The sequence below is a fragment of the Narcine bancroftii genome, chromosome 12, assembly GCF_036971445.1.
Source record: "Narcine bancroftii isolate sNarBan1 chromosome 12, sNarBan1.hap1, whole genome shotgun sequence".
NCBI lineage: Eukaryota > Metazoa > Chordata > Chondrichthyes > Torpediniformes > Narcinidae > Narcine > Narcine bancroftii.
In genome coordinates, this window is record NC_091480.1 from 73,756,937 (window position 1) to 73,817,884 (window position 60,948).

Genomic DNA, 60,948 nt, shown 5'->3' on the forward strand with positions numbered 1-60,948 from the left:
GTGAGGCGCCAAGATGCACGGTTTGAGGCGTTATCAGCCCACTGGCGGTGGTCAATGTGGCAGGCACCAAGAGATTTCTTTAGGCAGTCCTTGTACCTTTTCTTTGGTGCACCTCTGTCACGGTGGCCAGTGGAGAGCTCGCCATATAACAGGATCTTGGGAAGGCGATGGTCCTCCATTCTGGAGACGTGACCCATCCAGCGCAGCTGGATCTTCAGCAGCGTGGACTCGATGCTGTCGACCTCTGCCATCTCGAGTACTTCGACGTTAGGGGTGTAAGCGCTCCAATGGATGTTGAGGATGGAGCGGAGTCAACGCTGGTGGAAGCGTTCTAGGAGCCGTAGGTGGTGCCGGTAGAGGACCCATGATTCGGAGCTGAACAGGAGTGTGGGTATGACAACGGCTCTGTATACGCTTATCTTTGTGAGGTTTTTCAGTTGGTTGTTTTTCCAGACTCTTTTGTGTAGTCTTCCAAAGGCGCTATTTGCCTTGGCGAGTCTGCCACTACTATTTAGTTTAAAGCCCTGTCCACAGTCCTCATTATGCAATTTGCTACGATCCAGGTCAGGTTCAGATGAGCCCATCCCCTTTGAACAGTTCCTTCCTTCCCCAATCCTGGTGCCAATTTCCCATGAATTGGAACCCACTTCTCCCACACCAATCCTTGAGCCAAACGTTTAACTCTCTCATCTTCTGGACCCTGTGCCAATATGTACGTGACTCAGGTACTAATCCAGAGATTACCATCTTTCTGGTTCGGCTTTTTAATTTTTAATTTAATTTTAAATTTAGATCAGTTAAACACAATTTAGATCAGGATATTTCATGGTTTTATTATTTACATCCAGATGTAAGAAATATCATAACTGATACTGCAAACAGCAAAACACTTGTTTTTGTAGAATCTGTAAAACTGTTGGATATATCAGTGTAACTGAATAGTGTTGTACAGTTGTAGAATGAAAGTTTCCAAATGTTTCAGCATATTCTACTGAGTAAAATAATACATCTCAGATCATGATGTTTCGTTGACTGAACATGATACCCCCACATATATCAAGCATTATATCAAGTAAAATATCAATTATGATTTTCACACAGAAATAACAGAAAAATCCCATTACAAAATGTGCATACTTACCTCTGGAGTGGTCGTTTATACAGGAAGCATGTTTACACTGACTTCCTGTGTTGCGGAGTTTGTTGGAGAGTGAATGTGGGTGGGTGTCGACGTCCAATCCACAGCATCATTACGTTGACAGCATAATTGATGTCACTATCCTGCGACCAAACGTTCCACTCAGGTGTAGGTCAATTTATTCCTCAGCACAGATGCAGAGGAGCTTACGGATTTCGGAAGCAGTCCAGTGCTTCGACACGGCCACCATGCTCATCTGCATAATGCACGTGGAATGTCCCTTGATTTGCTGCAGATTTAAAATGTCTGTGTTGCCGTTGCGAGCTGAAAATGTCATCACGCTTCAGAGCGCGTTACCAGGAATGTCGTATTCGTTAGCCCAGTTTCTTTCGGTGTGCCTGTGGTCAAATTAGACAGCAGGTGCTCCATAAAAATGTGTAGGGGTGTTGGAGGAAAAATTATGGGAGGGAATTTAGCAAATAAATTCCATCATGACATTTTTACACTGTCAGTGAGCAGAAAATTTCCACAAATTTTCCGCTTCTCAGCAGCTGTGTAAAGGTCATAAATAAATTCTGATTTTAATCAGTGACAATTCAAGTTCCTTTCACAAAACTCAAATTAATTTACATGCTTCCACTTGCACAACAATGACTTCAACAAATCAAAACATCCCAAGGAATACATTGGTATAATGGTGCGGTGCGCTGAGATCACAGCAAGCAAGCACAAAGCTCAAAAGACTGTACAACAGGCTTTATTCAGGTAAAAGTCTGAATGCCAGTTCATGCTTCAGTGGCTCCTATGTGACTGGCTCAGGAGGGGCCGGCTCAGGTCTATATTCGGGTCAGCTGACTGACAGCCGGCCAGGTGGTCATCCAATGGTCTTCCTGCAAGTACAGAGATCGCCCCCTGCAGTCAGCTGGTGGTCAGATCACCACAATTGGCAAACCAAATTTAAAGAGGCGCTTGGGCAGATGACTAAAGTCAAGATCAAAGAAGTAGGTTTCAATGAATGAATGAATAGAAGCAGAGATGGCGAGTTTGAGGGATGAATTTCTGGTAGTCAGAGACCCAGCAGTGGATGGTTTACTCTCCCCGGCCCGGCACATTCCTGATGGATTCCTGTCACTTTAGTTTCTTTGGTGATAAAGAAAGAAAATACTGGAAATAGATAGAACATAGAACAATACAGCACAGTACAGGCCCTTTGGCTCTTGATATTGTGTCGACCCATATATCCCTTCCTAAAAAAAAGTACTTAACCCTCCCTACCCCGTAACCCTCTATTTTTCTTTCATTAAGAATCTCTTAAATGCCCTCATTGTTCTACCCTCCACCACCATTCCCAGCAAGGTATTCCAGGCCCCCTCAACTCTGTGTAAAAAACTTACCCAAGATGATTCCCCTAAACTTCCCTCTCTTCACTTTGAACATATGTTGTCTGTTGTTTGTTGATCCTCCCCTGGGAAACAGGTGCTGGCTGTTCACCCTATCTATGCCTATCATAATCTTGTAGACCTTGATCAAGTCTCCTCTCATCCTTCTACACTCAAAGAGAAAAGTCCCAGCTCTGCTAACCTTGCCTCATAAGACTTGTTTTCAAATCCAGGCAACATCCTGGTAAATCTCCTCTGCTCCCTCTCTATAGCTTCCTCTGATAAGGTGAACAAAACTAAACTCCAAGTGTGGTCTTACCAGAGATTTGCAAAGTGACTTCTCTACTCCACAACTTAATCTCCCCATTAATGAATCCCAACATTCCAAGCCCTTCTTAACTATCCTATCAACCTGTGTGGCAACATTGAGGGATGTATGGATTTGATGAGACGACGGTGGAGAGAGTTAGTATGTACAAGTTCTGAGGATCCACATATCGGATAACCTCTCCTGCTGCCAAGCACAATGGCACAAATGTAATGAAGGCACACCAATGTTTCTAATTTCTAAAAAGTCTGAGGAGGTTTGCAATGTCATCGAATACTCTACCAAACTTCCATCCGTGTACTGGGGAAAGTATGTTGACTGGTTTGCATCACAGCCTTGCTTGGTAATTCGAGTGTCAAGGAATGCAGAAGGCTGCAGTAAGTAGAAAACCTAGCCAAATCGATCATGGGCTTCAACCTCCCATCCATTGAAGATGCTGCCTCAAGAAGGCAACATGCATCATTAAGAACTTTATCACCATGGTCACAATCTCTTCTCACTGCTACCTTTGGGAGGAAGGCACAGAGGTCTGAAGTCCAGCACTTCAAAGTTCAGGAACAGTTTTTAATCCAACATCTATTGAACTGTTGAACCGTTACTTACGCTCAACTACTCTGGGACCACCAAAAAGATCATCCATCCTTCATAATCTATTCCTTACTGAGATAATTTAATACATACTATTGTAGTGATATATTTCTCATACCTGATTGGCTGCAGCAAGCAATAATTTCAGTGTATATGTTCATAATACTGCTGTGTGTGACAGATTATGTTATATTTTACATAGATATGTTTTCAAGGAGATAAATTGTGCTTTTTTTTAGCATAGGTCACAAACAAACACAACCACTTCACAACACAGCTCTTGAAATGCCAGAGCTCTGCTCAAGCCAGAGAGTCCAGGCTCCCAGTGCCTTTGTTAAGACAAATGGAAACTGCTTTGCTGAAGGACTTCGTAAGTAGGTGTTAATTGGACATGCTGTGGAGTAATGGATTATTATTATTTTGGAAAGCAATAGATGAACGGACTCAGAAGTTTGGGTCCGGTGCTGCAGTCTGTCTGAGTGCAGTTTGCTGTTCTCAGAAGGTCATGTGGTTTGGCAAGCAGAGAGAGAGAGAGAGAGAGAGAGAGAGAGAGAGAGAGAGCGAGAGAGGGGGAGAGAGAGAGAGAGAGAGAGAGAGGGAGAGAGAGAGAGGGAGAGAGAGAGAGAGTGCTGGTTTTCTGAAGTGGCTTTTGGAAACTTGTTTGAAACCCCATTTTGAAGATGGGTTGTGAGTTCTTAGTTCAGCCTGTTCAAAGCCCTTGTGGTCCATATGAGAGGAGATGGCTTGCTGTATAATGTTTTGCCTGAGATAAGGGAAACAGAAAAGGAATTCTGCGGTGACCTGAAAGAAAGAGGTTACTATCTGGAAAACCCTGTTGGGGCAAGACACTGAAGTGGCTGATTTGAAGGAATCAGTTTGTGAGTGACCAATGAGCAACAAATATCTCTCTGAACTACTCCACAACTTAAGTTCCAACAAGAACTTTCCTGAGTGATATCCGTTTATCTTTCAAGCACCAATGCCTGATTCATAAATGTTAAATTCTGTGCACAGTATAAGAATTGCCTGAGGAGTGAGAAGTGAGATAGGACTGTGAATCAAATAACTTTCCTGAACTTATACACACTTTACATACATGTGTGCTGAGAATTACAAGGGGGTTAAGTTAGGTTAAGAGTAATAATTTGAAGTTTGATCCTGTATTATGTTTAAAGAAAATTAGAAGTAACTTTTTTTTAAGTAGCCATTTGTCTTGGTGAATTTCTATTTCTGCTGGATTTTGGGGTCCTCTGGGCCTGTTACATGTGTATGATAACAAACTCATTATCATTACATCCTGTACAACTTCTTATAAACATACCAACCCCAGCTTTGGTTTGGTTGCTGAAGAAATTATTCCAAAATACATCTTGGAATGTTAACAGTCCTTGATAAACTAGATTCCACAGTTTCTGTGAAGCAGTACATGATTTGTGAGTATAGGGGACCTCAAGGGAAAGATGTGAAGGAACTGAAACCAGTGGTAACTGTTGTAGGAACCATTTGGCTCCAACAAATTACTACGAACAGTCATGGGATGAATAATTAGTGTTGGGGCAGGCAGGCTGTTGGTTCGGGCTCTGGACTAAGCTCTTGATCTGTAAGCGGTGCCACGGAATGTTTAACATCACCTAACTATCGGTAAAATCTCCTCTTTGACACCTCATGTGCAGGATGGCATGTGTAGCAGTGCAATGAACTTGTATCCTGATACATGGCTCACAGTCACTTTTGCCAGGGGCAAAATTGTCATCAACCCAGTGAGATAATTTTGTTGTGTCCACTGCAATTCTAGTAACCACACCTTTGCAAGCCATGCAGTTCAAAGGCAACTGAAATGAATGCTGTTTTCACCAGGTCTGCACGGTTTGGCACTTGATGTTGCCGGGTATTCAGGAGTTGAGTTACAGGGAAAGATTAAACAGGTTAGGACTTTATTCCTTGGAGTGAAGAAGAATGAGGGGAGATTTGATAAAGGTTTACAAGGCATTGTCAAAACTGGTGGGTGGAAATACACTAACTTTTGAACCCATATCCACCAGAAATTTTCACTGGGAGAACTGATCCCACACCTACAGTCAACTTGTAGGTTTCTCACCAACTGCTGCAGTCCTTACTGGTGTTGGCCTGGGCGTTTCCCACAAACAGGCAGGGTGGAAGGCACTTGAGGACATTTACTTCCCAACACCTGTGGTAATAACTCCAAGATGAGGTGTCCACAGGCTGCTTGCCCGTTTTGGGACGTTGTCTGTTTGTGGGGAGTGATGTGCTAAGAGCACTAGAATGTGACACGGGGTCAATATCCAAGGGGTTGGTTGCGCAGACTTGTCTTTCCTTGCTGTCCTTTTTTAGCCAACCATAGAATGTCTGCCACTTCCACTACAGCCCTTGGGTCTTCAAATGAACACTTGGATATCAACAGCCTAATATCATCTGGCATTCGCTCTAAAAAGAGCTGCTCGAATAACATATTGGGCCCTTTGCCAGCTGCCAGGAACAGCACTTCATTCATTAGTTCTTTTTTTTTAAACTTTATATCAAAGATAAGTAAAAATTATAACATACAATCTAAATATTCAAACAAAATAATTTTACAAAGATTTATATATAAGGAAAAACAAACATAAAAAAGTAAAAAACGAACAAAGAAAAAAAGAAAGAAAACAAAACCCTTCCCCCCCCCCCACCCCTTCAGCTAGCTCCCTTAAGGGGAGCCAAAAATGTAAATCATATATATTTTAAAAATTATAAATTTTAATAACAGTTCAAAATGCATCCACTTGCATATATTTCAAATACAGAGACCACTTATTAACAAAAAAAGAATAATTATCATGTAAATTATAAGTAATCTTTTCCATAACAATACAAGCTTTCAATTCATTATGCCAGCATATTATATTAATTTCTACATAATCTTTCCAAGTATTAGCAATGCATTTACGCGCTACTGATAACACCAAACGTACAAAAGCAATTTGAACTTTATCCAAACCCATTCCCCTTAATGAATACAAATCTCCCAACAAAAAAATCGTTGGTTCCAAAGGTAGCTTAAAATTATACAATTTTTCCAAAACTATTTTAATCCTTGCCAAAATGGTTGGACTTTCACACAAGTCCAAACAGCATGTAAAAAAGTACCAGTACATAAACCACATCTAAAGCAAGAATCTGAATTACTAAACCCATATTTTTTTTTACTTTTCTGGGGTCAAATACAATTGATGTAAAAAATTATAATTGACCATACCATATCTTACATTAGTCAATTTAATTACATTGTCCTGACACATGTTCGCCCAATCATCTTCAGGAAAAGTAAACACTAAATCAGTCTCCCATTTAAGTTTAGATTTTTCCAATCTGGTTTATCCATATTGTCCTGCAATAAATTACATAACTGAAACATAACCCTTCTTTGGTATAGTAGATTCAAATTTGAACAAAGTAGGTAAATACATCTCTTTATCATAATTATCTTTTACCAAAAGCCCTAAGCTGATAATACACAAATAAAGAATTTAAAGGTATTTCAAATCTTTCTCTCAAATGGATAAAAGAAAGAAATTGTCCCTCTACAAAACAGTCCTGTATTGTCTTTATACCTTTAGAATTCCAAATCTTTAAATAACTATTAAACATTGAAAAAGGAATAAGCCAATTATTGTATAATGGAGTTTAAATTGATCATTTATCTTTCGACCCTAAAATTTTATTTTTTTTTTCCAAATCTTTAATAAATGTTTCAGTATTGGCACATCATATTCCTGTAATAAAATCAAATTCCAACAGAATATACATTCATGTATCTCCGTTCTAGATAGACATGATATTAGTCTACCTTAGCCCAACTAGGAGGTTGATCCAAATCCATCAGTCTACTAAAAAACTTCAGCTGAGCTGCCTCATAATAATTTTGAAAATGTGGCAGTTGTAAGCTACTCAATACATATTTCCAAGGAAGTTTGTGCAACGCTACTCGAGCTAATTTACCTTTCCACAAAAACTCTCATACTGCTTTATTCAAATCCTAAAAAAAACTCTTTGAAAGTAAACAAGGTATTGATTGAAATAATTATTGAATTCAAGGAAAGATATTCATCTTAATACAATTAGCAAGTCCAATTAGAGTAAATGGAAGATCTTTCCATTTAGTTAAGTCTGCTTTAATCTGCCTCACTATAGGTACATAATTTAATTGATATAACGATTGATAGTCATTGTCCACAAACACACATAAGTATTCGATTTTATTTATCCATCTTAATTTTGCAATATTTTAAAATTCAGAATAATATTCTACTCCAACTGGCAAAATTTCACTTTTATCCCACTTAACTTTATATCCTGACAATTCTCCAAATTTCGATAAACACTCCTGTAACTGTTTCAACAATCTCTCAGGCTCTATCAAATATATCAACACATCGTCTTCAAATAGATCAATTTTATATTCTTCATACTTAATCCTCATCCCTCTAATATCCTCATTTTGTCTAATAGCCTGTGCTAATAGTTCTATAGCCAATGCAAATAGGGCTGGTGACAATGGGCAGCCCTGATGAGTTGATTGAGTCAATTTAAAATGTAAAGATGGCTGTCCATTGTCTAACCCAACCAATAAGGAAAGGGCCAAATTTAAATTTCTCTAATACCTTAAATTAAAAAGTCCCATTCAACCCTATCAAAAGCTTTTTCAGCACCTAGTGCAACTACCATAGGATGATTAGGTTGCGCTGATATGCATTGATCAAAGTAAGAAATTGAAGTATATTATCTGAGACATTTTTATTTTTAATAAAACCTGATTGATCAATATGTACTAATTTAGGTAAATATTTAACAAGTCTATTAGCTAATACTTCTGCCATAATTTTATAGTCTACATTCAAAAAAAATCTATATGAAGATACCTGTAAAGGATCTCTGTCTTTCTTTGGGATAACAGTTATTAAAGCATTCAAACATGTTTCTGGTAACTTCTGATCATCAGTAACTTGATTTAACACTTCCCCAAATATATTAGAAAATTCATCATAAAAAAGTTTATAGAATTCCACAGGAAACCCATCATCTCCTGGGGACTTACCATTAGGCATTTCCTGAATAGCTTCCTTGATTTCAAAATCCGTAAATGGAGATTCCAACTCCTGAATATCTTTCTCATCTAGTACTGGTAACATTAATTTAGATAAGTAAGAATCAATAGAACCATTATCCAGTTTCCCCTCAGAAGTATATAATTTTTTGATAAAATGAATAAAACTGGTCATTAATTTCCTGAGGCTTATAGGTGATTAATGAATTCTTCTTAACAGCATTAATAGTCCGAGACGCCTGTTCCACTTTCAATTGCCAGGCAAGTATCTTGTGAGCCCTTTCCCCAAACTCATAATAACATTATTTATATCTATTAATTAAGTGCTCAAACTGGTAAGTTTGTAATGTATTATAGCATAATTTTAACTTCTCTAATACGGCTTTTTTATCTTCTGTTATATCTTTCTGAAAATCTTTCTCAAGTTCAGCAATCTGATTTTCCAACTGTAAACTTTTTGCCATATATTGTTTCTTAACTTTTGTAGAATAGCTAATGATCTGTCCCCTCAAATAAGCTTTTAAAGCATCCCATACTACAAAATGACTCTTTACAGAATTAACATTTTCAGTCAAAAATAAAGAAATATGCTCTTTAATAAAGGTAACAAACTCTGTTTTTTTTCAATAACATTGCATTAAACCTCCATCTATACATCGAACGTACTATCTCCAAACTTTCACAAGAGAAAAATAATAATGAATGATCTGATATAACGCTACTTTTATATTCAGTTTGCAGTACCCTACACTGAAGATGTGCTAATACCAAAAATAAGTCAATTCTGGAAAACAAGTTACGCCTTGAAGAATAAAAAGAAAAATCTTTCTCTGTAGGATTAAGTTTTCTCCAAATATCTACCAAATTTAAATCTTTCATTAATGCATTAAATTGTATTGCCATCTTTGACTTCCTTATACTCTTTGGATTTCTATCTAATAAAGGATCCAAAACACAATTGAAATCACCACCCACTAAAATATTCTCTATTAGCCTGATTTAACAAGAAAATGGCTTCTGAAATAAACTGCTCATCATCTGGGTGCATATAAATTAAGCAGTGTCCAAAATTCTGCAAAAATTTTACAATTAACTCTTCAAACTCTACCAGCATTCCCTTCAATAGATTCCAATTCAAATGGTAAATTCTTATGAATTAAAATCACTACTCCTTTTGCTTTAGAATTAAAAGAAGAATAAAAAACTTGACCAACCCTGTCTCTTTTCAATTTAAAATGTTCTTTCTCAGTCAAATGTGTTTCTTGTAAAAAATCAATAACAATTTTCATCTTTTTTTATATATGCCAATACTCTCTTTCTCTTTATTGGATTATTTAACCCTGAACATTAAAAGTTGTGAAGTTCAATTTAGACATAATTTTAACTATTAGTAAATACGCACATTAAAAAATTAAACTCTATAAAATAATGCTCCCCTTTATAATCCAAAAATAAAAAAAATTTTAAAATGGGGAAAAAAGGAGTAAAACCCTCCCCCTCTTAACAAAAATCAAAACAAAAATTAAAAAAAACAACACACACAATAAAAACCATCCAAAGGCAATATTACCCTAAAAATCTTGGTGTGGGCAACCCACTGGTGGCAGATGACTTGCAAAGTTTTCAGTGTCATCCACCCTCTCAGCCAGATACATATTTATTATATAGATAAACACATTCAAATATAGTCCATATCTTCAACCCAGAAACTCCAAACCCAACGATTGCTCCGGATCTTCGATATCAAGAGGATTCTGTATTTTTTCTTTCTTTCCATTTTTTCCATTCTTCCCATTCTTTCCATTTCCACTGCCATTTCCATTTAATCTCCTTTTAGGAAACAAAGGCGGAGAATGACCATTTCTTCTCAATTCCGGCAGGGAGTTTGCAAAGACTAAAGCATCATGATCATTTTCAAAAAATTGAGATCGAAAATTTCCATAAAAAACCTTCAAAATTGCAGTGTAACAAAAAGCGAACTTATAACCTTTTCATCACAGAACATCTTTAGCTGTATTGAATTCTCACCATCTACGAATAACTTCCTGACTCAAATCAGCATAAAAAAGCACTCTTTTATTTTGAACCATTAATGGGGATTGGTTTTGTCGTGCTTTTTGTACTGCTATACATAAAATAATTTCTCTATCCTGGTATTTTAAACAACAAATCAAAACTGCTCTTAGCGGTTGTCCTGGAAGCGGTTTTCTTCTCATAGCTCTATGAGCCCTCTCCAACTCCAAACCTTCAGGAAAGAACTCTTTACCCAAAACTTCTGAGATCCAGTGTTTAAAGAATTTTATAGAATCAGAGCCTTCAATATCTTCTGGAAGACCAACTATCTTCACATTATTTCTCCGACTCTGATTTTCCAAAGAATCACTCTTCTTCAATAAGTCTCTTTTTTGAATTTCCCAATCTACGAAAGATCCTTCCGCTTCTTCTATTTTGTTCTCGATTACGCTCCACTTGACTTTGACTCTCAGAAAAAGCTGTCTCAATTTTCTTAAAATTTTCTTGTACAGTATCAACAGATTTTATACATCTATTAATGTCACTTTTGACTACATTCATATCTTGCTTTATATTTGACATTTCTTCACATAAAATATGCATCTTCATTTTCACCTCCCTAAATCCTTGATTCATTTAATCTGATATTTGTTTTGACATATTACCCATCTGATAAGCAATCTCTTCCAGAACTGTAAATACTGAATCCATTCCACTTTTTGAGGTTTACCTTCATAGGTTGCTGGCTCCCCCTGCTGGACGTATTCTGCAAAGGTCATTCCTCCTCTTCTGTCGGTGTGGATACCTTGACAGTGTGGCTGTGGGTCTGGACACTCAACACAGCCCACACCTTATCAAGGAGCTCCCGGACCTGCAACGCTCTACGCAGGCTGGGCAAAGCTACATGGCGCGCCGGAATGTCTTCCGACACTACTCCGTGCATCCCCAGGCTGCCCAGCAAGATCACGGGGCCACGGGTCTCCCTGTCGATGCACGGCGAACTCACCAAGGTGCCAGCGCCATCTTGCGGGAACAAGGTCGGCGCCGGTGTCAAAATCGGCCGGGCTGGGGTCCTCTGGGGCTTAGGAATCGCCGAAATCGACTCCGAGAATTCCACTGTAAAGGTAGGCCTTAACTCTTCCGTACTTTTAAATGGCAATTTTTTTTGAAGTCGAGCCTTAGTTTTTTTTTACATTAGTTGCCAGAGTAATTTACTATTGTTTAAAAAATTAAAAATATTATTTTTAACTAAATTTAAACAACTTAAAGTCGGCCGTTTAATGTTCCAGCTGGGAGAAGGTGGAATACACATCTTGCCTTTATGCCATCTTGCCATGCCCCCCTCATCCATTAGTTCTGAAGGGGCGCCAGTCTCCCAACCCATCGAGATGTAGTAGTTTGACTGCCCTTTCCCTACGGGACATACCATATACCTGTAATAAAAGTGATTTTAAAGCATTATACTTACTGGTATGTGGTGGATCCTATAGGAAGTCGCCAACCCTCTTAGCGACGGCCTGGTCCAGGGCACTGACAAGATGGTAATAACGAGCGGTGTCCAATTCGACTGTGAAGGTGAAATTGTGTTTCAGCCTGTTGGAACCACAGTTCAGGCTCAGGTGTCCAGAAAGTTGGTCGCTTTACAGCAACGGCTGCAGAGTCCATGTTTGTCGAGGTCACTATTTGTGGCCACTGGAATCGCAGTGGACACGACAAAATAACCACACAAGGCTTTTCTAGAGTGAATCAGATTTACTCTTCATCACCCACACAACCTTTTAAAAGCCAAAATCACGCACTCGACATGCGCTGATGTCATCACGCACTGATGTTACACGGCTGGTTCGATGCCTCCTGGGAGTTGTAGTGCCGCCATAGCATCGCTCCAAAGGCATTTCAAGATCAAAGGATCAAATTCCCTGCTCTGGATCTGGAGTGACATCAAAGATAAACAACACATTTCTTCCCCTCAAGAATATCTGTAACCCAGACAGGTTTGTACAGTAATCTGACATTGCTGAATCTAGTATTTTTTAAAATTACATATATACATAATGAATCATGACTGCATATTAATAGTAAGGTTACAAAGAGCCAGCAAGGAAATGATTGGATGATTTCTCCATTAATGAAGTTGATGATCATACCTCTGTAAATGTATGTCACCGAAATAGCTTAAATACGTCCACATTTATGGCAATTTTGGAGAAATTACTTGACGTTCACTTGGAGATACTGCTGACCTTTGCTCCATCCACTCTTCAAATTGACTGTTTCATGAGTAAATAAACTTTATTACCTGCAATATATTGTTTACTGTCATTGATCTGCTCTGCCACATAAAAGATTGGCTGAGGCAATGCTGGCAATAAATGATCCTTTTGGTCAACTGAATGTAACTCCTCAAGGAGCCTTGGCTGGATTTAACTATTTCCTCATTGTAATTCCTCGATTTTATTGAAATGATGTCATTTGACGTCAGCAAGCTGACAGTTTTCTTCTTCCACTGGTCCCTGTCCCAGTTAATTCCTGGGACAAGGTGCCAGTGGAAAAGGAGCTATTGATTTTCAGATATTAAGGAAACCAAGGGATACGGTGCAGGAATATAATGCTGTGAAGCAAGGTTAACGGAACTAGGGCCTTTCTCTTTGGATCAGTGAAGGTTGGGAGGCATCTTCATTGAGGCCAACAAGATTATCAGAGACAAGTACCTTTTTCCCCAGGGCAAGACACCAGAGGACATCTGTGCAAGGTGAGGGGAGGAAAGTTTAGGGAAGATGTCACTGGTAAGTAGTTTTTACATAGAGAGTAGTGGGCACTTGGAATCCATTGCAAGGGGTAATGGTGGAGGCTGGTACAATAGGGACTTTTAAAAGACTCTTAAATGGGTACACTAATCCAAGAAAAATAGAAGGTTAATGGTGTCATGTATTGAAGCTTTAGTTTGTTGAGATTTCTATCTGTCTGCACAACATCATGTGCTGTAATGTTCTATGTAAAAATTCTTCCAGGGTCTTACTGAATGACAAATTAAATAGAAAGGCCAAACAGCCTATTCCTTATTCTCTTTACAATAACGCATGTGAACACATGTGAACACAGTTACTGCATGTATAATAAAAATCACATCCTTAGGCATTGTAAGGCATGGAAAGAGAGAGAGGATTATCAGTGTTGGCCACTGAAGAAACCTCTCATCTCCTGTCTTACCTCCATCTTCTTCACTTAGGACATCACTTGACCAGGACAAGTGAGCAAAAGACAGTTGAAGGAAATTCAATAAATTGAATTTTGTCAACCAAAAATAAATGTGCTATTTCTCTATTGTGGCCTTCATTAATATAAAAGGGTTTAAACTAATGTTAAATGGAACTGTTCGGTTATAAATTGGTCAACAGATATTGACTGAGTGGACTGTTAGAGCAGTCAAGAGAAACCTCTCCCGGTTGCCAAAGGAGACAGAATGAGGTCTGTCCTACCTTTGGTCCACCAAGGCAGTGGTGATGATCACAGGCACCAGCATTTAACTAATCGTAGTCTAACCCATTTTATTTTCCCCACATTCCCATCCACTTTCACCCTCCTACATTCTACCACTTACCTGCATGCCATGAACAACTTACAGGGATGAGGGAGGGACCTTGAGTACTCACACTTTGACGGGGTGAATACAGATATTCACCCCAGGCTGCACCTGAGGTCAGGACTGAACCTGGGTCCTGTGGGCCAGCTCTCCCACTAGCAGCACACTGTGCCATCCCAATGAATCGAAGAATCTGACAAGCACTGAAAACTGACCACACCCACTGTGAATAACTTGAATTATGGCAAGGAATAATCATCTTAAACAATTTCTTGAAAGTAAGTCTGGAAAAAAAATTGGATTAATTTATCCTTTCTCAGGTTGAAAATACAAATCCATGTTTCTTTCTATAGATTGTTAAACAATCAATTGACACTGACATCTCCCAATTCCCACTTTAATTGAGCAGTTTGTAAGAAGTTGTAAAATTCTTGCAAGAAGGAATAGCATCAAAGAAAACTCTCAGCAACGTGAAAAGATTATCCAGCGAGTTTTCTATCTGTAGATTGCCATGGTGTAGATATTTATCATCTCAAAATCCCAATCTCAATCATGTGTTTACTCGATTGAAGTTTGGATTTAGCTACTCTATAAATTAACTACCAGTTGGGAAGGAAGGATTTGGGCCTGTTTCTGCCTTATCACTCCTCTCCTCCTATCATTAAATAGACACAACAGCTGAGGATTCCTGCTTGTTGGAGATATTCTTCACTCACGTGATTGTTTCAGCAAATTTGTGTAAGTGTTTGCCCAATTGCAAACTTGTTGCATATACATATGCAATAATTAGGATGTACGAAGATCACTGGCACACCTTGGAATTGGAAGAATTGGCAGTGTCCGTAGGACTGCGGGACGTTTAAACAACAAGTTCTACACTGCGGGAGTTTCAACCAGCCAGCGATCAGACCATTTAAACTTTACAGGAGTCGCAGACAACAGACGCTCAGCACATTTAAACATCACGGAGGTTTTAAAGGGACAGCGCATGAACCATTTAAACAAGGCAAGAACTCCCAGCAGTGAACCCACGGGCCAGGTAAAGAAGACCCAACCATGTGGACACGGGGGGGTGGGGGGGCTACAAGTCAAGCTGAGACGTTGGGACCTGAGGTTTCTGCTCCCTAACATCTTCCTGGACAGCACACAGTCCTTGGAGAAAACACTTGATGAATTCCAAGTCAGACTTCAACATCAGAGAGACATCAAGGAGTGCTGCATGATATGCTTTACAGAAACTAGGCTAAATATGGACATTCCGGACATAGCGCTGTAGACCAGGACTTCACCCTCCATTGCGCTGACCAAACACCGGCATCATAGAAAACCAGGGGAGCTGGCGTGTGTCATCATCAACTCGGCGTGGTGCACAGATGTAGATGTGACAGTCATGTCCCAGTTCTGCTCTCCCGACCTGGAACATCTAGCAATCAAATATCACCCATTCTACCTGCCGAGGGAGTTCACCGCCATCATCCTGGTTGCAGTGTACATTCCACCCCAGACTAATGTCAGGCTGGCACTGGAGGGACTGAGCACTGTGATGGACAGCACATCCTGATACCTTCAGAGAAGGTGTTGTGGGGGACTTCAATCAGGCCAACCTGAAGAAGTCTCTGAAAAACGACCACCAACATGTCATGTGGGAGACTAGAGGAACCACCACACTCAACCACTGCTACACCACCATGAAGAACGCATACAGAGCCATACCACGACCGCACTTCGGCAAGTCTAATCATCTGGCTGTACTCTACTCCCGGCATACAAGCAAAGACTGAAGACCACAACACGTGGTGAAGACGGTGAAAACATGGTCGAGGGAGGTGGAGAAGCGTCCGCAGGACTGCACTGAACCACTGGACTAGAATATATTCAAGAACCCATCCATAGACTTGAAGGAATATGCAACAGGTGTCACCGACTTTGTAAAGACCTGCATAGACGAGTATGTTCCCACACGCACTTACTGGGTGTTCCCCAAAGAGAAGTCTTGGATGAATCAGACCTGCTGAGGGCGGGATCAAGTGCGTTTAAGGCCGGGGATCCAGATCTCTACAAGAAGTTCAGGTACGACCTGCAGAAGGCCATCTCTAAAGCAAAGTGGCAATTCCAGAGGAAGCTAGAGATAGAGAGGGATACGTGGGTAATGTGGGCCATGAAAACCTACAAAGCAATGACTGCGATCCTTCACTGCCCGATGAGCTGAACACCTCCTATACCCACTTTGAGGAGAACCAAACGGTGCCTACTAGAATCTCTGAAAAGGCTGAGGACCCTGTGATATTTGTCTCTGAGGGCGACATCAGAGCTGCATTCAAGAGGGTGAACCCTCACAAGGCATCAGGCCTGGTTGGCGTACCTGCCATGTACTGAAAATCTGTGCTATCAACCAACTAGCCGGAGTGCTCACGGACATTTTCGACCTCTTATTGCCACAGCCAGAGGTTCCCACCTGCTCCAAAAGGGCATCCATCATCCCAGTACCCAAGAAGAGTAGAGTGAGCTGCCTCAATGACTATCAAGCACTGACTTCTACTGTGATGAAATGCTTTGAGAGGCTGGTCATGGCCAGAATTAACACGTACCTGTTGTGTGTACAAGAGGCATGGCCACCCTGCCTGTATTGCTGGTGGTCACATGTCCACTCCATCTAAAACTTATTCGGAGTCACATCTCCTGTCAGTCAAGGTTGGGCTCCAATCTCTAATTAGTGTGCACTTTGCTGTTGGCTAATTTAAATCACTCAGCATCATTATGGCTAGACACACAGATTAGCCTTGTATTTAACAGAAGTGCACAGCACATTTGCTCTCTCTGCCTCATGGTCTGAGCCCTGGACACTGCTCCATGCCAGGTCGCTACTGTGGACGTCACTTGGAAGGCTCGCAGGTAAGGTGTGCACTACACTGAAGATGAGCCATATTATTGTGATAATAGCAATACTTGGATAGAGCCATGCTCCCACTGATCAGGGGTCCGTGTGCGTGTTATAGTGTGTGATAGAGCCATGGTCCCACTGATCAGGAGTCCAGGGCCGTGTGTTGAACCCGTGCTTGTAGTGCATGATAGAGCCACATTCCACTGATTAGGGGTCCGTGTGTGTGTGTGTGTGTGTGTGTAGAACCCCTGCTTATAGTGTGTGATAGAGCCACGGTCTCACTAATCAGGAGTCCAGGGGTGTGTGTTGAACCCTTTTCATAGTGTGTGAATGTCTGTATCATTGTTTATGTGAATTAATAATTGTATACCATTTGATGTTCTTCCTTGTTTGTTTCCCACACTCTTCTATAAATTGTGCATGTGCTTTTAATAAAGGTTATGTGTCTCCTGTTCGGCTCCGAATCATGGGTCCTCTACCGGCACCACCTATGGCTCCTAGAACGCTTCCACCAGCGTTGTCTCCGCTCCATCCTCAACATCCATTGGAGCGCTTACACCCCTAACGTCGAAGTACTCGAGATGGCAGAGGTCGACAGCATCGAGTCCACGCTGCTGAAGATCCAGCTGAGCTGGATGGGTCACGTCTCCAGAATGGAGGACCATCGCCTTCCCAAGATCCTGTTATATGGCGAGCTCTCCACTGGCCACCGTGACAGAGGTGCACCAAAGAAAAGGTACAAGGACTGCCTAAAGAAATCTCTTGGTGCCTGCCACATTGACCACCGCCAGTGGGCTGATAACGCCTCAAACCGTGCATCTTGGCGCCTCACAGTTTGGCGGGCAGCAACCTCCTTTGAAGAAGACCGCAGAGCCCACCTCACTGACAAAAGGCAAAGGAGGAAAAACCCAACACCCAACCCCAACCAACCAATTTTCCCTTGCAACCGCTGCAATCGTGTCTGCCTGTCCCGCATCGGACGTGTCAGCCACAAACGAGCCTGCAGCTGACGTGGACTTTTTACCCCCTCCATAAATCTTCGTCCGCGAAGCCAAGCCAAAGAAGATGTGTGATGACAAACCCTGGTGTCAAGACTCGTCTCTCTGTGAACCCACCGAACCTGACACTCTTTCTCCATCTGTACCTAAGCAAAGGTCTGAACCCACTGCTATTTGCCTATTGTCACAAATCACTCCACAGCAGATGCAATATCCCTGGCTCTCCACTCAGCTCTGGATCACCTCAAAAACAGCAACTCATATATGCAGCTGCTCTTCATCGACTACAGCTCAGCCTTCAAAACCATAATTCCCTCAATGCTAGTCAAATAGCTACAAACTCTAGGCCTCTGCAACTGGATCCTTGACTTTCTCATCAGAAAACCCACAGTCAGTACAAATTGGAAACAATGTCTCCCCCTCACTGATTATCCCCCTCACAGGTGCACCCCAAGGATATGGGCTTAGCCCACTGCTCTACTTGTTATACACCCATGACTGTGTGACCATTCATGGTTCCAATGCTATCTACAAATTTGCTGATGACACCACAGTTGTCGGAAGAATCACAAACGGCAATGAGGACGCGTACAGGAGGGAGATAGATCAGCTCTTTGAATGGTGTAATGACAACAACTTTGTGCTCAAGGTCAGCAAAACCAAGGAGATGATTATGGACTTCAGGAGGAAGTCAGAGGAACATGACCCTTCAAATTCCTGAGTGTCAACATCTCCGAGGATCTGCCCTGGAGCCTCCATGTTGATGCAATCACAAAGAAGGCTCAACAGTGGCTATACTTTGTGAGGTGCCCTAGGAGAGTCGGTATGTCACCAAAAACTCTGGCTGGTTGCATCACTGTCTGGTCTGGAGGAGCCAATGCTCAGGACAAGAATAAACTCCAGAGGGTTGTTAACTCAGCCTGCAACATCATAGGCACCAGACTTCACTCCATGGAGGACATCTACTTAAGTCAATGTCTTAAAAAAGCAGCCTCTATCCTCAAGGACCCCCGCCACCCAGGCTATGCCCTCCTCACTCTGCTACCATCAGGGGAAAGGTGCAGGAGTCTAAAGATGAGCACTCAACAGCACAGGGACAGCTCCTTCCTGAATGAAACTGCCTTACTTTTTGTGCACTATATTTTAAAATTTATTGTTGTAAAGTGGCTGAAATCAATGTTTGCAGCTGCGATGCTGCCGCAAAACACCGAATTTCATGACTTGTTCATGACAATAAATTCTGATTCTGATTCTGAGTTGAAATGAAAGAGTCAGATATTTTCCATCATCAAAGGTAAAATTAATCCAACACTCATTAAGGCTCATAAAATTCATAGTGAAGAGAAGAAGATGTTCTCGTTACAAATACAAAAAAAAAGAATTCTGAAGCATGCTTGGATGAAAACTGGGAAGTTAAAAGTTTCCCTAAGGTTGTATCTGCAACTATTTCAGTTTATTTCACACAATTATCCAGAAAAACTTTATGCCAATCAATTGCTGTAATCAGCTCTTCTTTCTTTCACCGAAGAGATCTTAGCCTTTACGACTAGATGGAATAACAAATATCCCATTAATGAATAAATTTATTTGCTTATTGTATCAGTTCATCCATCAGTTCAAATACTGGAGTGACTTTAAGAACTTAAGAGTAGTGGGGAGAAATTAGCTGGAGAACAACCAGATCGTATTCAAGGCTGTAATCTTTCCAAGCATTTGAGGTTATCTGACAAAGTGTGAAGTGTAATCAAGCTTACAGAGACGATACTGTTTTGATTACTCCTGTGTTCACAGCCTTTTGCATGAAGCAATGTATCCAGCATATTTTTCCTTCCTATGTCACAGAATTTCAACAGTAATGAAGATGTTCTCGGTGACATGACAGGAAGTTATTCATATAGAGAAGCCTCATTATTTATTGTTGTAATTGTTTCAAACCTTAACACCAATGACATCTGTTGGAAATCATGTTTACACTGAAGTTAAGCGGTTATGACACCACAATAAATCACAGCTGATTTTAATTGTAGCAAGGTTTCAACTGAGGCCAACGATGCACATGATAACCCCTGTGAATTTATGTTCTATGAACTCACAGTTCATAGGCGACTAAGGGCCCAAGATGGCGATGCGGCAGTTGCTTGCAGTGCCCTCTGCGCACCTGGTTCTTGCGCTGTTTGTCGTTTTGTATTGTTTTTATTGTAGCGCCATGGTCTTGGAGAACGTTATCTCTTTTTTTTTACTGCGTCACTGCTTTGCAGGAGGGTTTTAAAGTGACAAATCCTTTTCTGACCATCCATTCTGTAGGATGATGATGGTCCCTTTCAGTCAGTTTGTGGGGTTTGATATGTGCGTCCTGGAGTGGCTGTTCATGCCGATTCTTGCTTGCCACAGACTTGGCAGGAGAGGCCTGGAGGGGTATCAGGGGCAGAAGCTCTGCTATGGTTCTTCCTGTGCCGTTCCTCTGTTGCCTCTTTGAGCCTGTTCTCAGCAGCGTCCACACCTTTTCTGATGGCGTCCCTCCACTGCAAGCCATCTTGAGCCAGATCTTTCCACGTTGGTGGGGCAAATGTCAGCTTTCTTGAGGCTCTTGTGCAGAACATCCTTGTCCCATAGTCACTGGCCTCCTTGTTTTCGGGTACCACTGGACAGTTGGTCATACAAAATGTTCTTGGGCAGTCTTCTGTCAGGCATTCTGACAACATGCCCTGCCCAGCACAGTTGGGCTGACATCACCAAAGTTGAAACTGTTGGCATTCTGGCTCAAGAAAGAACCTCGCTATTGGAGACCTTGTCTCACCAGGAGATCTTCATCAGAGAATGTAGGTGACGCTGCTGCAGTTGGTCAAGCTGACGTGAGTGATTCTGATATGGGCACCATGTCTCACATCCATATAGCAAGGCTGGTATGACAAAGGCCCTGTACACCTTGTACTTGGTGGCCAACCTGTGACCAAACTCGATTTTTCATCTGACCAAAGGCAAATCAGGGCTTTCTGGTTCTTGACTCAATCTCTACATCTAGTGAAGCTGAGGATGTTATTGTGCTGCCCTGGTGACAAAACCTGTTGGCAGCATTGAGGCGAGTGTCATCAATGTGGACACTTGGTTCTTTGGAGCTTGAGCCAGGGGCCGGTTGGTATAAAACTTCCATCTTTTTCAGGCTGATTGTCAATCCATAGCTCTTAGCAGCACTTGCCATGTGACCGGTGATCTCATGTAAGTCTTCGAGTGGGCAACCAATGCACAGTCATCAGCCAACTGTAGCTCATGCACAGCAATGTCCTTGACTTTTGTTTTAGTTCTCAGTCTTGCAAGGTTAAGGAGCCTGCCATCAGCCCTCATTTGTAGGAAGACCCCTAACTTCAGGCATGATGTGGCATCCTGAATAACAGCAGCAAAGAATAGTCTAAACAGCCAAGCACAGCCCTGTTTTATGCCATTGCTGATGGGAAATGGGTCTGACAACTCACCACACATATTGATGCGGCCTTCTATATCTTCATGGAACTGATGAATGATGTTGGTTCAGCAAGGGGGGGAAACCATATTTTGGTAAGAGCTTCCACAGGCTGTATCTACCAACAGTGTCAAATGCTTTGGTTACATCAACAAATGTGACATAGAGATTATGTCACATTTGTTGATCTAATCAAAGCTAAAATGAAAGCTACTTGACTTGACTCGGGCATGTAAGAAGTTCCGTCCCCATTCTGGAGAAGTTATTCATGCACTTCTGGTTTCTCAGCTTTCTTCACCTTCCTCCAGTCCTTAATCTCTTCTGATACAGGTATAGAATCTTTTATCCAAAATTCTGAAAACCGAAACCTCCGAAGACCAAACATTTTTCCATGGATGTCATCTGCACAACAAAGCTCAGGTTTGGAGCTAAACATGACCGAACGTACCCACTCTGTCCAGCACTGTGCCTCAGTGCTAGTAATTTTAATTCCCAAAAGTGTCTGGTCTCAAGGGTGTTGGATAAAAGATTGTGTACTATATTAGCAATGATCTCAGGAAGCTGGAGAACTTAGATGAAGGCCTCAGCTTTTACCTCTCTGACTTTTCAGAAGCTCCTACTTAAAATTTTCTTCAGATTAAAAAATGAATTTAAGATCTCAGATTTCTTGTCAGAGTACACAAATGCCATCACATTAAAAACCTTGAGATTCATTTAACTGTAGCCGAGGCAGAATTACCACTTATTGGTAGTGCAAAAAAAAACTGTACATAATGTGTGCATCAAAATAAATAAAAAATGTAAACGAACTGACTGTGCAATACAGAGAGGAAAGGAGTGCACAAGTACAAGTCCTTAAATGAGTCCTTGATTGAGTTTGTCTTTGAGGAGTCTGATGGTGGAGGGGGAGCAGCTGTTCCTGAACCTGGTGGTGTGAGTCTTGTGGCACCTATAGCTCTTTCCTGATGGCAGCAGCAAGAACAGAGCGTGTACTGGGTGATGTGGGACTTTGATGATTGTTGCTGCTCTCTGACTGCAGCGTTCCCTGTAGATGTTCCCAATAGTGGGGAGGGTTTTGCCTGTGATGTCCTGGGCTGTGTCCACTACATTAAGCAGGGCTTTACACTCAGGAGTATTGGTTTTTCCATACCAGACCGTGATGCAGCCGGTCAGCACACTTTCCACCAAACATCTGTAGAAATTTGTCAGAGTTTCTGGTGTCATACCAAATTTCCGCAAACTCCTGAGGAAGTAGAGGCACTGACATGCTTTGTTCATGATGCCATTGGTGTGTTGGGTCCAGACAAGATCCTCCAAGATGGTGACTCCCAAGAACTTAAATATGCTCACCCTCTCCACCTCTGATTCCTCAATGATCACTGGATCATACACCCTGGCATTCCCTTGCAGAAGTCAACAATCAGCTCCTTAGTTTTGGTAATATTGAGTGTGAGGTTGTTGTTGGTGCGCTATTCAGCCAGGTTTTAAATCTCCCTCCTGTAAGCTGATTCATCACCCTTTTTATAAAATGAATTTGTGGATGATGATGTTGTTCTACCAAGTCACACAGTCATAGGTGTACAACGAATAGAGCAGGGGTCTAAGAATGCAGCCCTGAGGTGCTCCGGTACTGATGGAGATTGTGGAGGAGAAGTTCTTACTACTCTTCACTGATTGTGGTCTGGAGGTGAGGAAATCCAGGAAACACGGAGACTGCTGGAGGACTTAGATTAGGAGAAGTGGAAAATGAAATATAATGTTGTAAAGAGTACAGTTATACACTTTGGTCAAAAAAGTAAACAGGCAGACTATTTTTTAAATAAGGAGAAAATTGAAAATACCCAGATGAAAAGGGACCTGGTGCAGGACAGCTTGAAGATAGACTTGCAGGTTGAGACGGTGGTGAAGAAGGCAAATGTAATGCTGGCGTTCATTTCAAGGAGAATAGAATATAAGAGCAGGGATGTTATGTTGAGGCTTTATAAGGGCCTGATGAGACCTCATATGGAGTATTGTGAGCAGTTTTGGGCTCTTCATTTGAGAAAAGATGTGCTGATTTTGGAGAGGGTTCAGAGGAGGTTCACTAAGATGATTCCGAGAATGAAAGGGTTATTATAAGAGGAACATTTGACAGCTCTTGGACTCATTGGAATTTAGAGCCTCTCATTGAAACATTTCAAATGTTGAAATGTGTGGACAGAGTAGATGTAGAAAGGGGGGAGAGTCTAGGACAAGAGGGCAAAACAAGATTGAAAGGCGGCCGCTTAGAATAGAGATGCGGATGAATTGCTTCAGCCAGAGAGTGCTAAATCTGTGGAATTTGTTGCCACAGATGGTTGTGGAGGCCATGTCATTGGGTGTATTTAAGGCAGAGATTGAGAGGTTCTTGATTAGCCAGAGCCTCAAAGGTTATGAGGAGAAGGCTGGGGAGTGGGGAAAATGGTTGAGCTCAAGATTAAATGGTGGGGAAGACTCGATGGGCTGAATGGCCTATTTCTGCTCCTTTGTCTTCTGGTCTTATGATCTTAAATTCATATACCTTCTTCAGCATCTTATCTGCCTGTGTGTCACCTTTCAGGATCCATGAACGTGTACCTCAAAATCATGGTGTATGTCCTATGATAATGAGACCTCCCAAAATGCAGCACCTGATACATTTTGGGATTCTGTTCCATTTTCTATTTCCATGACCAACTTCCCAGTAAAACAATGTTATTCTGTATGCTACAATTATCCTCCTCAGCATTAACAACAATCTTTGTTGTAATTTAACATTGGACATTATTCAGCAAGGATAAAGTTGACAGTGCAATGGCTTACAGCGAGGGGCAGGGCACCCCGATCTCTTCACTTTCCATTGCAGACCTTTTTAAACCCATTTTAAAACCTCCTTCACCTCGTGAACACGATGCAAACTTAGAAATTTCAGTGAGCAATTTGACAATCCTATTGTGGGACTGCTCAAGAGCTTTGAATGGAATAAAGCAAAATGACTTTAAAGTTAAAATCAAATATGCATCATTGGTTTATTTATAATCATAACTGATATGATTATTATCATATTTATAACTGCCAAGTGAATTCCAGAGTAGGAAATACTTTACAAGCTCTGACAATCTCTGGGTTAAATATGCACCAGTGAAATTTCCCCATTTCTATTTTCCATAAAAACTAATCTGATAACACCTATTTTATTGCTATCTCAATGCAAAGGTAATAATACGTTCAGAAAGCCCTTGTTTTTTTATAGGGAGTGGCTCTCATTTCTGAGCAGGTGACTTGCTCCACTATTTCAAACCTGAACAGTAAAGAGGAAGTAAATTTAGAAGCTGTGGGCAAGATGAGGCCGCAGACTATATAATTTGACAAACAACCTTCTACTGGATTAAAGGCTAGGTCTTTGAAATTTCAAAAAAAAAATATTTAAAGTGTTACTGGAACATTATTTAATATTTTCAGATTGTCATAAAAACTTTGGATAGGCCACATCTCAAATATTGCCTGTAATTTGGACAACCACTTTACAAGAAGGGCTTGAAAGCTTTGAAGAACCTGCAGAAGAGATTTCAGATTTATTGGCAGAGTACATACGTGATATTACATTCAACCCTGAGATTATTTTTCATGCAGGTGTGGCAGAATTACCACTAATTAGTAAAAAAAAACTGTTCTCAACAAATAAAGAATTGTAAACAAATTGACTGCAATATGGAGAGAGAAAAAAATCAATAAAGTGCAGAAGTAAGAGTCCTTAAATGAGTCCCTGATTGAGTTTGTCGTTGAGGAGTCTGATGGTGGAGGGAGACCAGCTGTTCCTGAACCTGGTGGTGTGGGTCTTGTGACACGGCATATCTAAATTAGAAAAAGTTCCGTCAATCTGATCACTGTTGTGTACAACTTCAGAAGTATATAAATCTTTATAAAATGAACAAAATTCATCATTAATCTCTTGAGGTTTATAAGAAACAGTTGTATCTTTTCTAACAGCATTAATAGTCCTTGAAGTCTGTTCCATTTTTGATTGCCATGCCAAGACCTTATGGGCACATTCGCCCAGCTCATAATAACATTGTTTAGATCGTTGTAACAATTTCTCAAATTGATACATTTTAATGATCTTGCCCCTCAAATAAGCTTTTAAAGCATCCTATAAAACAAACTGACACTGCACCGACCCTTCATTTATTTTCAAAAAAGTTTTTATATGTTCCTGTATATAGTCAATAAATTCAGGTTGTTTCAGCAATGCTGTATTAAGTTTCCAACGATATGCTGTTTCAGCTCTGTCAAGAAAGTGATAGTAAAGAATGATCAGACAATATCCTACTTTTATATTCCACCGAGTAAATCTACCTTGTAATTGCACTGATACTAAAAATAGATCAATTCTATTTCAATAAGATTCATGTCTGGCCAAATAAAAAGAAAAATCTTTCTCTGTCGGGTTTAACTTCCTCCAGATCCCTACCAAATTCAACTCTTTCATTACCATTGACAATTGTTTAGCCTTTGTACCCAGCATTTTTGGAAATTTATCCAATAAGGGGTCCAAACAGCAATTAAAATCACCCCCCACCAAAACGTTATCATATGTCTGATTTAAATTAAAAATACCCTTTGTCATGAATGCCTCATCATCCACATTAGGTGCATAAACATTCATCAATATCCAAGCCTCTGATAAAATCTTACAGTTTGCTACTAACACTCTACCTGCTCTTGCAAAAACAGAATCCAATGTAAAAGATAACTTTTATGTTTTAAAATAACAACACCTCTTGCCTTAGAATTAAAAGATGATGCTATAACATGCCCAACCCAGTCTCTTTTCAACTTCTGGTGCTCCTTTTCAGTCAAATGTGTTTTCTGAAGGAATGAATTGTCAATCTTCATCTTCTTAATGTAAGCTAACACCCGTTTCCTTTTAATCGGGTTATTAAGCCCATTAACATTAAAAGTTGCAAAATTCAAATTAGCCATAAGCCCGAAATCTCCCTCCCCCACCCCACAGCTCAAAATTAAAAAGAAAACTCCTTAAGAAATTAATTTAAAAAACCCTCCCCCCCAAAAAAGCAAAAACTACAACAATATAAGTGTAGTACCCCCCCCTCAATTACACGGGAATCTGTCGTTGAAACAGATGGGGCCACCCGACTGCGGGTACGGAACCCCCCCCCCCCAGCCACAAGTGGCTGATGACTTCAGAAGAGTTGGCAGTTAAGCCACCTCCCCCGAACAGAACAAGCAATAATCAAAAGATACAGTTACATCAAGTATGACAAGTTGCCTCTAATGCACGGTTAACCTGCTCATCATCATCCATGTCAATCAGTTGTCGTGTCTCCGTCTCTCTTTTCTCATTCCCTCCTCCAGGAATCACCACTTGTTGTTGAGAGGACCGATCCTGACCCTACTTTTAACTGGTAAAGAATTAGCAAAGACAAGAGCCGCATGATCATTGAGACTGAACATTTCCATAAAAGATTTTCAACACCATAGGGTAACGGAATGCAAACTTATACCCTTCCTGCCACAAAACATTTTTAGCTGAATTAAACTCCTTACGATGTTTAATAATATCTTGACTTAAATCAGCATAAAAGAAAACTCTGTTATTCTGGACAATCAATGGACTCTGGTTATATCTGGCATTCTGAACTGCAAATCTCAAAATTGTCTCTTGGTCTTGATATCGCAAGCACTGGATCAGAACGGATCGAGGAGCTTGACTAGAATGTGGTTTTTCTTCTGACCGCCCGGTGCACTCTATCCAATTCCAGCCCATCTGGAAATTCCGCCACTCCTAAGACCTCGGGAATCCATTTTCAGAAAAATTGAAGCGGAGTCGGACCCTCAATGTCTTCTGGTAGTCCTACAATCTTAACATTACTCCTCCGGCTTTGATTTTCCAAAGTGTCAATCTTTTTCAACAAATCTGACTTCTGTACATCCCAACCAGTAAACGAATCTTCAATCTGTTCAAATCTTTCTTTATATTGATCCATCTCATCTTTACAGTCAAGAAAGGATTCTTCAAGCTTTTTAAAATGATCTTACACTTTATCAACTGCTCAAAGGCATTTACTCACATCCATTTTAATTGTAGCCATTTCCCCCCATATCTCGGACATCGCACCTCACATTTCAGTGAATCCCTGGTTCATTTGTGTAGCCAAACTTCCAATTTGACTAACTATGCCCTTTAAAACAGGAGTGATAGATGAGAAATCTAGCTTAGATAAAACAAACTTCTGCATTTGCATTTCAGGCCTACCCTCCATTGAAGTTGCAACCTCCTCCAGTAATTGTTCTTCTTCTGCAGCCAGGATAGGATCTTCTTCCTCCTCCTCCCTCTCTGTCGTTGAAACAGATGGGGCCACCCGACTGCGGGTACGGACACCCCCCCAGCCCAGCATTGCTAGGCCCATGGGAGTCAGGTCACCCCGCAGCCTGGGCCCATTCTGTCATTGTGTGCATGCGCAAAGCGTCCTCCGCATCGGGGGAAGGTGGATGTCAGTTGCCGGCGCCATCTTGCGCCATGGGATACAAGGCTGGCGACAGCGTCAGGAATACCTTGCCCAGCGACGTCCATTGGGGTTGGGGAGGAGCTGCACTTGAGCCTGGAGGCTCACTTTGTAAGGTAGGCCACATTTCTTCCGTACTTACAGCTTGTTTTATTGTTGCTTTCTTCCTAACTTGCGCTTAACCATTCCTCATCTTCTTTGGCTTGGCTTCGCGGACGAAGATTTATGGAGGGGGTAAAAGTCCACGTCAGCTGCAGGCTCGTTTGTGGCTGACAAGTCCGATGCGGGACAGGCAGACACGGTTGCAGCGGCTGCAGGGGAAAATTGGTTGGTTGGGGTTGGGTGTTGGGTTTTTCCTCCTTTGCCTTTTGTCAGTGAGGTGTGCTCTGCGGTCTTCTTCAAAGGAGGTTGCTGCCCGCCAAACTGTGAGGCGCCAAGATGCACGGTTTGAGGTAGACATTTTCACCAGTATTTTAAGTATCTTTCAAATTTTTTCTAAAACTTGTAATTCAGGTTTTAATTAGTCTGTCAGGGGGAGGTGTTGTTCCACGTCCTCGTCCTACGCCATCACGCCACGCCCCCGCCTTTACAACCCATGTCTTGTGTAAAAAAGCTCTATAGAAATGTCAACAGTTCTGTGTGTTTTGTGCACGCATCCGCCCTCTGAAGAAAGTTACAGAACGAATAACTGGGAAGAAATCAAAAGATGCACCACAACAGGTAACATCAGATGTTGATTATTTTATTTTTCTGTTTGTTAATTTTAACCATAAAGAAATGTTTCAACGTTAACTTTGCAGCACCTCTGTGACTGTGACTCTGGAGGGTCTCTTTTTTGCCTCTCTCTTATTCTGTACTGTGGGGGGATGGGGTGGAGGAAGTGTGCGGGGCAATACTAATGGTGTCTCTTTGTCTGCTGTACAGCAAGAAACAGTTGAAGTATTTAATGTATGTTGTTACATTTTTAATGTATTAAGAAGTGACGATAAAAAGAATGTTGAACCTTCAAAACAAAAACAGTTTCAATAATATATTCACTTTCATTTAACTATTCAAATGGTTGCATTTATTGTCAGGCTCCTATTGGAAGATGGCAGGGGAATTGCCAAAGCCACTGTGGCTTAAGGTCTTGTTCCAGCCTGTAATGATTTTGATCCAATAAAATATAATCGGTGGGAGGACCCTTGTTTGTGACACATTTCAATTAATTTATTACCAAATCCAGATAGGTTCAAAAGATTTTCAAAGAGCTACATGATCACATCTGGAGCCAATTAGTGACCACCAGTTGTGTTGTATGACTGCAGTAGTTACAGTAAGAACACTGCACAGTAATGATCTGCTGGTAGCTCCACCAGTCATGTTAATAATACTTCCCTCATGCCTTTCATTTAGTTTTTTGGGCAGATGGTGAGTGAAACATGGGCCATAAATCTACTCGACACTGGCTTAATTCAGGAACTGTTACAACAGCTCTCCTGTTGGGAAGCAGTCTCTCCCTCTTCATGCCCATTCTCTGATGTTACACTATCATCTTGATCAAGTAGAACAAGTTAGAACAAATCTATTACCTTGTCCATGAGATCATTGGGCAGCAACAGCAGAATTTTATTGCAGTACAATTTGTAAACTTGTGTCCTGGCATTTTCTATCATGACTGTCTACTAGGGCTTCAACACAATGACAGATGGATATAAAAAAATACAAAAACTAGCGAAAATCTGAAATGCAGTTCCACAAAATAAAGCAGCATGCATTGATGATTGAATAATCATGTATCAATTCTGTTTGTGCACATAGGCATGAATTGTGGGCAATTTGGAAGCAGGAGTACCAAAATCATGTCCACCTTCCATGATTAGAGGACCAACATTAGCTGTTTTCACGCTGCAGGCGAGCGGTGACCCTACATGGACCTGGCAAAATTCCTGGGAATGCAGGACCTCCCAAGCCTTTCACACCGAGTCCAAATTCCTGGCAATTTGGGTGGGGGTTCAAGCCCCCCCCCCCCAATCAATGACGCGTTATGCCTTCACAGCAGTAAGTTTCCCCCCCCCCCCCACCGTCCATCAGTCACCCGCCCCCCCCCCCCCCCCCCACCCCCACCACTCGCGATTTGGGGCCGCTTCAGCACATTGTAACATTGGCACAATGGGGGATCAATGGTTGGCTTCGTTTCCCATAATCCCTCACGCATTTGGAACTGCTCTGGGAAATACAGAGCGGTTCCAGCTGTGTGAAGGAGTATGGTTAACGAGGACAGTCATTCATCCCACAGTGTGCTGCTGTCACAATATGCTGAAACTGTTGTCAGGAGGTATGAAACTTTTTCATTTCAATTGCCTACATGATGTGGCATGCAAGCAATGTCATCACGAGGCTTCCCCTTTTCACATTGCAGGGAGAGGGTGGTCCAGGAGCATTTCCCCAGGCCTCATCCCTACCTCATAGGTAGGGCCGCAGACCCGTTTAAAATTCCCAGGCCAACCTTTCCGCTTGGCAGGTTCACGGAAATTTTCATTTTACACTGCAGTGTGGAAAAGGCCTAGTGAAGCAAAATAGATGAGGCTAACACTTTACAACCATCTTTTTAAATTCAGGCACGTGCCTGCATTTTGATAAAAGCTCAGGCCCAAAACGTTGATTGTGTATCTTTATCTTTGCTATATAAAGTACACTGTTAGATCTGCTAAGTTTTTCCAGTGTCCTATTTTTACATAACAACCATCTCCAGGCAGTGTGTAATCCATATCAGCTTCTTGCTGTGTAATAGAAGTCTGTCTTTAGCTAATTTGAATTGCACCCTCCATAAAAGGAGACAACTGTGAATCATGGATAAAACACACACATTCTGCTGTATTACTAAAGGTCCTGCTCGAGAACCTGCTACTACTCGTGTTAAGCTCTTCCTGAATAGTTTCAATAATGTCATAGATTTGTCCTGCTTAGAAAAAAGGCAAATTAAAATTGGCTAATTAGTGCCTTTTCAATTTCCATCACTATCAGGAAATGTGTGCTTAGTTTGACAGTGACTGGCTTTTAACGAGTAGTAAAAAGAGCAAAGTCTGCACGCAGAGGTTGAAGTAAAAACACTCTGCTGGAGAAACTCAGCAGGTCACGCAGTGTGAGTGAAACACAACAGACTGCAGATGCTGTGATTGTAGTGAACACACCAAAATGCTGGAGGAACACAGCTGGTTTTGCCTGTGATCTATTGGGCTGTGTCCACTACCTTTTGCAGGGCTTGATACTCAGGGGCATTGGGGTCCTCATACCAGAACGTAATGCAGCCAGTTAGCGCACATCTGCAGAAATTTGCCAGGGTTTCCAATGTCACAAAATATAAGAGCAGAAGGAGGCCAATCGGCCTATCAGGTCTTTGCCATTTAATCATGTGCTGATCCTCATCATTCAGCCCCACTCCCTGACCTTCTCCCCATAACCTTTGATGAACTGACTAATCAAAAACCTGTCAATTTCTGTCTTACATACACCCAAGAACCTCCCTTCCACTGCCACGAGTTCCACAGACTCACGACCCTTTGTCTAAAGAAATTTCTCCTCATTTCTGTTTTAAATTCATGCCCTTTTAATCCTGAATTTGTGGCCTCTTGTCCTGAACTGCCCTACCATGGGAAGCAACTGTCACATCCACTCTGTCCGCTATTATAATTTGTTGTACTAAACTCCTGAGGAAGCAGAGGCGTTCCTCCCATGAGAAGTGTGGTGAGCAATGGGGAATGGGATCTCCTACACTCTGTGTCCATAGATTCAGTCACCTGTGTCAGGAACCAGCTGTGCCTATCTACTACCACCCCCTGCCCTCAGTGCAGCTCGGGCCCCAGCACAGATTAAGTTGACATGGGTGGTGGTGGGAGGGGTGGGGAGCGCATCACAATGAGAAGGGACATCACAATGGGGAGGGGCAACCTACCTGGGAACCACCGACTGGAACCATCCATTGGAGCAGAATCAGGGGGGTGATTCATGGTGGGGGGGACATGGAATTGATGGTATCTGCTGCTTCGGGGCCCATGGGTTTGAGAACCTGTTGCCAGGACTGTGTGAGTGTTCAAACATGGGTGTTAGGGAGCTTCCCAGAGATGGAAAGGGACTGGGTGTGCCACCCAAGCCTCACACCAACCCCCCCCCCCCCCAAATATGGTAGGAGTGGAATAGTCTGGACAATCAGGTTGCTGTTTCCTGAAGGCCAGCCTCAGTCTGCGTGTGGATTTGCTGTGCATCACCTCTTGGCTTTATCACCACTTGGTTTTATCACCGCTTGGCTTTATCACCGCTGACTTTATCACCACTTGGTTTTATCACCTCTTGGCTTTATCATCACTTGGATTTATCACCATTTGGTTTGATCACCACTTGGCTTGATCACCACTTGACTTGATCACCACTTGGTTTGATCACCATTTGGTTTGATCACCACTTGGTTTGATCACCATCTTGCTTTATCACCACTTGGTTTTATAACCTCGTGATTTTATCACCACTTGACTTTATCACTACCTGGCTTTATCACTGCCTGACTTTACCTCCGCTTGGATTTAAGATTCTTGGTTTCTCTACCAGGCGGTAGACCCAAGCACTTCATTCAAGATCAGGTCCCAAGTTCTTCCATCTGCATTCTGGACATCACACTTCCGGGCATCAAGCACCAAGTAGCCTGGGTGTGGAGTCACCAGTTTTGGGTGAAAATATGGCAGAAGGCCGTGTCGTGGCAATCCTGCTGCTCTTGGGACATTTTCACATTGGTCTGACGCTGCCCTTCCCAAACACCAGAGAGTTACAAGATGCCTCCTGCCCTGGTTTGTGCAACTGTTCCTCTTGGCTTTTATCCTGCATTGGGACAGGGAAGCAGCATCAGCTGGATAATGTGCCTTATATCAGAGACACATCACACATGTCCAACACCGTGTGAGTATTAACGTAAGAAAACAGTGGTGACATTATTTAATAGTAATGAAATTGGAGTGGTTGTGTCAAAAACATTTCCAGTTGTCTGAAATCAACTGATCACCAATTTGAACACATCAATCACAAAACCTGAATGATCAGAACAGCAGTCAATGCTGATCTAGATTGAAATAATATGCACTGGGGGAAAAAAAATGACTGAAAATGTTGTTCTGGGTGTACTGTGTTTCTCAGCTACCAGATAGAGATGTCTCTCTTGCAGCACAGAGGTGCTCAACCAGCTTGCTAATTGATTTTCAAAAATAATTTTAATCTGACCCAAAGGAGGTAAAATGCTGGATTTGAAGTAATCATACCACATTTACTTTACCACCTGAATATTTGTTTCATTCTCTCCTTTTATTCTGATAAAAATAAGACCAAGATCATAAGACATAGAAGCCATTCAGCAAATTGAATCTGCTCTGCCACTCAAATCATAGCTGATGCATTTTTCCATCTAACCAACCCAACCATCCTCCCCCCTCCCCACCCTCCCCATTCTCCTTTCGTCTTGCCATAACCTTTGACACCCTCACTCATCAAGAACCTATCAACCTCCACTTTAGATACTGTATATCCAATGTTGAATTTAAAATATTGTCCAATAGAAATAATTTGAGATTTTACCTCCATGACCCAACCGAGAGGTCAGGAATGGCTTACTTTAAGAAATGCCAGACATTAGCCCTATATTTCTCACATTTTGAGCTGTATTTTACTTTTTATCATGATCACAAGATTACATTGTTAAGTCCCACTCTAATACCTTAAAGTTTAATTTAGACTTAATAGACGTGGAGTTTGGAACTTTTGAAAAATCGTATTTCACATTAAGGACCAGTCGTCTCACAGGTTTGAAGGAAAGAAAGAAACAGACGTTCTCTGTATCCTGGCTTCACACATTCACACTTGCCCTGTATCTCGTAACCCCTTGTTTACATGAAATGTACGAATCTCTGATTTTAAATGAACAGATGTGCTGTTTACAGAAAAGTGTACTGAACATTTAGAGTGAAACAGGAAAGTCTGCAGATGCTGTGATTGTAGTAAAAACACAAAAGTGCTTGAGGAACTCAACAGGTCACGCAGTGCCCAGTGTTTTTGTGTTACAATTTTGAAGATTTATGATACTTTTGTGTAGAAGAGTTTCCTCTTCTCTCTTGATCATTGTTGGGCTATTTCCCTCAATATATAGTTTATTTACTCATGTAACATTCCTAGGTTGATATTTGTTCTTGAGGTGGTGGTGGTAATAGAGAATGACTTGAACTTCTGTTATGATGGCAGTATTGACACTGTCACACTGCTGTATGTTAAGTGTTTCAGGACTTTGATGCTGACAAAAATGGGATGGCAAACGGTACTGGGTATGATATGACTTGGAAGAAAAATCAAAAGGAGTTGGCATTGCCATGTTTGTTGGATGGCAGTGTTTCTGGTTCGGAAAGTGCAATTGAAAACACTTTGGTAAGTTGTTGCAATGCAAAAGATGGCAAACAAATATCAATGTTTAGTGCCGGCAGTGGAAGAAATACATGCGCAGAATCTTGGCTATGAATCAAGTGAGTTGCTTTGCCCTGGGCATTATTGAACTTTCTGAATGTTGTTGCACCTGTAATAGTCCAGGCCAGCGATGACAATTCCATTACACTTCTCTGCCTGACAGATTGTTAAAAAAATGTGAAATTGAGTTAGTTACACAATTCACAGCTCCTGGCCAGATTGCAGAGCTGTTGAGATTTATGTAGCTGGTCAGTTTCTGTGCAATAAAATGGATCTCAGGATGTTCAAATTGTAATGGTGCTGAAAATCAAGGAGAAAACTCTCTCTCTCTCACCCTCTACGCTGCCCAGCTACCTGCACTCACCCACCCGCCCCCTTACAATCTCTGCCCTGCCCCTCCCCCTTCTCTCTCTCACCCTCTACCCTGCCCACCTACCTGCACTCACCCACCCTCCCCCTTACAATCTCTGCCCTGCCCCTCCCCCTTACCATCTCCCCTGCCCTCTCTCCCTCGCTTTCCCTCGACTTCTGTCTCTGAGTTGTACAGTTCGGCATTTCTACTTCCATTTTAACCTTGGTTTATTCAATATTTTTATTGGTATTTCCCTTTCTTTCTCATTTCTTTCTCTATTTTTTTCCCCCTACCTGGTGTAAGCTTTGCCTAAGTGATGAGTTTTACCTCGAGTCAGAACCTCGAGGTGCCACTCCAAAAGCAAGTGCATAACTTGGGCTGATATTTTAGAGCATCACTGAGCTAGTGGTGGCCTGTCGGCAGAGCTGTCTTTTGCATGAGGTGTGAAATCAAAACCCTTTAGGTGCATGCAAATGAACATAAAAGGATTCCATGAACTAACTGAAGAAGAGTAGATGACCTCCATGTGAATTGGCCAATATTTCTCACTGAACCAATTTCATGGAAAGGCTCCCTTGTTAAGATTAAAAGAAACATCTAGTGATTTTATGGATCAATAAAAGAGTAAAAATATCAAATATCTTTCACGTCCATTTACAGCCGATGGAATATTTTAGATTTGTAGGCTGAGGAATAAGTGAAAATAATTTAATTAGGGGCACGCCAGAAAATTTCAGTATAGAGCATATCACAGGTATTGGCAAGGAGAGTGAATCAATACTTGGTAAATCAAGATGAAAGCAAATGCATAATTAATAGAATCCATCTTGAAACAAGTAGGAAAAGGAATATTTAGTGAGAAGGAATTTTCATATAAGACTTCTCCAAATCAGAAAACTTCACTGTTTTATTGCCAGTTGCATGTTATGCGGTCTCATCTTAAGGAAACACAACAGCCAAATTGCACGCAGCTGCTTTACACACAGTGGTGAAATTAATAACTGAGATTTTCTGAAGTGCCCTCATTAATTTGTTTTCACATATTCCTCGGCCCTACAATGGTTTTTGCATTGGGTAATGCATCTTTTAGATCAAATCAAGACTTCATATGTTTGCAGAAGTTTCACTTCAAGCATATGAAGTATTAGAGATTAGCAGAGGGGTTCATCCTTGCTGGAGTTTTTCAATCAGCATCATTTAAACAAATTATCCAGTGAGGTCAAATTTGTGGGAGGTTGCTGTAAGTAAATTGGTTGTGGCATGGACCTTGGACAATTTTATTTTTGTCTGAGGACAGGACTGAACCTATTGTGGGGTATTTGACACCTGCTAGGTGCTGTGGTGGCAGTGAGCTACCACTAGGGGACTTTGACAGCTGTCAAAGCACGGGAACCACACGCTGGAAGTCTGTGGACTCACAGGATAGCGAGCCTGTGGCTGTTAACCTCTCTTCACCAATGGGAAGAGCTTTAGGCTGGCAAGTTTAAAAAGCCCAGTGCGCTGGTTTTGAGGAGGTTAGTCGGTGGATTGGACTGCAGGCAGTCAGACAGTCAGTCTGCCTGTGCGTGCTCACCCGGCGGCTTCAGCAAGCTGCACGCTGAATTGATTTGTTCACAGGTGCTAGCACTGCTGTCTAGATCCGTATGTCAGTGTGCCCATCCAGTAATTTCAGTTGAAGAAGGAAAACTGAGCTACTTTATCCACGGGTGTCAGCACTGTTGTTCTGACATCATTTTGGGGAACTCTGATAACCAGAGTGTATGTGGACTGACCAGTGTCTCTCCTGTCCCTTTTCAAGAGGAGGACTTTGTTGGCAGGAATCATGGGACCACTCAAGTCAGGGTGTCTAAAGGTGAGGACTCGTATGACAGAAGGTCACGTCTTAACCCTAAAGAGGGCTTCAGAGGTGAGAACCTCTTGTGGTGATTAGGAGGTCCCTGTGAAATTCCCAAGTGAAGGAAGTAAAGGTGATTGTTGCCACATTCGAAACTCAAGCCAGTCTCGAGTTCCCCTGACAGGGATGAAAGTCTACAAAGACCACAGTCATCTGGATACAGCCTCAAACTAAAAGACCAGTGGGCAAGGAACCAAGAAATCTCAAGCCTGGAGACCAGATCTGTGAGCTGTTCCTTCTTGACTGACTGACTTGACGTGACTAACATGGGAATTTTGGTGATTTTTTGGGGGAATTTGAATTTAGGCTGTAATGGTCTGGGTTTTTTTCCCTATTTGATGTATAATGATCTGTTGTTTATATAGAGTTGCCTTTAAGGCTGGTGTTTGGGTGTTAAGTGTATCGGTTAATTCTATTATTGTTAGTTTGTTATTACATTTTGTGTTAAACTTTCGTTTATGTGTTGCTGGGGTGCATAACACATTTCATACATTACAAGTGACAAGTTGTGTGGAGCACCCTTGTGGCCGTTCCCCTCAACAATAAGTGTACTGTTTTGGATACCGTTGGGGGGAAGATTCTCCAGGGACAAGTCGTGGTGGTCACGTCTCTGTCGCAGAGGCTGGACCCTCAGCCCAGAAGGGAAGGGGTGCTAGAAGGAGAGCGATGGTGATTGGGACTTGTTGGATAGGCGAGTGGATAGGAGGCTCTGTGAGCAAGATCAAGGCTCCAGGATGGTATGTTGCCTCCCAGGTGCCAGGCTCAGGAATGTCTCTGATTGAGCTCACAACATTCTGGAGGCAGAAGATGTTGTGGTCAACGTGGGGTCATTGATATAGATAGGAGTAGTAATTAGGTCATGAAGAGGCAATATAGGGTGTTAGGAAAGAAGCTGAAAAGTAGGACCTCACAGGTGGTAATCTCGCAACTGCTGCCTGTGCCATGCGCCAGAGAGGGGAGGAATAGGAATTTGTGACAGATGAATGCGTGGCTGAAAAGTTGGGGCTGAGGTTCATGTTTGTGGATTATTGAGATCCCTTTTGGGGAAAGTCGAACCTGTACAAAAAGGACAAGCTGCACCTGAACTTGAAAGTGGTCAATATCCTAGCAGGCAGGTTTGATTGAGCTGTTGGGGAGGGTTTAAACTAGTTTGGCGGGGGTGTGGGTACCAGAATGTGAGTGCAGAGAATAAGACAGAAGGTTGAAAGCATGATGCTATGTGTTCTGAGTCTGTGAGGAAGGACAGGCATAAATCAGCCAGTTAGAGGGGTTCAAATGTGTCTATTTCAACGCTAAGAGAATTGGGGATTAAAGGGGATGAACTTAGAGCATGGATCAGTATATGGAACTATGATTTTGTGGCTGTTACAGAGACTTGGTTGGAGGAAGGGCAAGATTGGATGATGCAAATATCGGGTTTTGGTGTTTTATAAGGAATAAGAGAGAAGGACAGTAGCATTACTGGTCAGGTAGAGTATCAAAGGTATAGAATGGAGAACGCTGCAGAGGGAATGTCTATGAAACAGTATAGGTGGAAGCCAGAAATAGGAAGGGAGCAATCACTATACTAGGAGTTGTCTATCAGCCCCAAATAGCCCTCAGGACACTGAGGAGCAGGCAAGCAGGCAGATTTTGGTGTGGTGCAGGAATACAGGGTTGTAGTTAGGGGTGATTTCAACTTATCTAATGTTGACTGGCACTTCCTAACTGCAATAGGGATAGATGGGGCAGTATTTGTCAGGCATGTTCAAGAAGGATTCCTGACAGTATTGTGATGGGATGAGGCAAGAACTAACGAGAGTACATTGGAAACAGGTGTTCAAGGTGTAAGAACAGAACTAACGTGGAGGAAGTTTAAGAACCACTTGTGTTGGGTTCAGGATAGGTTTGTCCCACTGGGACAGGGTAAAGATGGTAGGAAGAGGGAGCCATGGTTGACATAACAGGTGAGGCAGTTAGTTAAGAGAAAGAAGGAAACATACACTAGACAGAGGAAGCAGGAAACAGGAAGGGCTCATAAGATGTATATGGTAGCCAGGAAAGATCTTAAGAAAGGACTTAAAAGAGATTGAAGGAGACACGAGAAGGCCTTGGCATGTAGGATTAAGGAGAACCCCAAGGTGTTGTATACATATGTGATGAACAGAAGGTTGATGAGAATGAATGTGGGGCTGCTAATGGACAAAGAAACCACATGCCTGGAAGTGGAAGAGGATGGGGAGGTCTGAAATGAATACTGTACTTTGCTTCAGTATTCACAAGAGAAAAGGACCTTGATCAGGGTGAGGGTGGAATAGAACAAGCTTGTGTGCTGAACAAGTCTGTGGAGATTAAGGAAGAGGAAGTGTTGGATCTTCTTGAAAACACAAGTCCCTGGTCACTAGTCCCTGGGGCTGGATGTGATACCCCTACCCCATAATCCTCTATTTTTCTTTCATCCATGTGTCCATCCAAGAATCTCATAAATGGCCCCAATGTTTGTGCCTCCACCACTGAGATAGTTAGAAATTCTTTCATCAGGCAGACTCAGCATAGATTCCGGAAGGACAGGTTATGTCATGACAGATTTGCTGAAGTTCTGAGCATATAATGAATGGGGAACAAGAGGATGTTGTGGACTTGGATTTCCAGGAAGTGTTAGATAAGGTGTCACATGAAGTATCAGCAAGGATAGAGGACTGAGAAATCATAAAGCCAGTGGTTCTCAACTTTTATTTGCACTCGCATCCCATCTGAAGTAATCCCTCACTGAGCACAGAGCATCTCTGGCTGAGAATTGTTATACTAAGCTATGGCGCTGTGAAGCATGAGCAAGTGAATGGAATTATGAAATAAGCTCATTGAAGGGAGAGCTTGTTTCCCAAACTTGCTGTAGTGGGCATTCAAAGACTACATTTAGAAGTCACCTTTTATTACCTCTGAGTTGTTTAAGAGACGACTTGCGCATAATACCACAGATTTTAAAAGTTTCCAGCTTTAACTTGAGCATGTGTTATTGGAACTATGCATGGAGACTAGCCATAGAGAAAATAAATCTGTTCAATAAATACTCAAGGAATGGAGTTCCCAGTGAAAAGTTTGACTACGTTGCACCCAAAGTTTGAAGCAGTTTCTCAATTTCTCCATCAGTGAAGAATTTTCAGAGCATCGTTACACTGCATTTATAAACCGCAATATAGGTGTAGAAGCCAAAGGGAGACGCTAATGGTATTCTTTCGCAGGGTTACTGCTCTTCTCTGTTTCCCTGCATCACTAGTAGTTTCAGACAATGGTTTTTATAGCCTCCAACAATAATCCAAGTGGCCCTGGCTGATGTTGAGGCACAGCAGTCTGCAGGCAGGGCCCTGAAGGCCTCAGTCTGTAGAGTCATCCACCACAACCCTCAGGGGTGAACCATAGATGAATATTAGCCTTCTCTCCTTGAACGTTCTGATAAAATAATCATTTTATAGGAGCTCTAATAAGGAGCTCTAGATAAGATGACTTCATTGAATGATGGAACAGACATGGCGGTAAAGGCCTATTCTAAATTACTGAGAGGGATTTTCCTGAGCAAATCTATTGTCAGGATGCACAACCATGAAAATAAATCATATCTTCATATTCCCTTTGGACCTGGCCTCCATGCATGTTGACCTCAGTTACACCAGTGGCACCAATATATTTCTTGATTCTGTTCATATTTAAAATTCTATCAATCTCATTTTTGGATATATTCAGTAATAGAGTCTTTACTGTCCCCTTGGGTGATGATTTCCAATGATCCACCACCTTCCTCTCTCCTGGATGATTCCTGCTTCTAGGTGTCCCAAGACATCAACGTGGAAGATGTCAACATTGCAAGTCCCATGAAAATTTTATCTTTCATTGAGATCACCTCTTATCCTTCTGTTTCATTGGAGCAAGGTGTCTCAACTCTTGAGCTCAAATTCTCTTGCAGTAAAGGCCACCATACCATTTGTCTTCCTGATTGTCTGCAGAGCCTGCATATTGGCTTTCAGTGATAATGTGTGCAAGGTTAACCGGTCAAATTGAACATTTCGATCTTGCGCCACTTAAGATCCTCTGTCATATTTTGTTTTTTAACCAAAAACACAATTTGGTTTTCCACGTTGTGTCCCATTTTCCATGTCCTCTCCATTCACTTAGCCTGTTGTAATTGCCTTAAAGCCTCTGTGCATTGTCCTCGTAGCCGACACTGCTCCCGAACTTCATATCGTCACCAAAATTGATCAAGTTGCACTGATCCCCTTATCCATACCATTGGTAGCATCTGGGGCATTGGACTGATCCAGCCCCATTCCTCAATGACGGTTGCCTCTTCACTAATTTCTTTAATTCCTCAACACTTGTTTGCCGCCACACTGTTTTTTTAGCATCATTCTGCCAGCCTTCGTGATGATCTACAGGTACATTTGAACATCCGATGGTGTATGCTAAATATACACTCAACCTGTAAACTACACCACCTGATTTACTATTAAGCACACAATGAAGTCCAGAATAATCAACGAATTTCAATTGAAATCAGTTTCAGGGCCTTTTCCATTTTGATCATAGTAAGCATACGAGGTCAAGTAAGACAAATTATGTTGATGAATAAATTACGACAGCACCTAGTTTGCAAGTCACATTTATAAAACTTGGATATTGAAGGTGGCTACTGTGACAGATTATGTTCTATTTTGTATTGTACATAGATATGTTTTGGGGAGATAAATTATGGCAGTTCTTTTAGTGTTGGTGACATACAAACACTTCAAAACATAGTGGAGCTCTGCTCAAGCCAGATAGACCGGCTCTGAGTGCTTTTGTAAAAGCTTTTGGAAGTGCTTATAGAGACTTCAGTAATGGATTGTTGTTTTTAAAAGCAACAGATGAAAGAACTCAAAGGATTAAGTTCAGAGTCGCAGGATGTCTGGGAGTGCAGCTTGCTGTTCTAAGGGGGTCATGTGGTGTTGCAAGCAGAGAGAGTCAAACAGGCTTTTCTCTGAGTGAGAGAGAGAGTTAGTTCTACAGTTCTACAGTTCAGCAGCAGTAGCTGTGACTGGAACAGGACAAGCTAGCCAGCTTGTGGAAAAACTCCATTTTGAAGACAGGTTGTGAATGCTTAGTTCAGACTAGTCAAAGCCCTTGTGGTCTATACAAGAGGAGAGGACCAGCTGCATAATGTTTCACTTGAAATAAGAGAAACAAAAAGGAACTCTGTGGTGACCTGAAAGAAAGAGGTTATCATGTGGAAAACCCAGATGGGGTTTCTTTGGCAAGACACTGATGTGGCTCATTAGAAGGAATCAGTTTGTATCCAGTGAACAACAAATCTCACTCTGAAAACCGACAAGAACATTCCTGAGCGGTAACCATTTACCTTTCAAGCACCAAAGCCTGGTGAACTTCATAAATGTTAAATTCTGTGCACAGTACAAGAATTTCCTGATACCAGAGAACTTGGAGGAGTGAGAAGTGAGATTGGACTGTGAATCAAAGAACGTTTCTGAACTTACACACACATTACATACACATGCGCTTTGAATTAAGTTAGCTTAAGTAAGTTAATAGTAATAAGTTAGAGTTTAATCCTGTTTTCATGTTTAAAGATAATTAGAAGTAACTTTTGTTTTAGTAACCATTTGTTGTGGTGAATGAATTCAATTGCTGCTGTGTTTGGGCATCCTCTGGGCTTGTAACACTACAAGTGGCTTTTTCTAAGACAGTTATGGAAATCAGTCTATAGTATTCTCGTCTACTTTTATCCAGGGCTACTTGATTTCATTCCTGAAATTTCTTTTTATGGAGTAACAAACCACACAGCCTTATTTTTACTATGAAATTGCAATGACATTTGCAAACTGTATTTAAATATGTCGTGTGATTGAAATTTAATAGCCTGGGATGGAATCTCTGATCATTGACAAGAGTCTGTGCAGCTGGTAAATGCTTAACTTAATAAGATTAATTGACTGCTGTAGATTGATTGAACAAAATTAAAATACATGGAGTAAGGTTAACATGTTTGAGCAAATTCTGAATTTATACGGTTGGATCAAAGAGAATGGGTCTTGTAGGAATGGTCCAATGTGACAGATACTATTAATTAATGTTGAAATTATCACAGTTGGGTCATATTTTAATTTAATTTAGTTTAATTTATTTCAATGTAGACATAACAGGTCCTTTCGGCCTACGAACCCGTGTCACCAAAATACAATAAGAGGAAACCGGAGTCCCACACAGACACAGGAAAAACATAAAAATTCCTTAAAGATAGCACTGGATTCGAACTCCAGTCCCGATCGCTAGAGTTGTAATAGCATTGTGCTAACCACTACACTAACCATCCCCCCACGTGCATCACATGCAGTGAAACTGGGATTTTTGGAGTAAGGGACACATGACAATACAAGAATTGGTGTTAGCTCAGTGTTTAAATGCATAAAATGGCTAATATACTGGAACATTCGTTCCTTTTACAGCCAGTTCAAGGGATGAATGTTCTATCCTTTCTTTTCCCCCTCACAAAAAAAATCATAGCACATCAAGTTTACTCCAAAAGTAGCTGACCTTTTATATACAGCAAGATCTTTCTCAGCAACATAATGAGAGGTTAGTTTATTTAGTTTCTATGTTACACAAGGAGAATTTTCTTGTTATGATAGACAACTTTGTGTGAAGAATATAAGTGATGTTTTTTGTAAAATAATTAGTTTGTAAGGTTATCAAAACTGGAAATAACATTTTAAAAAATAGTATTCACATCTATTGGAACTATGTGTGGTACTAAAATGTGCAGAGGTAGTAAGGAAGTCAAAGTCTTTTTAAAATGCAGTGACTAATTGAAAGATTATAAAAATGTTGAATACTAAGCATCATGTGTCCATTGGTGTCATGCCATGTTGTCCAATAGAACTGGTCCATCCTTATGCATGAATTCACAATCTTCACTATATTTTGTGGGATGCAGGCATTTGTTCAATCACCTGACCTGTTATAGGCTTTTAGAGTGGCATTAAAATGGTGAATGTGAGTTGAGGATGGAATATTTTATTTTTTAATAATCATGTATTCATTTCTGCTTAACTGACTTCATTTTTAGAGACTTGTGTGGAACCAAGCTCTCAGTTCAAATGATGTACAGGTGCCTAACCTTTTATCTGGGATTCCGAACACCAGCAGGGGTCCAGTTCCGACAATCCCAGATAAAAGATTAGGCACCTGTAACCAGCTTTTATGGCAGTTCCGAGCATTGTACAGTTGTGAGTGTTTTCCATTCTCTACAAAGGTACATCGTTGACATTACTTAGCTATTATTTGATTACTACCCTATTACTTTTCAGTGATTTGCCTGATCAAGTGAGATGTTGCCTTTGCTCTGATTTCCAAACCACTGAAATACTCTTCGAGACTGTGAAGACGGAATGTTCAAAGCCATGTGCTAATGACACCTCATGTGGTAGGTTGTATCCACCTATATACAGAAACTACAATTGAATTCATGGATATAAGCATCATTTGAATCATAATGCTTTCATGCCATGTGGTGAACATTTCTTAATGTGACAGACAGCATAACCTATACAAGGAAACTCTGATAATCCATTAACCTTGCCACTTTCGTGTGCCAGACTGGCAGATTTTTCAGGCTAATGGATGTTATTCCTTTTAATACTCCAACCCACTTACAAGGTACTTTTTAAGGTACACTACGAGTATAAGAAATTTTCCAATCAATCAGGTGATCTTAAATGGACCACAGTAAGTGGGATCCTGATGAGTGTAAAGGGAGTAAGAAAACTGGGCCCTGGTGTGCTGGAGGGAGTGCAGGAAACAAGTCGCTAGTGAATTTAAAAGGACCTAGATATCGAGCCATCGTGATATCTGAACAATGGAAGAGAAAATTATTGGAGTTTCACTTTTAAAATAAAATTCTCCATCAGAAATCCACAGTGAAGCTGTTTCCTGCTCATTGGCCAACTTACAAAGAAACCTATTGCATTTTGTACATCATGTGGCTTGTTAAGTGAAACCTATAAAAGTGTCAGTACTGAAAATAATGATTTCAAAGGGGTGGTTCTTAAAAGTAAATAGAAAAAAATTGCGCCAAGCAAATAGTCAGAATATATTTCTCTTTTCATTAACTTTTTATTTAAGGTCTCTCATTAGAGTGAAACATAAAAGTCTGTAGATGTTCTGCTTATAGTCAAAGCAAAGAAATGCTGGAGAACCTTAGCTGGCCTCACAGCATCCATAGGAGGTAAAGATATATCACCAACGTTTCAGGCCTGAGCCCTTCCGCAAGGTACCCTGAAATGTCAGTAATATATCTGTACATCTTATAGTGGCTTCGAGAGCAGCTCAGTTTCTCCAGTATTTCTGTTTTTTGACTAAGGTTTCTCTTAATGAATAAATGCATAATGAATATTTAATCATTGGATTGGGAATATACTTACTGATCTTAGATAGTCTAAAAGTTAATGCTGGTCCTTAAAAAAAGAAGCTAAGGAATAATTCTGGGCAGATTTCAATTCCAAATCTACCCAAGTGGATGATCAAATTTATCAAAGTAATAAATCCAAAACATCATATTGCAAATATTAACTGTCCAATAATAAAATCTCAAATTCGGTAAGGCCATACAACCATCTTTCTTCAGTTTCTGTAAGTGAAGTTTATTCAATCCGGCCCCCTTACAATTCCAAATAGAAGATGAAATCTTAGAATCAATATTATCAAAATAAGATTTTGGAATAAAAATTGGGACAGCTTTAAATTTATGGAATATTATCATCTTAACAGCATTAATACAACCAACCAAAGACAAAGTCAATGGGGACCATTTAGTAAAAGATTATTTCACAAACTCTAATAAAAGGAGAAATTTTTAATTTAAACAAATCTTTTCCAAGTGATTTTAACACCTAAATAAGGAAAACACCATTTAACAATCTTAAATGGCATATTACCATAAATAGGATCATGTGAGTTTATTGGGAATAATTTACTTTTATGAAAATTCAGTTTATACCCAGAAAAACTCACAGAGAGCATTGCAGGATAGAATTAGCAGGATCTGAAATATAGACTAAAAGATCATCTGCATACAGAGAGACTTTAAATATTTAATCTCCTCTACTAATACCTTGAATCTCATATGAATTACAGAATGCACTTGCAAGGGGTTCTAGCACCTGATTAAAAAGTAAAGGGCTGAGGGGACAGCCTTGTCTAGTACCTTGAAACTATTTGAGTGGGGAAGATTTTTGATTATTAGTAATAACTACTGCAGTTGGTTCAAATAACCCAGGAATTAAAACCAGAATTAATTTGAACCTTTCCAAAATTTCAAAGAAGCATGTCCATTTAACTCTATCAAAAGCTTTCTCCACATCTAATGATACTAAACATTCTGAAATCTTAGATGAAGCAGAATAGATGATATTCATTAGTCTTCAAACATTAAAATGTGAATATCGCAGTGTAATGAATCCAGTTTGACCTTTTGCGATAATCTGAGGAAGAATAATTTCTAACCTATTAGCTAAAACCTTCAAAAGAATTTTAGAGTCAACATACTTTGATGAAGGGCTGAAGCCAGAAACGTCAGTTATGTTTCTTTACCTTTGCTACATAAAGGGCACAGCTTGACCAGCTGACCTTCTCCAGCATTTTGTGTTTTTTACTTCATCCTCGGTATCTACAGAATTTTGTGATTTACTTCTTCCCAAAATAGAACACCTAATGAAGCTCTTTGAAGGGAAAGAGTATTTACCTGAAGTGGGATCTTGGAATTCTTCTCTTTTGAGTCCAAACGTAAAAGAAGAAGGAGAGGGCAACAAAACAGAGACATTCCCTCTACCAATAACCCGACCTGAACAGAAGCAAAAACCGTACATGGAACATGGAGAAGGAAAAGGAAAACACGCACCCATCTCTGCTGAAATATATACAGAAGAGCCAAAGGTAATTTAACACTATTTCAAAAATCTTGAGAATATACCTGTGATCATTTTGTATATTTAATTCTTTGATCTTTGTCTATAGTTTAATATCCAGCAGTAGCTTTATTTTTTTAATTCTAATTTCATATCCTCTCTATTTCCTTTAAAATTACTTTTGGTTTAGTTCTATTTGAAATAACCGTGTGACTCACTTCTGTGGCCTTCATAAGCAAATCCCACATTGGTGTGGAAAAGTCCGTTTTAATTCCCATGTACCATTCAGAATTTTGAATGTGCTATAAACTTTCTGTCCACAAAATTATTTCCTGTCTGATGATTTAATGTCAACATTTCTACCAGGGTAAACCTTGTAGAGTAGAAATCCAAAAATCCGCACTGCTCAGGGGTTGGGTCGGTTCACATTTTCCAGATTCTCAGGCAATACTTTCAAATTCAAATTTAAGGAGGAATAAAGAAGAGTTAAACAGGTAAATCTTGACACTTTATTCATTAGCAAATACATCATGCTTCATTGATCAAAATGAGCAATTTAAAAAAAATAAAGTCAACACGCCAAAAAAACATGGTTGCTTGTTTCTGCTCTGCATCTCTGGTGCTTATGCATGCACGCGTGCACATAAAAGCCCGCTAAATTGTAAAGGTTTGAGAGTTTTTGAAAAGCCCAGATTGCTGGTATCCAGATGTTTGGACTTTTACTGCATCAGTATTTTATCATGCTAGTCCTTTTCTGGCATTTTGTAGATAAAGCCCTTCAGCACAAAAGCATTGTCTCAGTTCCCCAGTTTTCTATCATTGTCTTTGTCTCCAATGACCTCCTTTGGCATTCAGCATTCATTGGTTTTCGTTTAAAGGTCCTTGGCTTCGGCATGTTTGTAGAATTGCACAGATTTCTGACTCTAAATCAAAACATGAGCTGCTCTCCAAGCCCAAGTGTAGAATTTGCTTCTCCCCAAGCTCTAAATCCATCCGCGACAACTTCAGTTATCACCTTCAATTCCACTTTTCTGCTGGTCTCCTGAATGCTTTCTCCATCACTTTATGTTTCTTCACATTACTAATAGTATTTGCTGGTCAGTTAGCAAATCGAGTGAGGAAGAATGTCAACTAATGGTTACAGTGCCGCAACCAGAATGTAGGATGTGAATGTAGTCATTGATTTGCTGGTTGGTGAAATAATTGATGTGCTCAGTGGCCTGGACTTGTAATGTGTAATCACGAAATCACTTGCAGCATTGGGAGCAGATTCCAGAGAAATAATTTTACTTTTTTTAAAACTCGTTTTTCCCCAGAGAAATAATTCATTGACCTCACTATCAATTTTCTCATGTAGGGGATTCATTTCACATCTCGAGCTTCTAAGCAAGGAAGATAACCCTCTCCTATTAATGAGAATTTCAAGGGCGATGTCTGGGAAGTGAAGTCATCAGACTCACACTTTGAATTCATTGTTCTTAGTGCTGTTCTAAGGAAACATTCCAGTGGTTGTCAGCGGTGAATACCATTTATACCGGCATATAACACTACTTCTGTATAAGACTGTGGTGCGCTGTTAGACAGAATCAGACACACACAAGGTAAAGACTGAACAACAGGCTTTAATCCACAAAAACCTCCATAGAGCCAGGCTGGCTGTTGCTTATATCCCGGAGGGTGATTGACACCCAACCGGGTGGGGCTTGATCCATTCAGGCCGACTGATTGGCAGCCGGCCAGGTGTTGTCCTGTCCCCATACACTCCTGCAGGTACAGACGTTGCCCCCTGCAGTAGGCTGGTGGTGTACCACCACAAAGACGACCCCCTGAATTTCCACCAAAAGTGTAGGTTTTAAGCTATATTCATTGCATAAGACGATCCCAAGTCCAGCACTTAGTGCTGACCTGTAGAGTGCTGCTTGCTAGGCACATTTAACATATTAATTCACAATATATTAAAAGCAAATTACCCAGTAAAATTTAAATTTTATTTGCATATTGTGGTGCAACGACGGTATAGCTATTATGAATGTACTGTATTAGCTGTCCCACCCCCTGCAACTGCAACTCCTCCCCTCCCAGCCAATAAAGGCTGTTATGCCCAAATTCCTCCCTCAGTTCCTGCCTTGGAACTGGCCAGCACATGTGAGATGTGTTGATGTCTTAAGATGATTAAAGCCTATTAATCACAACTCTCTGTCTAATGTGGTTAATCAATAGCACTACAATTTAATCACCTTAAATTTTGGACCATGAACAAGGCAATACGGGCAGATAAACTGGACCTTAAGTCTAAACCTTGTCGGAGCCACAGATTGTCTGGAGCTGTTCTAAGAGGGTCGTGTGGTTTGGCAAGCTGAGAGAGTCAAACAGGCCTTTTCTGTGTGTGTGTGTGTGTGTGTGTGTGTGTGTGTGTGTGTGTGTGTGTGTGTGTGTGTGTGTGTGTGTGTGTGTGTGTGTGTGTGTGTGTGTGTGTGTGTGTGTGTTAGAAAGAGAGTGAGAGACACACACATAGATCAGTTCTAAAGTGTTACAGTCACCAATAGCAGCTGGTACTGGAACAAATCAAGCTGGCAAGCTTGTGGAAAACCCAATTTGAAGGATGGATTTTTATTTCAGCCTGGTCAAAGCCCTTGTGGTTCATGCAAGAGGAGAGGACTGGCTGTCTAATGTTTCACTTGGAATAAGGGAAACAAAAAGGAACTCTATGATGACCTGAAAGAAAGAGGTTATCATCTGGAGAATCCTGAGGGGGCAAGTTTCGTCAGCAAGACACTGGAGTGGCTGATTAGAAAGGAATCAGTTGTGGATTTCTGGAACAATAAATCTCTCTCTGAAAACCGATATGAACTTTCCTGAACGGTAACCATTTATCTTTCAAGCACCAAAGCCTGGTGAACTTTATAAATGTTAAATTCTGTGCACAGTATAAGAATTGCCTGCAACCAGTGAACTTGGAGGAATGAGAAGTGAGATTGGACTGTGAACCAAAGAACTTTTCTGAACTTACACACACACATTACATACACATGCACTTAGAATTAGAAGGGAGTTAAGTTAGGTTAGTTAAGTCAATAGAGATAAGTTAAAGTGTGATTTTGTTTTCATGTTTAAAGATAATTAAAAGCAACTTTTGTTTAAGTAGGCATTAGTCTTGGTGAATATCTATTGCTGCTGGGTTTATGGGTCCTCTGGGCTTGTAACAATATTCATAAAGAGAATGGTGGCAATGTGTTCAATAATTGCACATGAAGCAACAACCTAAACCAGGTAGATTGTGACATCAATGTTGGTTTGATGGAAGTGGTGCTAAAATAATGCAGCAAAGATGAATGTTTAACCTGCACAAAGGACTCAGCATTTGGGAGAAAGAATATCTACCTTAAGTATTGAAATAAATCAGTTGTCCCCAGAGTTTGATCATGCTCAATTTACAGGTACATTGGCTAGCGAGAAATCCTCATTTGTATTTGTGGACCTAGTCATTTCCTAAGATTTCCAGAAAATGGTGAGCCAGCAGTAAGGATTTTGGCCGAATTTCAAAGATTCCTCTAAATAGGTGAAGCACAAAATCTAGGGTTTGGGGTGGGGGGGTAGGCAAGGGGTGAGATTTTAAAAATTGACAATCTGAAATGCTTCTGAGAAGCCGTTCATGCAAACAGAAGCTTTGAACTGCCCAAGAGGTTCTAGCTGCTGCCATTCTGTCTGCATTCCATCATTGCAGTGGAGCGTAGAACATCAAACCCCTGAAATTTCTCAGCAGTTACTTCAAGTTTATTATCACTTGATTGTACATGTACAACCCGATTAAAATAGTGTCCCTCCAGACCATGGTGCATGCACAAAAATACACAATACACAGTACATAATGATCTCATAAATGATCAAAATAAATTTCTGTAAATATTTGGGGTGATTTGCTTGATTACAGGATACTCTTCATCAATCTCACAGCCTGCAGGAAAAAGCTATTTCCCAACCTGGCAGTCCTGAAGTTGATGCTCTTTACCTTATTCTTGATGGCAGTGGGTTAAAGATACTGTGCTCTGGATGAAAAGGATCTTCTATAATTCCTAGAGCCCTATTTAGACGGCACTTCCAGTAAATGTCACCAAAAGAGGAAAGGGAGACCCATTATCCCTTTGGCTGTTTTAATTATCCTCTGTATAGACTTCTGGTCTGATCCTTTCCCGCTACCATATCACATAATGATGCAACCACACAGGACACTCTCAATTATACTCCCATAAAAGGTTGTCATGAGGTGGGTTGGTAGCCTTCCCACCACTCCCCACCACCACCCCCCCCACCCCAGCCTCCTTCAGAAGTATAGGCTCTGCTACACATTCCTTACTAATGAGGAGGTGTTGTGAGTCCAGGATGGGCTATCCTTTTATGCACGCCAGGAAACTTTGTGTATATGTGCCACGCTTCTTTGGATCCTCAACTTGGTAAGCTTACAGGAAAAAAGACAATTAATTACAAAGCATCACTACATAGTGCTGTAGAAAATAGCTTATCCTTGTAATTCTGCCAAATGACCTAAACGAATACTTTGCTTCAGTATTCACAAGAGAAAAAGACCTTGATCAGGGTGAGGTCGGAACAGAATAGTTCAAGAGTAGAGAGGTCATGTTGCAACACTACAAGTCTGCGGTGAGAGAACACTTAGAACATTGTGTTCATTTCTGATCACCTCAATACAGGAAGGATGTGGAAACCATGGAAAGGGTGTAGAGATTTACCAGGAGATTGCCTCAATTGGAAAACAAATCTTCTGAGGCAAGATTAGCAGAGCTGGGACTTTCTTCTTTGGAGTAAAGAAAGATGAAAGGAGACTTAATAGAGGTCTACAAGTCCCCAGTGCCCGTTTCCCAGGGCAGGATTAGCAAACACCAGAGGACATGAGTACAAAGTGAAGGGAGGGAAGTTTAAGAGAGATATCAGCGGTAAGTTTTTTTACATAGAATTCTGGGTGCCTGGAATGCCTTGCCAGTGATGGTGGTGGAGTCTGAATCATGATGGGCATTTAAGAGACTCTTAGACAGGCACATGGATGGAAGAAAAATAGAGGGTTATGCGATAGGGAGGGTTTAGTACTATTTTGTAAGGAATACATGGGTCCGATTATGCAAAAAATACTCTGCATTTTATATTTGTGAAGCAAGCCTGCAATTCTAGCTTCACAAAATTAATCTCAAATTTGAAAACAATGATGACTCCAGCCAAGAAAGAGTAATATACAGTACTTGTGCTCGAGGCTAACCAAAGCAATCAAATTTGGAGAATAGATAATTATACTTTTTTCTGTTATCCTTAGTCATGCTACTGCAGAAAATATGAAGCAGTATAAAAAAGGAATGAAATGTGTCCACAGTTAACTTTTCTGACTTCAAACATTTTGTTTTTATGCGTGTTCTACCATGAAATGTTTAAAATGAAAATTAAGAAATGGCTGGTAAGATGAAAGCAAGTTTCTGAGCTTGCCGGGGTCATCCGTGCAACAAGGTGAAGCTGGGTTCCAAGTTGGAACACTATGTTTGCTGGAGGAACTTCAAATGGTAGGAGAGTAGAATTGCATTTTACTGGACTACTCCCTTATTGAGAGGAACCAATAAAGCTCCACAAAATAAATCATGAATATTATTGAAATGCTGTAATTTCTTCTTTGAATGGATCATATTCTGCTTACAAATGCACATCTCCTTGACCCTAATCTCTTATTTTACTTACAAACTTAACCTTCTCTCTTATGTCTTAATAAATTCTGGGTTTTTTTAGAAGCCGCTGGGTTTATCGTCAGTGCAGTATGGGCACAAATTTCTGCTGAGTGTCGCAATTATTGTGGAGGTGATGATTATTGCTGCAGTGGTTTCTCTGATAGAGGTAGGTTTCTACCTGATATTTTATCATCACATGTTTAGTAGGGAAAAATATAAAGTTGATGAGGAGCATCCAGTGCTTTCAATTGTTTCACTCATTTAAATTAATGATAGAAGTTCAGTAGCACAGAATTGGGGGCATTGACTTCAATGCCTAAACTAAATAACACTCTGGATGAAGACTGGAGTTTCCAATGTTTCCTTCTGATCGCATTGACCAAAACAAGACTATGAAGGCTATTGAAATTTTCATTATCTTTACCTGAAGGTAATATTTAATTATCTGGTTCATATTTAAAAATCAGCATATTCTAATTTAGGCCCGGCAGCACCTAGAGTAACAGTTCGTATTTATTTTAGAGGGGGTATAGCTGTATCACAGTGTGCTGTTTTGCTTGACAAATTGGAATTTGGTACAGTATTTGTTTTGGGAAGGTGTGAGTATGAATTTTGATGGGCAGGATAAGGAGATTGATAAACTTCTCTTCCAATTTTCTGGACGTGTGCAGGGCAAACTCCCCTTTATCCTAAAAGTAACAAACTAAATTTAAATTAGGCATGCAACTCAATAACATGCCCTTCAGGCCCAAAAGCCCATGTCGCCCAATTTAACCTATGGCCCCCATACTTTATGAAGGGTGGGAGGAAATCAAAATCCCCAGACAAAACCCACACAGACACGGGGACAATGTAAAAGTTTTGTCACATCTCTACTGTCTAACATTCGTAGTGGCTACGTCACTTCCCATATTCAGAACATGAAGTTCATGACTGATATTTGCAACAACCAATATACACTTAATTTTATCACACGACAAACAAAATTAATGTTTCAAAGGGGTCAGCCCTTCCATCTAGAAGCATCTCATAATAAATTAATCATAATATCACTCCTTGACTTGGTATATATTGAAATCACAGATTGTACTTCTCTGGACTGATCAGGTTATTACATTTATCATGATTTATGCTTAAAATCTTAATCTCTGTGGATTGATAATTGGCAAATTTGTGTGGACTATCAACAGCACTATTTCCCAGTTCTTAATTGCTATCAATGCTTCTGCTGGAATATGAAGCTACCTCTTAATTTCAGTTTGTACACAAATCCTTGGCTTGGCTTCGCGGACAAAGATTTATGGAGCAGTAAATTGTCACATTTCCTTAGAAGAAATGTGTACAGTCATAGATTCGTGCAACACACGAATAGGTTTATCAAGGTTTACTACATCTCCATGCCAAAACAATCTAGTCACATTTACAAAATAAATTGTAATATTTCAAAATAATATCTGCATGAAATGAGGAAGAAATTACTTGAGGAGGTTTACACAAAGGAAAGTTCAGGTGGAGTAAACACACAATGCTGGAGAAACTCAGCTGGTCAAACAGTGTCCTTTATAAAACAAAGGTAGAAATACATAACCAACGTTTCGGGCATGAGCCCTTCACCAAGGTATAATTTTTATACTTTGAATATGAATTTTGATGGGCAGGATAAGGAGATTGATAAATTTCTCTTCCAATTTTCTCGACGTACATAGAGCAAACGATCATTATACCAAGGAATATGTCGTTTTACCTTTGCTCTATAAAGGACACTCTTTCACCAGCTGAAGTTTCTCCGGTATTGTGTATTTAATTTAACCATGGTATCTACAGATTTTCATGATTTACTTCCAAAGTACAGGTGGAGATTTTATTGAAATATCTGCAGGATATGAGCATCACTGGCAAGATCGCCATTTTTTATCTGCTAATGACGTACCCTTGCAATGAACGTGGTGAGTTTCTTTCTTGGAGTCTTGGTGTTTCTTTCTAAGTGGTTGGGTTTGGAGCTTTTGGAGTTGCTGGTGAAGAACCCTTGACAGTTTTCTGCAGTCCATCTTGGGGAAGGTGCCTGCTGAAGCCATGGCTTGCTGTGTTTGGAGGGAGTGAATGTGGTAGATTAGTACCAATCAGTTTTACTTACCAATTGCCCGAATGTGGTCAGGACTGACTGTATAGAGGCAGAGATTACTTTTTAACCTAGGTGTTGTGATGAAAATGAACATGGCAACCATCAGTCAACTCCCCTACTTTCAACTATATGATGGAGAGAAGAGAGGGTCATTGATAAAGTAGTTGAAGATGGTCAGACCTAGATTTCTGCTTTCAGGAAAACCTGACGCAAAATGCTGAACTTAATATTAAGTGGAGACTAATATTCATCATTTGTCCATCTGTCCTTCATCACTCATTGCCCTTTACCATTGGTATTGTGTGCTCATGTAACTTTCATTGTTAATCGCACACTGTCTCCTGTGTTGCAATTGTTATTGTCATGAACAAGCCACAAAATTCAGTGTTTTACATCAGCATCATATTGCAAACATAACCATCTTACAGCAATACCATAAAAAAAATTAAAATAGCAGTGTCGGAACAGTAAGGCAGTGTCTATGGTTCATTGATTATTCAGGAATCTGATGGCAGCGCGGAAGAAGCTGTCCTTGTGCCGCTGAGTGCTCGTCTTTAGGCTCCTGTATCTTTTCCCCAATGGTAGCAGAGTGAAGAGGGCATGGTCTGGGTGGTGGGGTCTTTGAGAATAGAGGCTACTTTTTTTAAGACACTGCCTCATGTGGATGTCCATTATGGAGTGACGTCTGGTGCCTGTGATGTTGCAGGCCGAGTTAACAACCCTCTGGAGTTTATTCTTATCTTGAGAGTTGGCGCCACCTTACCAGGCAGTGATCCAACCTGCCACAGTGCTCTCTACGGTACACTTGTGGAAGTTCACGAGTCTCTTTAGTGACTAACAAATCTCCTCAGGCACCTCATAAAGTATAGCCGCTGGTGAGCCTTCTTCGTGATTGCATGAAAGTGGAGGCTCCAAGACAGATCCTCAGACATGTTAACCCCCAGGAATTTGAAGGTCTTGACCCTCTCCATTACTGAGCCCTCAATGAGGACTGGATTGTGTTCCTCTGACTTCCTCCTGAAATCCACAATCATCTCCTTGGTTTTGCTGACGTTGAGCACAAGGTTGTTTACCTTACACTATTCAACAAGCTGATCTTTCTTACCCCTGTACTCTTCCTCATTGCCACTTGTGATTCTGCCGACAACTGTAGATGGCATTGAAGTTGTGCCTGGCCACAGAATCGTGGGTATATAATGAGTAGAGCAGTGGGCTAAGCACGCATCCTTGGGGTGCGTCTGTGTTGATGATTAGTGAGGAGGAGACATTGTTTCCAATTCGTACTGACTGTGTTTTTCCAATAAGAAAGTCAAGGGTCCATTGCAGAGTGGGGTACTGAGGCCTAGAGTTTGTAGCTTCTTGACCAGCATTGAGGGAATCATGGTAATGTATGATTTGCTGTTTTTGAGGTGATTTCCCAATGTTCCCACTTAATTTCTAGTTGTATACAAGGCTGCTCCTGCCATCCTCTTTCACTTCAACATCCCTTTTTTTCCTCTCTGGTATTGTGCAATTACATCACTAGAAAGGTGAATTTTGTTACTAATGCATTAATTAAGTTTACTTACCACTTTCCAGGCTTTTATACTGCCATAATATGTTGCCCTAAAAATTCAATTTCCTTGAGGTCACAGATTCCTTCCTTTTGATAATTGGAACCCCTCCTAGTCTCTGTTTGTAGCCTTCTCCATTTATTTGAGAGCAACAGATTGAATCATAATTGACGATCTTCAACTTTGTGTAGGTGAGATCATTAGTCAGGGATAATGGAGTTGATCTTGAAAAGTTAGCATTTGGGGAAACTCAGGCCAGAGTGGATTTAGGTGCAGAGCTCAGTCTGGGAGGTGTAAGGCTGTGAAGTGGAAGGATTTTCAGGAATTGTTATTGTGTTGAAGCAGGACTAATGTCTGTGCACAAGTTAGTACTAGCCCCGTAAAGATCAAAAACACACCGTTAACTAATGCAGAAGACCCAAGTCAAGTACAATCAGCACTGATGTACAGACCATGCTGTTAAAAGTAGCCAGTAGCTAACTCAGGACATATGGAAAGACGAAAAAAGCAAATGCACAAGGATCTTGGAATGTCCTGTGGCGGAGGGCAGAGCTAGTAACGAGATGGCCCAATTGTCTGTGAGCAACCCAGGATGATAGCAGCAATAATACTACTTGGTTTAAACATTTTAATTCATCAATTATAAAAAATATATGTGGATTCTGGTGAAAGACTCCCATTTTCAGTCAAGTTTTTTTCCTATTGGCAGAGGAAGATACTGTAGGATTGACATGAGTGATTTCTAGTCATGCCTCATATCTCCCAAATATATGGACATTAAGAAGTGTTTTGTCATGCAAATCAACCTTCTGAACTAAATCCAACCAGCATTGAAACCTAGTGTCAATTTGGAAGATTAAAAAATGGCCAAATTGGAGGACAGATCAAGAAAAGGCCGACTGGCCAGAGAAAGGAAAATCAAAAGTGACTGAATCAGCCAAATCAGAATAAGATTTGGCACCTGACTTGTAAAAACTTTCAAACATTCAGAGTTTGAGTTATCATTTATCACCTGACTGAAAAACACCATTAAAATAATAAAAACACTGGAAACATTTGAGTGGTTTTTAACATAGTTTTAAGATGTGGCATTTTATATAAATCAGACCAAATGTTGAGAGAATATATACGTAGTGCAAAAGAAGTGCTCCACATTTGGAAAGATAATCAAATGCACGTGGATAGGTTTGAGTGTTTTGCACAACCAGTGCTGAGGATCTCATGGCAGGGTCACATATTATAATATTGGGCTCAAAGGATGTTGTGGCAATATCATTGCCAGCCCAATGATAGAATTTTGTCTGAGGATAATTACCATATTTATGCATCTTGCAAATAATGGAAAGCAAAAGTGAATCACTTTCTATCAGTCACGTATCCTTTGGATTCATTTAATTTTAAATCTACTTGCACTGTATGCTTTTCTTTTGTAGTTTATATTTTATTACAAAGAACAGTTATTAGGTTTACAAAAATTGTAATTCCATTTTACATTTTTAACATTTTTTTTTAATTTTATTTTTCACACTGTGAACCATATCAATCAAAATACATACAAACATTTCCCTCTTAAATATACACAGTGGCATTTTCTCCCCTTTTTTCCGTCTGACCTTCCCTCCCCCCTCCAAACGCATTAAACGTTCAACATATATAATACAATAAAACCATTAAACAATGCCATCACACAATGAAAATAAAGAAGAAACTTGTGACATCTACTATTACACACTGGATCAAGTCATTTTGTCTTTTTATCATTTTAGGGGGTGGAGGTCTGAGGCAAGCCCTCTCTGTTATGTTCCATGTATGGTCCCCAAATTTGTTCAAATAATGTGACTTTATTTTTTAAATTATATGTTATTTTTTTCCATTTATTCATTTCCATGTACCATTGCTGTATTCTCAGGCTCTCTTCTGATTTCCAAGTTGACATTATACATTTTTTTGCTACAGCTAAGGCTAGCATAATAAATCTTTTTTTGCGCTTCATCCAGTTTGAGGCCTAATTCTTTACTTATATTATCTTTGATAGATTTACTCTCGAAGGTTGAGACGAAAGGCACGATTTGCTCCTTGTAAAAAACATTCGAGGAGGTAAAAACATTCCCTTTGCATTAAGTAATGAAATGTAATGTTCCATTTTGGCTTTTTATAACCATGTCTTGTGTAAAAGAAGCTCTATAGAAATGTCAACAGTTCTGTGTGTTTTGTGCACACAGCCCTCTGAAGAAACTTACAGAGCAAATAACTAGGAAGAAATCAAAAGATGCACCACAACCAGTAACATCAGGTTTTGATTATTTTTCCCCTCTTTGCTACCTTTAACCAACGTTAACTTTGCAACACTCTGTGACTGTGATTCTGGAGGGTCTCTCTATTTTGCTTCTCTTATTCTGCACTCTAAGAGGGGTGAGGTGGGTGGGGGAAGGAAGAGTGCAGGGCAATACTGATGGTGTTTCTGTTGTACAGCAGGCATAAGTTAAAGGGTATCAAGTCTGTTGTTACATTTTTAATGTATTATGAGGTGACTATAAAAGAAATGTTGAACCTTCAAACAAACTGTTTCAATAATACATTCACTTTCATTTAATTATTTAAATTACTGTGTTTATTATCAGACACTCTTATTTCAAGAGGACATACAATTGGCTGCACCATTTTGGCTTCAGGAATTGTATCAGCCAGTCAGTCTGTCACCATTTTGATCGAATAAAATATAGTCACTTGGAGCCTAGGTGAGACCCTTGTTCATGGCACGATTCAGTTAATTTAGTAGCAAGCCCAGATAGGTTCAAAAAGTTTTCACAGAACAGTATGATCCCATCAGAGAAGTGCAAAATATCTTGTATAAGGAATTTTATGTGTATAATTAGTATAATTTTTGTATTCAATATTATTTTTGGACATAGTACGAGTTAGGATTTAATTGTTTAATGATTCGAATGATAGAATTTGATGTCCTGAACAAAATAAGTTATGTGATAATTATGATAATGCTTTAGAAAGAAAAGGTTTATTAACACATGACATGGCTGCACATGGCTTACTAATCTCCAGGACACCATCCATGGAGGTAAAAAGCGAGTCTTTGGCTGCCCCGAATTATTGTTATAAGACACTATGACTATAATTATAATAATTACTGTCAAAAAGAAAAACAAATACACAGAATATATCAATATACTAAACAGATACAAGCAAAGGAAAAGTCGATTATTGAAATTGTCAGCTTCATGTAAAAAGCAGATTTTCTTCAGCATTCAATTCCTTTGATAGGAAAGTAATTCTCTCATTATCTTCCGAGAAGTTAGTAACTTGATCTGGAAAGAAAAGGACATATGATACATTGGTACTTCTGCTTTCAGCCCTGCTGTAGAAAATGCAAAGACTTTGAATTTCTTCATCTTGCTCATTACGTTGTTGAAATGCACTTTCTTTTACTTTCTACATCATTATTAGCTGGGCCTTCAAGTCACATTCTTGATTGTTTTCTGTAGTCAGCTGTCCTGTGTTATGAACCAATGACTTGTTACCTTTCAAAAGTTGAATCTCCTCCTTCAACCTTTTGCATCTTGATAAAGTTGAATTTCTTCCCTCAATCTCTGTTTTCATTTCTTTCGCAGTTATTCTTTTCTTCCGCTTTCTGGCTTTGTGAATTCTATCAACAATTAATATCTCATTAATATCTAATATCTCATTTTCATCTATTGATGAGAAAAATAATTCCTTCAATATTGGTTTAGTTGCCTTTGATTTATTTTCTTTTCTTCAGAAGTGAATTTCTTATTTAGTCTTTTGCTGTTCCCACAACTCAAGTTTTGCAACTGAACTCCTGTTGGCATTTGCCGCTGACTGTTCCTGAGCGATGTGATTTTTTTCTTTCTAATGATCCATTGATTGTCCATCATAGTTCTAATAGTGCAAGGTCCATTTCCTTCTTCATGATTGCATTGATGAGGCAGGAACTTCCTTCAGCCTTCTGCCTTCCTGGACATTTGAGTTTCCAACCCAGCATTTATTGAGAAAGAAGATGAGTAATTCTCTGATTTGTGCCTTTAGCTGGGAGAGTGCTTATTTGTGTGCTGGATCAGTTAGTGTTGCAAGGTCTTCAAACAGATTGCTTTAAAGACCATGATATTGCTTCTCAATGGGAATAATTTTATTGTGCTCAGAGTGCTAAATTATATTTTAAAAATAGATACCAGATACATGAGTGATTAATGACCAAATCATTGTTCTTTGGTTGTGGTGACAACTTTCCAAATGTTCTCTCTATTTGAACACTGCTGAGGTAGCACATGACCCAACTAGACTGCTATGGCCCTCCTTTGAGATGACAATCCTTGGACTCCTTGTTAGGACCTAAGCTGTCAAGAAAAAAATAGAAATAGAGGATAATTAGACATGGAAAATAGTTGTATTTAAAGTTCTGTCTTAGTTCTTTGCTTTATTTGTAAGTTTATTCTTTGTTCTCTGACAGCGGGATTCCATAAGGAGTTTTTTGGACAAATCAACACATTTTCACTTCACAAGGAGCATCCTTGTACTTTCTTTGAGAAGAATTTTAAAAAATATATAATGTATTATCACTTGTTAGTTAATAGTTTTATAATATAAATAAATGTTGTTCTTTATGTGCAAGTATTGAAACTGTTTTTATGATATAACCGCCTGCGGAAATGTCTGTTATGTATCACTTGTGTAAACTATTTCTTACAGTTTCAGCTTCAAAAAAAAGGACATAAATTACTATGAAATGTCAAAATACTGTCTGATAATACACAGGGTAAAAATCCATGCCCAGTAGCATTTACAGGCACTGCTAAACATTGTCATGTATAAACATCAAGGTGTTGTCTTTCATGAAAAAGTTGAAATATAAACTCACCATTATTGAATAATTTATGTAAA

The 60,948-nt window shown here is 40.4% G+C and overlaps 1 protein-coding gene across 5 annotated transcripts; it reads left to right on the plus strand.

Moving 5' to 3' along the window:
• The first annotated feature begins 32,200 nt into the window (after window positions 1–32,200).
• Window positions 32,201–60,671, plus strand: LOC138747542 (uncharacterized). Of its 5 annotated transcripts, none has more exons than XM_069906847.1 (8): window positions 32,202–32,919; window positions 44,045–44,160; window positions 46,438–46,667; window positions 52,421–52,525; window positions 58,070–58,131; window positions 58,257–58,327; window positions 58,656–58,772; window positions 60,518–60,671. In XM_069906847.1, exons 1-7 carry the CDS (start codon window positions 32,702–32,704, stop codon window positions 58,748–58,750), a joined length of 897 nt encoding a protein of 298 aa, XP_069762948.1. In that variant the 5' UTR covers window positions 32,202–32,701; the 3' UTR covers window positions 58,751–58,772; window positions 60,518–60,671. The 5 variants fall into 5 exon arrangements, with proteins under 5 accessions (XP_069762947.1, XP_069762950.1, XP_069762948.1 ...); XM_069906848.1 differs by having other exon boundaries at window positions 58,257–58,317; XM_069906846.1 differs by lacking the exon at window positions 58,656–58,772 and having other exon boundaries at window positions 32,201–32,919.
• The last annotated feature ends 277 nt before the right edge of the window (window positions 60,672–60,948 follow it).

What these genes read in the sequence shown, in the direction of transcription:
- LOC138747542 (XM_069906846.1), top strand. Translation starts at nt 32,702, where the DNA reads ATGGCAGAAGGCCGTGTCGTGGCAATCCTGCTGCTCTTGGGACATTTT. An exon ending in TCACACATGTCCAACACCGT is followed by an intron (nt 32,920 to 44,044) that starts GTGAGTATTAAC and finishes ATTACTTTTCAG; the next exon opens with TGATTTGCCTGATCAAGTGA. An exon ending in ACCACAACCAGTAACATCAG is followed by an intron (nt 58,328 to 60,517) that starts GTTTTGATTATT and finishes GTTCTCTGACAG; the next exon opens with CGGGATTCCATAAGGAGTTT.